We start from the raw sequence: 65,931 nt of genomic DNA, 5'->3' as shown, positions 1-65,931 counted from the left end.
AGGAACAACAGTTAGGCAGTCATGTGATCTCACAGCTCTTCTCCAGCGGGCCTTCATGTGTCGACGAGCAGCAGCCGAGTGATTCGTGATGGAGGAAGAGGAGGAAGAGGAGGGGCTGCTGTCCCCTCATCACAGGCCTCTGGGGGGGGGGGGGGGGGGGGGTTGAAGGTAAATGAGGGGGAGGAGCTCCATCGGGTCAGCTGACGGAGAGAAGTCTGGTTCTTCACGCAGCGAGCATCTCTCTCTCCGGCTTCTTCCTGGACCGATCCCGCTCTGAGAATAAACAAAGTCATGCAATGCATTGTGGGGATTAAAGAGTGTAACGTTAGAAGACACTGAAACTGAACATCCGTCCCTATATATATATATATATATATATATATATATACACACACACACACACACACACACACTTCTTATTAACCGGCAGCACACTGAGCTCACATCACAAGACACAAAGAGGACGATCGGTGCGTTCGAGAGGACAAACCTGGTTTCTTCTCCGTGGCCTCTGGAACCTCTGGAACATCTGGCAGCTCGTCTTCAGGAACCTCTGGAAGCTCAACGTCTCCCTGAGAACAGAGACAACAGGTGATGGAACACGTGGACGCTGCTCCTCGGTTTCAACTCCTACTTTACATCCTCAGGTGAGCGACGGAGAGAAAGATGATCACCAGAGCGTAAACAATCACACCGACCTGAGTTATGGCCTCCAGCTCAGCGAGAACAGCGTCTTCATCCTCTTGAGTCAAGGAACCGGCCAGCATGTCGTCGATTTGCTGTGAAGACAACGAGCTCTCAGTAAACAACAAACATTCATGTTGTAGATCAGACTGAAGGATGGAGGAGACGAGAGGAGACGTACTCTTTGATACTCGATGGCGTCTTGGGTTTCATCCATAATCCGTTCCACTTCTTCAACAGACATCACCTGAACAAAAAGTCACCCAGAGCTCATCAGTCAGCAGCGACGAGCAGCGATCAGAGCATCAGGAGGTTCATTTGAAGTCACCTACCTCGTGCATTTTCTTCAGACATTCGTTTCCAACCTTCAGGCCTTGAATGACTTTCGTTTCGATCTGAGCGAACTCCAGATCCTGAACCTGTGAATGCAGAACGAGAGTTCGGTGTTAAGTTTCACCGTCGTGCCGTGAGCTTCACCGGCGGCTCGGTGAGTGCTCACCATGCGCTCCAGGTTTGAGATCTGGTTCTCCGTCTTGCCGAGGAGCTGATCCTGGTATCGCTTCTTCTTCAGCAGGAGCAGCGCTTTACTGCTCAACACAAAAGAAAGTCGAATCAAAATCAGTCTGAAGAAAAGAACAACGAGCCAATCGTTGTGTTACACACGATAAAATAAATTAAGAATGAAATGTTCCTGAGAAGAAAGACAATCTCTCAGACACACATGTAGAAAATCTAATATATATTTACAAATAACTGACTCAACATTTTGATTTTATTCATTTCCATCTCATTATGTTTCTGCTACAGTCATTCTCAATCTGTTTCAAATGTACAGATTGTTTCTTGTGTATGATTTGAGGATCCTGAATATTTATAAAACGTTTCATTTATGAACAAAAACAAAATTATGTGGATAACATCTGTCAGAAAGCACACATCTGGAGGGATCTGTCAGCTCTCACGGTTGCGTCCTCTCTTTCTCTTCACGTTCATGTTTTTAAACACTCACTCTTTTTTCCCATTCCTCAGCAGCTGCTTCGCTAACAGTCGCTCCTTCTCCAGCTGCAGGTTGATCCTCTTCTGGTACTGCCTCAGCTTGTCTCTCTGCTGCTTCAGTTGCTGCAGTGAAACAGAGAGAAACCTTTTCACTGACACACAGACTCACTCACACCAAACAGCAGCTTCAGGGTCCAAACAGCAGCTTCAGGGTCCAAACAGCAGCTTCAGGGTCCAAACAGCAGCTTCAGGGTCCAAACAGCAGATTCAGGGTCTAAACAGCAGCTTCAGGGTCCAAACAGCAGCTTCAGGGTCCCAACAGCAGCTTCAGGGTCCCAACAGCAGCTTCAGGGTCCAAACAGCAGCTCCAGGGTCTAAACAGCAGCTTCAGGGTCCAAACAGCAGCTTCAGGGTCCAAACAGCAGCTTCAGGGTCCAAACAGCAGCTTCAGGGTCCAAACAGCAGCTTCAGGGTCCAAACAGCAGCTTCAGGGTCCAAACAGCAGCTTCAGGGTCCAAACAGCAGCTTCAGGGTCCAAACAGCAGCTTCAGGGTCCAAACAGCAGCTTCAGGGTCTAAACAGCAGCTTCAGGGTCCAAACAGCAGCTTCAGGGTCTAAACAGCAGCTTCAGGGTCCAAACAGCAGCTTCAGGGTCCAAACAAGCTGCTGTTTGATCGGTTTCGTTACACTGTAACTGTCTGACTGCAGCAGCTGCAATGTGAATATTCAAACATTCACATCCGGTGAAACACCGACACGATATCACACCGAGTACTACAGTAACGCCAGACTCACGGTGGGGCTCTTCGGATCAAATCGGCACCACTTTGTTAAAGTAGTTTAAGTCTCAACTTCTATAAACGAGTTATGCTGTTTGCTTCGGCTCTCAGTCGAGCAATTTGAAGGAAAAATCTGAGATTAATGCATAAATCGAAGAGGATATATTGAGTTGTATTCATGCCGAATTGAAGAGCAACGTGGAGAATGTTAAATGATGAAGTTGTTTTGTATAAACTGGCTGTGTACGATTACTGATGACGCGATGTAGTTAAATGACCACATTTCTTACACGCAGTCTGGCGTGACTGGTTCAGTGTGGAGGCTAACGTTAGCTGCGACTCTTACCAACACCGCTTTGTCTTGTTCCGTCACTCGGCTGTGTTTCTTTTTCCCGAATAGATTTCCCATTCTGACACAGCATCACAGCTACAACCAGGAAATACACGGTGAACCTGACCCGATTTATAACTATTGTTTTTACAACTTGTAGGAAGCAAACTACTGTAGCTGCTCCTCCATTGTTTGTGTCGTCATCTGTTCGTGTGTCCACACCCACAGTAGGAAGGACGGTGGCTGGGCAGGGACAAAAACGGGAGGAATGAAAACACCTTGTTTAGAATCACGAGTGTTTGGCGCCCTCCAGTGGCCAAATAGGGGCGCTTCAGAAGAATATTAGACAGATAGAAACTTTATTCATCCCCAGGGGGAAATTCGTTTGTAGCAGCAGCAATTTACAGAGTAAAATATAACGTATGGAATGCACAATATATACAGTACAATAAAATAACAGAGCAGATATTGAATTGAAGGAATAGATTAATAAAAAATAAGCTAAAATAGAATAGAATATAAAATAGAAATGCACAGTATATAGCATGAATATAGTGGTATTAATTAAATTAACAACTAGTAAACTAAACTAAACAACCTGGACAGCAGAGCCAGGATCACCAACAACAAGCAACAGCCTGTAGCGTTGTAGTCATGTGAAGGACGACGATCTGGCCCGAGGTGTTTTATTATAAAGTCTAATGGCAGAGGACAGGAATGTTCTCCTGTATCTGTCCTTGTGACAGCGGAGCTGCATCAGTCTGTTGGAGAAAGTGCTCCTCTGTCCCTGCAGGAGGTGATGGAGAGGGTGGTCCTTCTTCACCAGTTTGTTCAGTCTGTTGGTGTCTCCGGCTCCAATGCTGCTCCCCCAGCAGACTACAGGAGTCCAGTGCACTGACCACAACAGACTGTAGAACATCTCCAGCATCCTGCTGCACACGTTGAAGGTTTGAAGTTTCCTCAAGAAGAAGAGTCGACTCCTCCCCTTCTTGTGCACAGCGTTGATGTTGTTCTTCCAGTTCAGTCTGCTGTGGATGGAGACACCAGGTACTTGTAGTCCTCCACCATGTCCACGTCCTCTCCGACTCCCAGAACTCTCAGCGGCAGTGGAGTCGTTTATTCGTCATACTAGCATCAATGCAACATAACAGCATACTTCCGGAGTTCACCTTGAAAATAATGATTTGATTGAAGCAATTGTGGACGAACTAAAATAAATTAACATCAAACGATCAAGGTAATTGTCGTTGGATGTCATTTGGGAATCAAGCAGATATTTGTACTAAAGGTATTTGATATCTTTATCAAAGTATTTGTTTCTGTTTTTACTCTCGTCTTACAACCAAACAATGGGAAAATATATTTTTCAGAAGTTTTGTCTCTGTATTTCTTTCATAATATAATTATTATAATACCCTTGAATTGATAACAGTACCCCTTTTCGTTTCCTATCAATGTACCTGTTTATGTAGGAGACATTTTCTGTTTTAGTTGTTGTATACTTCATTTTTATTAATTATTAACACGATAATTTCCGTTACTTTGGTCACTGTATTTCGAAAGTAGTTACCGGAAGTAGTATTGTGCTGTCCCGTCTGCATTGACGCTGTCTTTATGAATTTATTGTGTTGCAGTTTCTCACCCTGACCACTAGAGGGCAGTATGAACACTCTTGACCATGAAATATCATTTCTATGCTCTTAACCACAGACTGAATTCAGCTCTTGACTTTATAATCTAACGTTAGCGCGAGCTAATTTCACGAGCATCAAGGTAAACACAACCACATAATACCCAGTGGAAATTATTCAAAAGAAAACCTTTATAATAGACAATTAGTTAGACCTCGTGACGACCGGAAGCTAGTGTAAATAAAACCGTATTACAAAAGCTCTTATTGAGGTGCAGGTACATACTATGGCCGCTAGAGGGCGCTGAACACACAACTATCAACTCCGTGAGCGTCAAGGCAGATTTAATAGCATACTAAGACTTCCGGTAAATACTTTCAAAATAAAGCTTTCAAAACAGATTAGCTTTAAAAGTGTTAAATTAAAAAACATTAAACGGCTCGTGTTCTAGGTAGGTTAGCATCTACAAGCTATGTGTCTTGCTATCCGCTAGGGTTACTTCGTTAACTACAATCACATCTGGTAGTTTTCTTCTGTGCGTTTCTTGTTTTCACCGGTAATGAAGTACATGTACTTAAGTTATGGTAGTAAACTACAATTTTAGGTACCTGTAATTTACGTGAGTATTTCCATTTCAGGCTTCTACTCAAATATTGTATTTTTTCTAACTCAAAACATTTATTTGATGGCTTAGTTAATTTGCACATTATCGTTACAAAATATGAATCAATGTATAAAGTACGATGGATCATTATAAGTTAACCAGCAGTGAATAAAGTAAATAAAATACCTTTACAGTCTATGCAACACATGCATCGATAATTATAATCCAGTATTGTAACATAAATTATTCTCAAATGGGTTATTCTGCATAATGAGTACTTTTAACGCATGTTTTGAAGCTAATATCTTTGTACTCTTAAGTGAGATTTTGAATGCAGGACTTTTACTTTTTAACAGACTATTTATAACAGATCTTAATTCTTCCACCACTGGTTTTCACTTCAACTTGTGTTGCATTCTTGTATTTTATTCATGATAATCTTCTGTAGCTGTTACATGTGGTTCAAACATCTCAATGCTTCATGGAGTTCCAGGTGTTGTGTTGTCCGTTACGTTACGTTATCCGTTACATGCTACATCACTCTCACCAGGAGCAGCCAGGCTGGTCAGATCAGTATCTGGCTTTCTGATCAGGCCATTCAAATAAAAAGGGCAAAAACAACATTTGGGATTAACATTTATTCATTAAAAGGTCGTGTAGAGACCAGAGTTCATTAGTGTCCATCCAGACATAGATACAGCACACAGCTCAACCAGTCTTTAAAAAACAAAATCAGTGCACGGATAATCTTACAAAGATTGCATAATATAAACAAAGGATATAAAAGTTCCCAGAAATAGTGCAAATGTTACCACCACCAGGAAAACGAATTGAAACCTGCTCTACTTTCAGATGCTGCTCGTCCACAGAGCAGCTTTCTGCACCAGAAATAAACTCGCCGAAGAGAAGTGCAAAGAAAGCAGTTTGGTGTTTGGGTGGCTCCATGTTACTGAAACACACAAATGTTTCAAGAACGTTTGCTTTTGTGAACAAAGTACCAAACATTGCACGTTAGGAAAGCAAACATAAAATAAATACATATATATATATATATATTTATATATAGAGAGAGTAAATATGACGTCCACGTTTAACTTAATGCAGAGCTAGTGTTTTATTTTGTCCCATTAGAACGGGAACAAGGCTACAAGTGTGCAAAAAAAGAAAAGACGACAGCATTTAAATAAAGTTTCCACATTTGAAAGGTCATTATTTACCTGCCGGTGCATAAACCTCAGCAATAAACTTCTGCAGTTAAATGTATTTGATTCTTTAGTGGATGTAATGTGCTCTCATGTTTGGAAAGTCAATCGGCTTCAGACTCAAAATGCATCAAAAGAAAAACGGATAATTCATAAATCATCTTCAGTTATTGATGACAAAGCAGGTTTAAAAACAGCAAATAAAATCTGGGAGAGAAACACATGAAAGTAGCTCCTCCCACACACCTCGTCGGATCATTTATTCAAATCAGCATAAATATCAAACAAGCTCTTTAAAATGAACCTTCTGCTTCTGTGACAAGGAGACCAACTCACAAAACAAACAGCAGCTGATATTCTGTCTGACAGGTGGACAAAACCAACACACCCGGCAACAAACGCTTCTCTGGTTTAGCTTTGCATCAGATCAAGTGTTGCTGTTATTTTGTCCACCAGCCGTACGGATTGTGCTGCTTCGTTAGAGACAAAACTCACCGCTCAGGTCCATTCATGATCACTAAATAAAACCGACAAATCACAGACTTCTCCCGTCTGTCCAACAAAGCATCTTAAATTCCCTTTAAATCGATCGTCCTCTCACCTGAACGTCATGAAAACAAAATGACAATTTATCGGTTTGCTGACAGGTAAACAGGTAACAACGCACCTGCTTGCACAAATTGGAGATTATGTAAATATAGCCGCAGCTACTCAGAGTATATACACACACACACACACACACACACTAAACAGGCTAGGTAGAGTTAACAAACACAGCTGCGTGATTAAAAGTGGCACCAAAGTGAAGCTGCTGAGCAACAGACCCTCCTCTCCCCGGAGGCCCAGACCGACATTCAAAACCTCTTTGAAACGTCTCCATCAAAGCGGGCTGAGAGACGACAAATCACAAGCTGGAGCTCCACCTCCCCGCGTTGGAGGGGATCGGCCCCGGCTAACGCCCGGCGAGGGCGGCGTGCTACATGGACCGGTACACTACGGCCCCAAAGACACGGCTTCTGGCCCAAAGATAGATCTGCAGAGATCAGCCACACAACCCGCACCCCAACATCCGTCTGCCACGTTTCTACAACAGTCGACGTGGCCGTGAGCGTGCGTGCAGAAACACTCGGCCTGATGTCAACGTGGGTCTGGACGTTGAGAAGTGCATGCTGGTGTTAAAGGAAGTCTGTGGAGAGCATCTCGTCTCTCGTGTTTCACGCTCCACATATAGAATAACACGACGATGCAAACTATCTGTGCACATGCTACCGACACCAAAGAAACTCAAGAGAAGGGCTCAGGTTGTGTGTGAGCAGGTGAGCAGGTGAGCAGGTGAGGAGGTGAGGAGGTGAGCAGGTGAGCAGGTGAGGAGGTAAGCAGGTGAGCAGGTGAGGAGGTGAGGAGGTGAGCAGGTGAGGATGTGAGGAGGTGAGGAGGTGAGCAGGTGAGCAGGTGAGGATGTGAGGAGGTGAGCAGGTGAGCAGGTGAGCAGGTGAGCAGGTGAGGATGTGAGGAGGTGAGCAGGTGAGCGGTTCAGAGATGTGCTGCTTTGGTACGATCGTGGATGGATCTCAGTTCTGGTAAAAAACAGTTTCACAAACACAACAGACGAGCAAACGCACTTCCTGTAACGCCTCCCACGGAGGGGGAAGATTACAGAGCATAAATATCATATATTATTTATATTCTGTCCTTTCACCCTGTGAAGATAAAAAACACGGTTAGAAAGAGGAGGCCCCTCGGTCAGTGCGGTTCAGAAAACACGGAGCACCAGCGGACGAGGGGTTAAAACACGAGCCCCGAGCCCAAACGCACAGTCAGACCCAGTGGATGCGAGGCCCCTCCCCCACTCAGGTCCCATTCCTTTAAAGGGAGGTGGGCGTCGGTTTAGCGTGGAAGGGGGGGCGAGTGCTGGCGTGAGTCCTCGGGGTGCTCGAGTCCTGGCAGGTCTGGATCTGGTCGGTCCTGGTCTGCTGCCAGCCGGCTCCCTTCAGAGCTGGTGCACGACGCTCTCTGTGTGGTGGGCGGGGGCGTCCTGCCGCAGACGCTGCCACTGGAAGGTGGTGCTGAGGGAGCCCACCTCCTCCTCCCCCTGCTCCTGCTCCTTGGCGAACTCCATGAACACCTACAGGAGGAGGAGGAGGAGGAGGAGGAGGAGGAGGAGGGAGTGTGGGCAGCATAAGGACAACATAAGAATGAACATGAAGTTGAGATGTTGATGTGAAACTGTGGCGTATCTCTGAAGCACACACCTGCTCTAAGGTCGACTGGGAGAAGTTGTACTCTTCAAAGTTGAAGGTTTGCTTGGCTGAAAATAAACAGAGATTCAGACGATGAATTAAAATGAGTGTGTGTGTGTGTGTGTGTGTGTGTGTGTGTGTGTGTGTGTGTGTGTGTGTGTGTGTGTGAGACTCACCTCTCTCTAACTGAGAGAAAGACTTGGACAGGGACTTCACGTCCTCCATGGGGATCTTGTAAACCATCAGAGTAGCAAAGCTGGAAACAAAGCATCAGCAGATACACGTACGCATGAACAGGAAGTTCTGGTTCTGTGTTTCTGTTCATTCACTGGTTTTATTTTATTACAGTTTGTTTTAACTGTTTTTACTATGTACTGGCTCTGTGGCACTCTGAGATTTTTTAAAAATGAAAAGTGCGTTACAAATAAAATGCATCATCATCATCATCAGCCTGTGTGTGTTGCTCTGGACTCAGCTGCCTTTCCTCCTCACGGACTCGTTCAGCGGGCTCAGGTCTCACCTCTCCTGCCGGGCGGCGTGCGGAAAGATTCGGAGGATCTCTTTGTGCAGCAGCGCCACCTGCTGGAGCCCCGTCAGCTCCTCCCTGAGCTTCACCTCCAGACTGTAACCTCGCCCGTATTTCCCTTTCAGATGTTGGATGGAGCCGATGCATCTGACGGAGGAAAGACAACAGACGGAGGTTGAAGCGGCGCAGAGGTCTGTTCTCTCAGAGTCAGAGCGCCACGCGGCCGCGAGCGCTCACCTCAGCTCGCCCGACACCAGGATGGCGACGCGGTCGCAGACGGCCTCGGCCTCCTCCATGTAGTGCGTGGTGAGGACGGCTCCCCGCTGGCGGCTCTTGAAAGCGGCGCGTATGGCTCTCCTACACAGAGAAGACACGCAGGTCAGACGCCTCCACGGCTGCGTGACCGAGCTCATCGCAGATCAACGAATACATCAAACAATGAATGAATATCAAGTCTAACGAGCGAGTCGCTGCACAAGATCATCGACGCAAAACACATGAAAGCTCTTCACTGAGCGGACGAGCTGCACTTCAGCACACGTTCTCTCTGCAGCTCAGCAATGAAAGAAGAGAAGCTGGAGCAGAAAAGGACAGAATGAACCGTACGGTCTTCTTCTCATTGTGATGTATTTTGTCTAATTTGGAGACTTCAGAAGTTTCTGTCAAAATAACAAACGGATTTTCTGATTCGTACAAAGAACTTCTGAATGAATTGAAATGTATTTATTTGTCTTTTTTGTCATTTTATTGTGTTTTGACTGCGGCTTTCTCTGATGAAATAAAGTTTTCCAAGTTTCAGTACAAAACAGAAATGACAGATTGAAATGCATCTGGTCTCACCACATGCGCTGTTTGGACTTGGGGTCCATCCCTGCAGACGGCTCGTCCAGTAAGACGATCTGAGGATTCCCGATCATGCTCAAGGCGAAGCACAACTGAAACAAACAGACATGCAGTGTTCAGTCCAGCGCTCGGTGCACGCGCCTCCTTCTGGAGCGGCTCGGTGCCGTCACAACGATGAACATCTTCTCACCTTCCTCTTGATTCCAGCTGACAGGGTCTTGGCTTGTTTGTTCAAGTGGTCCTTCAGCTCCAGAGCGTTCACCACACTGAGGAGAGTCACACGCTGCGTCAGTATTCCTGCATCCTCAGCAGCAAGCTGTCCTCTCTACAGACGCTGTGATCAACCAGCTTATCTGATCGTTCCTGCTGCCTCGAGTCGGTGAAGCAATGAAATGCTACAACTGCTGAATTTAAAAAACACCTTTCGAGGTTAAAAAGCTCGTCGGCTGAAGGAGGCTCACCGCTTGATGATGCCCGGGACGTCCTCTCCCTTCAGGCCCTTGATGGCGGCGTAGATCTCCAGGTGTTCGTGCAGAGTGATCCGGGGCCACAGAGGGTTCACCTGAGGACAGTAGCCCACGTGCTGCAGAGGATTGTCCACCGGACGCAACTCTGTGCTGTAGTCGCCCATCAGGATCTGAAGGAAGCAGAACAGACGTCAGTGGGCTGGTGGCGTCACAGCCGTGCGTGTCAGAAGTCTTAAATGGGGACGAGGACCTAAAAGCCCACAGTGGAGACGAGGAGGCTTCGGCGTTGTGTGCCGTGTACCTGGCCGGCAGTGGGGTCGGTGTCACCTGACAACATGTGCATGATGGTGCTCTTTCCTGCTCCGTTGGGGCCCAACAGTCCAAGAACTTCACCTGAAGTTAGAAACAGCAGTTTGAATGGAAGACTACGGCTGAAGTCCAAACCGTGTGGAGACAAAGGAATGAAAGCGTGAGCGCTCTGCACACGAAGGAGTCGACACACCTTTCCGAACGCAGAAGGAGACGTTCTTTGCGGCCACTTTCCTCGTCTTGTTGAGAGAGAAACCTTCTCGTCTGCCTTTGTACTGCTTCCTCAGGTTACTCACAACCACCGCTGGTTTCTGAATATCACAGTGAAGAGACAACATCAACACCTTTGAATGGCTCCTGATCAGAAATGTACCACGGATAAAAATTAATCGTGCAAATTCAGGTCTTTAAGCTCAGGCAAAAACTCTGAACACTCAACATCTTGTGCACAATTCATATTTAGTGACCTAGGTGTGAAAGCAGACCCTCCCAATACCCTGCTGCACTCCAGGTCTGGATGACAGCTGAAGAAGTAGGAGATCAGATGTTTCCTCACCTCTTCACAGGACTGGCAGGTGAGCGCCTCCTTCACTCGGGCCTTCTCCATCCTCACATCCTCATCCTCCTTCAGCCCTTCTTCTGGGTTCTTCTCCACTTTGGGCTTCGACGACATCCTGGAAATGTAAAAGAATCTTCCGTCATCATGACACGAGTCTCAGTTCAGACCAAGAAGCTTGCACTGTTCATCACTTGTCTCAAATAAAAGAGAACTGTACTGAGGCAGTGTGTGCTGCTGAGTTATGAGCCGCCATGTGACGGCTACCTGCTGACTGTCCTCCCTCCGTAACGGAGCTCGAGCCACCGAAGCAGGAAAAGCAGCAGGATGCACTGGAGATACGGCTAAACACACAAACACACGCGCAGTGTTACGGCTGAACATTCACTGAACGTAGAGATGATTCACGTTGAACACTTACTGCTATAATAGCGATGAGAAGGTTCTTCCACAGGAAGTTCTCCTCGTACAGAGAGGGGAGGAAGGTGGCCTGTAAGCGGAGAACACATCAGTGAGGCGGCTCCAGAGGCAGAACAAGCAGCTGATGCTTTTATATGGGAGAGCTGATGAGAGCCGGAGGGGGAGGGGCTTCATCATTCAGTATGTGCAGCCAGAACACAGACAAAGAGCTAAAAGGCTCAAATGTTTCTGTTCATTCAACGTGGTTTCATTACTTCTTCATCGTGTCGTCTAAAATGGACCTTCGTGCAGATTGAACACAAAAAGGTCGACCACTGAACGCACCGCCTGGTCGAGCGGGTCGAGCTCCTACCTTGGTGATACAGTTGAGGCAGCCCATGAGAGGATACAGAGGGTTGAGGAAACACAAGACGTTGTGCAGGTTCCGGGTCAGTCCAGGGTTGTCGTTCACAAATGACAACTGAACCAGCGAGGCCGACACCACGCACACCTGAGGAGGCAAAACAATAAGCCCATTTACATTCACATCAGTTACTGTGATCACACACTTCATGATGTCAGGAACACATTTTATCCTGCCGTTTGACATTTTGGAAAGTAGTTCCACCCGTATTTAAAATGCGCAGCCTCACCATCATGGAGATGACCGAGAAGAAATCCCTGTTGCTCTGGACTCGAGCGAAGCCAAAAGAAAACACGTAAGTGAAGAGAATCACGGCCGGACCAAAGCCGACGGTACACAGGACCTACGAGAGGGCAGAGGACGAGTCGATGTCAGGGCTCGTGTTCTGCGTGAACATTACGAGCGTGTCTCCCAGTGAACGGCAGCACGGACCACAGAGGTGAGGTTGCTGGAGGTGAGCAGGTTTCCGGTGTGGAAGGAGAAGAGGACGACGGTCATGGAGGAGAGGATGAGGTAGTAGAAGGGGATGTCCACAGCTGCCTGGCCGCACCAGTAGGCCGACGGCACCAGACCCGAGACACGTAGTGTTGAGCGACACTTGATCTGAAGGAGCAAAAAAACAAAAGGGTAATATACACGTGGATGGAAATATATGCCGATCTGTCCGACTTCTACAGTATTATCGAATTAAGTGCAAACTATCGTTACAAATCCAAAGTTTACCACCAAAACACTCGAGAGGGATGAACTGCATGTATGTTTTGCTTTTGGGTGAACTGTCCCTTTAAGGAATAAGGTATGAAAGACAGGAAGTGATCACCTCTCTGTCTCGAGTGTGGTCCATTGCGAAATACGCAGGCATTCCAGCTGCCAGCATTCCCAGGACGATGGCCTCGATGTACACCAGAGCGTAGGACGTCGCATCTGGCATTTGCTGAGGGAAACATTTCATACCTTCAAATGACTGAAGCAGGACAGATGAGATCTGTGTCATCCTCAAATACCCACGTAATCAAACGGTTTGGTCCAGGTTCGGATCTGTCCGGTACCGTTCAGTCCTCTTAGAAGAGCGTTGCTCAGTATATTGACCGCCATCGGCAAGGAGTGAACCGTGGTGCTGTTGAACGCAACACTGTATTTGAAACCCTGTTGACGAACAGAAGAGAAAGAGTCAGAGAGAGTCCGCTCCGTCTGAAGATCAGCAGCTCTCAGACCGCCCTTCATCTGGAACACGACCGCCACATTCACTGCAGGTGCTGCAGGAGAGGCGAGCCACATCTGGTGCCTCATCAAACATCTGGAATCAAAACAACATTCAATCTGTCCAACAGCGGCGACCTTGCTGGATCCTGTGACGTTGATGGCGGCGCTGTGGGGCGCGGCGGCCATGTAGTCGCTCTGCTTCATCATCTCCACCTCGATGTCCTGAGACTGCAGGTTGTGAATGAAGTCTGAAATATCAGATCCTGTCGGCACAAGAAAGAAGACACAACTAACCCACGTGCAAGAACACGGCACAGTGCAGGAAGAGAGGCACCCACGGGACAGTTCTTATGGACTGTGGTTCCAGGTGTGATTGAACAGCTGTACAGCGGTCAGCATCCCATCACAACATTCACAGCAGGCAGCTTCCCAACAGACAGAAGCTCTGAGGCCTCATTGAGGACATCTTAGAACAAAACCTCAACCCGTGAGCTCGTTTCCTCTGAGATCAAACGCCTCCAGCAGACTCACCTGAGGAGTTCTGAACCAGGAGGCTGGTGGCGTATCGCTGCTGCACCTGGTTCCTTTTCAGGAGGTAAATGGGCAGAAACTGACGGTCTGGGGAGTGAATCCGGATGTTTCCTGTGGCCAGAGACAGGACGAGCACAGCGGCAACAAATACCAGGAACAGGGCCAGCCTGCAGGAGGAGGGAGGAGGGAGGAGGGAGGAGGGAGGAGGGAGGAGGGAGGAGACGGATCAGAGAGACGGACAAACAACAGGATGTTTTGCACATGCTGCCGATTACAGTTCTTAGAAAGCAAATCACCAGGTCAGCCAAGAAAACTTTAAATCTCGTTACGTGATTCAGAAGTTCATGTTGTCAAATGAAATATCAGCAAACATTGGTTAGAGTCTTGCTCTTTAATTAACAATGATAAAAATATTTAGCTTTTTGATTCATCAAAGTGTATCTGCATGAGCTACAGATGTGTGAACATTGAGAGCTGCTCTGTGGCTGAAGGGGTCGATATTCATGTTCAGGATCTCCGTCCCGAATGAGCGAGCTGAAGCTCGTTTTCAGATGACGGTTGTCTCTGAACACTCACGTGTAAATGAAGGCCTTCCTCTCCCTGCGCATGTTGAGCATGTGCAGCCAGGCCACGGCGCTGAACTGCTGCCGCCACAGAGCGTGACCCGACACCACGTCCGACTTGCTGTCTGAGAACGCCAGCAGCCGCTGGTCTGTGTCGTCCACGGAGGCGTTGTCGCATTCTTCCTCCGCCTGCTCCCGATTGAACACACTGTAGTCTGAGACAAACGGGCGGACAGGCTCATGTGGACGGCCCTTTCATTGAGTCAGGAAGTAGTTTGGGAACGCCGCTTTGGTGACACACTCACCAGCTTGGTCCACTTCAGCCTCCGCCTCCAAGCGGAGAAAGACGTCCTCCAGCGTGGTCATTGAAACGCCGTAGTTGATGATTCCCAGATCGGGTTGACGGTCGAGCTCTGAGAACAAGCCTGTGAGAAACAGACGAATCAGCACCGTGTGCAGCGCCGCTCCACTGCGACGCTCAGCGCAGAGTCACACGTGAGCTCAGTCATTGTTTTCAGCATTTGACTGGAGAGGATTTCATAGACGTAAGAAGACAGCAGAGGGAACTAGGTCAGCTTAAGAAGTAACTTGAAGGGATGTTTGGATGTGGGCTTGTATGAGGTGCTGCTCTTAGTCAGCGTATGACGACAGTGGAAGGCGGTCGGCACGCCCCCACTTTAAAGACAGACGGGAGAACCAGTACGGGAGCAAAGCAATGCACTGAACGCTCATCAGCAGTTGAAGTGGACGCTTTAGTGAGAATGCTTTCGCCGCTCCAGCGTGCAGACTGACGGGACCTGAAGCCGTTGCCTATGCACAGTTACTTTACCTCACCAACCTGCATTGCTTAGCTTCTGTGCTGGTACTCCAGCTGTTTCCATCCACTGTGTAACACACCAACTGTTGATAAGTACCTCATACAACCTCACTTACAAACATGAACTATCCCTTTAACTGGATCGTGTGGTCTGACCTGAAAATGTGTCCATGCTCTCAAAAGGCAGAGTGAACGTCAACTCTGCCTCGTGTTGTCCAGATAGCTTTGATTTGGGAACATGCTGGGTGACCAGCGACGAGATCTCTTCAGCTTCACAGCCCTCATTGACGGACATTCTGGGAGGGAAACAGAAAGCGAGTTAAATAGAGTCCTATTCTAGTTTAGACCACTTGTTAGGATGTACAAACCCTCAATCAGCAAAACACAGCATCAAGGATTGGTACATTGTGTCATACATGCATCAGGCTGCTTATAACACGGGCCACCGATGGGCCACTCGGGTTCAGATGTCCAAAGATGAGTCGCTGTTCTGTGACTTGCAGCAGTTTCCAACAGAGAGAGCTGAAGGAATGAACGACATGGTGGAGGTAAACTCTACTCGCCTGAGATGATATCCAACACCACACTTGACCTTCAGATACATAGAAGAGCCGACGCATTTCAGCTGTCCTTGAGAGATCACAGCTTTACGATCTGGAGAGAAACACAAAAACAGTTTAACAATCGCAACAAATCGATTCTTTTTGCAATAGAATCAGTTCTATCGCATCAGAAGAACGTAACGAGTCAGAACGGCTCTTTCCTTACACTACTGTGTGTAACACAGCTACAGCACGGTTGCAAAGAACAAACTTCTTCAATTAAAATGAATTTGGACTTTTAACTGGTAACAATGGCAAGAGTGAGAGTGCTCATTCATCACGGTTGTGTTGCCTGTGAATCAGTGCAGCTTAAGTCACAGAGACAGTTCACACCAGCAAGCAGGTCGGCCTCGTCCATGTAGTGCGTGCTGAGGACAGTGACTCTGCCGGCTCTGCGGCTCTTCAGCAGCGACCAGACCTGGTGCCTGGAGCAGGGGTCCATCCCGGCCGTGGGCTCGTCCAGGAGCAGGATCTGGCAGGAACAAACACGGCACAGACGGCTGAGAATGATGCGATCGTGCTGGGACCGGTGGCAGAGTGACCGATAACTCCAGGCATGTCAAAGCCTGTCCCGTCTGGGACCAGCAGACACACGGAAACAAAGCAAAGGGACTTCCCGCAGGTACCTTTGGATCCCCGAGAATGGCGATGCCCACAGAGAGTTTCCTCTTTTGGCCTGCGCTCAGATTTTTGGCCTGAGCGGTCATGATCTTCTCCAAGTCCAGATCCTTCAGCACTTTGGAAACCTATTCGAAAGAATCAAAATCACCTGTCAGTTTCTAGAATCAACAGTGCATCTCGTCACCCGCATGCTAAATTTTGGAATCAGCCATCTACGATTAAAAATGGTCAAATTGATACTCGGATGACGTGCGCTCATGCTCGTTCAGACAAAACATTTGACGAAATAGGCCTTGAAACAAAACTACGACGGATCAGATGCCGTTCGAGCGTCACCTCGGCGTCGATGTCCGAGGGCGGGATCCCTTTGATGGCGGCAAATATCCTGAGGTGCTCCTCCACGGTGAGCACGTCAAAGATGATGTTGAACTGGGGGCAGATTCCCACCAGCTGCTTCATGTCCGACCCGTCTGCGATCTCTGCTACGGGGGAGCCGTAGATGGTGGCCGAGCCGCCGGTGGGCGGGCAGATGCCACACAGGATGTTCATGAGGGTGGACTTTCCAGCGCCGCTGTGTCCCAGCAGAGCCGTGATCTGGCCCTCATAGATGTCAAAGGTCAGGCCTGAAGGAAGAAAGAGAAGGACGGCGTCATCAGAGCGGACACGCAGAAGAGCTGAACAACATGTAGCTCAAGCATCGAGTCATTGGACGCCATTAACAGGCCACCAAAGGAAACGGGCCGTTACCTTTAAGTTAAATTACAGATTACACAACTAAACACAGGTCGTCTACTGTTCACTGCTGAAAGGTTACAGAGTAGACCTTCAACTGGACACACTGAAGTGGACCTGACTCTGTGAGAACTGGTGCACATCACAACATCAGCTGCTCAGTGAGAAGCCTCTGAAGGTGGAGATGTTCAGCACCCACCTCTCAGAGCCTCCACCACGTTGTCCTTCTCTTTGTACACTTTCTGGATGTTGGTGATGCTGCCGGAGAAGGAGCAAACACAGAATCAGTGTCAGCTCTCAGGTTACAGGCCGGTCCCACCGGCTCTGCTCAGTGGAGCCGTGGAGAACAGCCCGGCTGCATGTTTAACTGAGACACCGATTCCACCAGAAACTCTCAAAGCCTCCATTTCTCTCCTCCTGCTTCAGTGTCTTCCTCTCAATGGACATTTTAGATATTTTGTGTTAAAACCTTTTGTGTTAAAAGTGAAATGACGGAAACCACAAAAGCATCCTCAATAAAAAAAGCATTTCATCAGAAGCTGTGGTAACCCATCAGCTGTTTAACAGGCTGCATTCCCAAGAAGTCCTTATTGCAACAGAAATATGCATCCGACTGAAGTTCACTGTGACAGCTCAGCGTTTTACCGGATGGCCTCTTTCCCTCTGAACTCGGGGGAAACCGGCTCGACAGACTCGTTGCCACCAGGAGCTCCTTTCACCTCTGCGTCGTACACCGAGCTCACTTCCACGTAGCGCTTTCTGCGCTTGGACCAATAGGATGGCTTCAGGAAGTACACCAAGGACCTCCTCATTCCAAACTCACCTGCATTTCAGACAAAATGTCATCGTTAACACGACAACAGCGATAGCTTCAGACGAACCTGAAGTGATCCACAGGGAAACTTGGCTCATGCAGAACTGATACGACTATTCGCATTAAAGCGGATTTAATTAGTTGTGACTTATATTGAGCTATACTGTGTGTGTGTGTGTGTGTGTACTTACCAGGCAGTACCTGGTCCAGGTAGATCGCCAACAGAAGGTAGAGGATGCAGTCCACAACCAGCATGAGCAGGGGCACGTAAAGAGGATGAGGCCCGTTGGCCAGCGAGGAAAACACGGCACCATCTCCCTGGGCCTCCAGGTACACCACCTAACGTAAGAACACACCTCATTCACACGTGTGTTCTCTTTGGCTACCTGCATGGCTCCCTGTGGATTATTACTTCTGTTTATATGCAACACCAACATTAGAAGCACCTGTGGTCAAAAGACAGGATGCTAATGCTAACATCGCGTGACTGATTCTTATAGGACGGTGGCTGGATACGAACCCTGCTGAAGGCAAAGCATCATGGGAGGGGAAAAATACCAACAGCAGTATGCTGGACGTGGAGCATTTGAAGGAGATTTTTCACCTGTGCGATCCCGATTGAGAAGGCGCTGGGGGAGAGCAGGCAGAGGAGCCAGACCAGCGGCTGTGGGAAGTCCTTGATCAGCACGGTGAACAGCGACAGGCAGCCGAACACCACCGTCAGCATGGAGCCCACTGTGCTGGCAAACTTGGGCTTCTTAAATAACGGAGTCAGCATGAAGGAGAAAAAGATCTGTGGAGCGAGAGACGAGCGAGAGTGGGCAGAGGGAGGAGGAGGGAAGAGAAGCAGAATGATCAGGACTCCAAGCAGCAATGCTGTTGTACCGAGAGCACAAAATGCCTGGTTTAGAGGCTGCACTGGGGGAAATATTATTATTATTATAATATACACATTTACAACACGTTGGGAAGAGATCCCCTTCCAACAGTCGTGCCTGTAAAGCTGCTCTATTATTATTGCTCTTTCCATGGTAATCACTTGAAACCCTCGCATGTCACTGGATATTAAGCAGTTCTTTTTAAGGACATTGGGACGATAAACATGCGTCGACGTGACACTTTACACAAAGCAACACGGGATTACTCTGCTCGATCACGGCTCTACTCACCGATGATATTCCATAGAGGAAGATGAGGAAGAAGACAACTAAGAAGTCACTGTTGGGGAACAGGGCCGTGTATGTAGCGATGATGGACATCAGGAAGGACATGGTCGTCACCAGAGCAGCATACAGGAGTCCCCATGACAACCTGTTGGACAACACAACACCTGAAGCACACACACGATCACACCGCTAAACTGTGAAACTACAGGGACTGAGCCCTCGTCTTCCTCACCAGAAAGAGGTGTCGTACAGCCCCATCATGGTCATGGTGTCTTTGAGGCGATGCTCCTTCTCAGCCGCCACATTGACGATGAGGAAGGTGACGAAGGGCGTGAAGGCCAGGACCAGGTAGATGGAGATGAGGGCGTGGGGGAACTTCTGCACCTCCACGGAGCCTGGCTGACCCATCATCACCACCTTCAGGTCCATCTCACTCCACACCGACCGCTTTGTCTGCATCTGTGCACAGCAGACGGACCATTAGCGCTGCGTTGACATTTTATGTGTCGTCGAAGGCGTTACCCCGAGCAACGCACGCGCTGCATCTTCATTTCCTCTTCCGGTGGGAGGGGGCTCACGCTGAAGAACATCGTGCTGATCTCCGGCTGGTCTCACCTGGATGATGGCTGCGTCGATCAGAGACTGGAGGCGGATGAAGCCAGAGTACCAGTAATTAGCTGCTCTGCAGTTCACCGAGCTGGTGAAACAGTTGGCTGGAGGAGAACAAGCACAATGGCAACAACATCAGGGCCGTGCATGCCAGATATATATTTTTATATACAATGCATTTCAACTTTAGCAGGCAATAACCTGGCTGGCTTTTCATCTTAATTTTGTAAAATGTTCTAAATAATAGGTTTGGCTTTTCCCTCATGGGGAATACGGTCTATGGAAGCCCTCAGACGGTTTTCCAGGATAATCTTTTTTTTCCAATCGTGAAAGCTGGTGAAAGAGTGTGGGCAGGTGATTCTTTGTCGGGATAATTTGATGTTTGTTGTTGTAGTGCTTTATTTGGCCACAAGAGGCTGAAGTGCACCAGGATTGCATGTTGTAAATAGGACTGAACTCAGTCATGTTGTCTTCCAGGCCTTTTCATTTACACATTATATGTACCTTGTGTTGAGAGAGCACGGGGAAATAAATTACTTTAAAAATCACCAGTCACAACTTTTGATTCCACAGATAAAAAAGAAGTTATTCAGAAAAATCGAACTGGCAACCTTTTCTTCACCTGGCAAACTTTTTGTTTTGTTTCAGAGATTTAAAAAAAAAAAGGAATTTAGAAACACAATACTGGCTAAATCTTCTTTCACCTGTCAGAACAGAACAAATGGCTCAACATCTGAAAAGAATGAAGGCGGTCTGAAAATGTTCTAAAAAAGGAAATTTTATACGTTTAAATAAAAGAAATCAAAATTGAAGAAAGTCCGAATTCGACGATACCAATAGACTCTGTGTAATCGCTGGGTAAGGGCAGCTGGTTGAACGGGAAGCGTAGCCGGTAAGACGTGGCAGAGCTGTCCATGAACACAACACCGACGTAGCTGGAGGGCTCGTACAGGCTGGCGTTCTCCAGGTCCTCCTCACTGGCAAACATCTCCAGACGATCCTGCATGTCTGAAAACACAAGGAGGGGAGGAAGGTGTCATGAACCAAGAGCAGTCTGTGCCAGTAACCTTCTGCTTCTCCTCCCTCAGTCACAGATCAACACGAGGAGGAGACGGATCTCAGGCACGTACGCATCCACTGGGCCACCTCCTCCATGATGTGGTTGGTGATGTTACTGATTGGCGTGTAGCCCAGGCCCTTCAAGAAGTGGTCGTCACGCTCCAGCTCCAAAGTGCCGATGCCTCCATAGTGGACGTGAGGATTCAGGGTGCTGATGAGTATCAGGAGACCCAGCAGTAGCAGAGGTAGGATCAGTTCCTGCAAAGACAGACACGGAGAGACGCTGATGAGAAAACCACCAATAGTTTTCCACAGTTCAGCCTTTGTCCAACCAAACACATAACGGATAGAAGAAATCTTCAAACGACGTCTCCAGCTAAACACAGTCGTCTCCAAGTCTGACATCATCCAGCTCTTCCCAGGCGAACAACACATTCACCATCATCCGTGTCCGTCCCATCATCTCCTTCCAGGCGGATTTGGTAACAAAGCGTGTGACCAAATGTGAGTGTTCTAACATGAATCTACCAGTAAATAGAGCACTTTGCTTCAAGGCTTTACAAATTATTATTTTATTTCACAGTCATGAGCTTCTAATACTGACTGTGTTCAGGGACTCTCATATCTAGTATCAAGACAAACGACAAGAGACATTCCTTCTCTTCCAATAAACAACATGCTGCAGCGTCGCCTTGAGAATCAGTCAGTTAAAACAAGACACAGGGAGCCGCTGGCATGTCAAGAGCGCATTAAAGAGCTTTCAACAAAGAACTACTTCAGAGCTTTGGTTGAGACAGTTCCACTGAGAAAACTTGATCAGAGAATCTTGTTCACCTGAGATTATCTGTGCACAATAGACTCAAAACCTCATTCAGGAAACACTGTCCTCACGCGCAGTTCCCACAGAACACCATAAAAAGATTCCTTTGATTAATTATAAATGAGCTGAAACAGCCAGCGACAAACAGTTGTCATCTCCGGTATGAAGTAAACTAGCCGTACTCATCGCACTGCAGCGTCGGACTTTCAGGAGGTCCCTCAGTGCTGCCTCGCCAAAGAGAGGTCGATGCACACAGCGACATTAAAAATGCATCAGCGCAAATACAAAATGCATGGTGTAACAAACAGGAGAATGTGAGGTAGAGGAAGAGGCACAAGCTCTCTTTCATCCAATTCCAAACTCTATACTGTCACAGTTTAGTGTTCCTGTATCAATGAAGGAGTACTCTACCCAGGGCAAGAGGTTTGATTCACTCGAGCAGCTACATTTGTGACAACATGAGCAGATTATGAGTCTCATTACGTGTAGCTGAGGTTTCCCTGGAATAACCACAGAGAGAGCGGACTCACAGATCCAGACATAATACTGCTAGCCTTGAGAGAAGGTATGTGGAGTCCAAGATAACACCACGGGCACAACAAACATCTCTTCCCTGCTGTCACGGGCACAACCGTCAACAGAAGTAAAAGTAACCGAGAACTGTGTTCCAATAAAAAGGTTTATGTATAAAGGCAAACCAGCAACGTAATAAAAGACAAATGAGTCAGGTTTTATGTTGTGAAAATATGAAATTCAGTATCGATCATTTACAAATGACCTGCACAAGCTGTTATACACACACACTACAAGCCCAGTTCTTCTCCATTTACTCTGCACGGCGTACGTCACTGCTCCACAGCGGCTCCAGGCTAAATATTAATAATAGTCTAAATATTGACTGAGCTACATGACATGTTGTGGGATATGAACTGTCAACCACTGCAAAGCAGAACAGGTTCATATCAGTCTGCTCCAATAAGACGCAGCACCTGAAGACTCTGTTGCTTGGTCCTCCATTTGATGAGCAGGTTCTTGTAGAGAAGACTTCTCGTTTGGTGCCAGACTCCAGCATCTCTTCTGTACATGGGTTGCATACTTCCAGCATTCCTCATCGGGATGACGTACGGACGAGAAGCCGTCTCCCTAATGCTGGCCTCAGCTGCACGTTTAAAGACATGAAAGGGAAATGAAAACCTTTCCATTTACTTGAGGCCTTTTTGTTTTATAATACAAGCTTCACAGAACAAATTAACACACACACACACACACCACCAAGGGTTTGATCAGCAAATGTCACCATTTCTGACTGTATCAAATGAACCATTTTCAACACAACTGCTTCAGAGCTATTCGGTGCTTCGGAAAGCTTTGCTTCCTCCATTAATAAAATCTAGAAAGCAATTAAAATATATCAATCTGGACTACAAGCAAGCAACTCATCTAGGAACTCCACAGTGGATTAAACGGTGCAGGCCTAACATACAGTATGTTGCTGTGGAATTATAGTTCATAGAGGAAGCTACACATTCAAATACCTTCACTGTCGCATGGATTATTTCTTCAGCAGTAATATAATCTTAGCACACGAGATAAACACATTGCATTTGCTGACAGCACTGGTGGGCATGTGTTGACTGTTGCAGTGTGCACTGCATTTAGTTCCTTCATTCTGCATGTCTGCCGAACAAAAGCAATGAACTCGATGAAACACTATATTTAAAACTGCTGTTACAGCACAGCACAGCTTTCCCCACCACCTCAGTGAGTCCTCCGCTCAGAGCAGCTCACTGGGGCTCCGGCTGGAACCACACACCCGGTAGGAACACGCGTGTGTGTGTGTGTGTGTGTGTGTTGGCAAGGCTTACGTTTCAGTGAGCTATTGAATTGTTCGTTTGAATTAGAGAAGCACCGTCTTTGTGCACGAGGCTGTGCGCAACATGAACGGACAGAAATCTATCGTTTGTTTGCATCACCTGAGCTAACGAAGGACTCAGGCTAGCAAGCTGCAGCAACACCGCCGATATCGACCGGAAAATATGCATATGCAACTGATAAAAAGGGAAGAATTGAACATACTCACGTATGAAATACATTAAGGCATATCTCTCCTCAATTTGTAGTTGAACGGCCTTACATTACAGAGGTTTTATGTCACGTAAACAACCCTGAAAACGAGCTCCCTTGTTTCCTACGTCGCTCTGGATTCTATTTCCTCCTGCCACAAAAAACAGCTGTGACGTTAACCAATCAGATCTGGTCTCTGGGTTCATGACAACGGTTTGCACCAATCACAATTGGACCAAATGCCTTTATTGTCGTATCACAAACAGAGCATCAATATGTCAACTGAACAAACACGGAAAATAAATAAATTAGATCAAATTTAAACATAAATGCACTGGCCCAAAGAAACAGCTGACTGCAAACAGCATGGGCATATTATTATCTGCACATGAGTGAAATAATAGTTGAAAAGTAACATGAAGTATCTTCTTAAACCTCTCTGGCCCACCTGTGTCGTCAACCTTTGTTAAAACACATCTAGAACTTCTATATTTGAAATTCTTGTAATCCTAAAGTCTCAAAGATCCAATATATTCAAATGTTTGCGGAAATGTGTGTACAATGATGAACAGAACATCAAAAAATATTTTAATGTGATTGAATAGTGCTGTAAAAACATAGGTATACACATACACACACACTGAAACAACATTGAGCTGCCATGAGGAGCTGCAACAAGCTGACACAGTAAACATATCAAATGGTCAAACAGTGTGAAATAAGATGATTAAATGTGAATAGGTGTCACAGCACATGTCTGTGTTGGTGTGTGCTGCTGTATCCCTGTGTTCAATTTGAAAGTGGTTATGATGGCGGTGAGTGCGTGTCGGTAGCTTCTGGAATGTCTCTGAATTGGAGGAAGACATGAAGTGGGGCGGGAACAGGGAGCTGCTGCACTACATTGGTCCTCATCAGTAGATCTGGTCCCAGCACTGACCTAACCTGCAGCCGGCAGATGTGGGAAAGACAAGGAATGGAGTCTAGCGGGAGGAGGGCAGAAAAGAAAGGGACAATTGTCATCACTCAAAGTTTACTACAGTTCTGTAAAGCAAATCTGCAGTGCACCGGTATGTTTTGTCACTGTACCGAGATGTGGACGTGGTTCCCAGGTCTTCTCTGCCCGTCTTCCATCCAGAATATGTTTCAATGGGAGAGATAGATTCGACCAGTTTACAAACTCCAGCAGGTAATTCAACACCTCGCTGTCTGCCTGCTCCAACCTAGAACGCAAAGAGGACAGAAAGATATAGATCGAGTACAGCCATCTGATACTTGACAAAGAGTGGACAAGTGAGAGGACAGCCTTACATGCGGGGCTGAAGCAGCAAAGACGGTTCCAGTCCTGCCTTTAGAAGCAGCGGAAGCCAGCAGACGGCAAAGTGTACTTGGTTTAGTGCCACACAGAGCAGCTCCCTCAGTTCCTGCAGCTTTAACACACTTTTCCCATGATGAGTCGGCACAGGACAGTCCCTGGTCAAAGTCTCCTGTCGAGGGATCCATCTGTGCTCAAGTATCAGTTGCAGCAGGTCTGTTTTGACATTGGCCAAGGCGTGAATCCAGTCCTCCTCACTCAAAGTTGCTCCTGCAGCTACCAGCAACCTCACTGATTCACTGAAAGAGATTTTAATCAAAGTCAAGTACGAGTCCATGGGTTTTGTGTTCTGTGGACTCTGTGAGGGGGTCAAATCTGATTCCTAACGAACCTGCACGGGTCGATGGATGTGCGACTCAAGGCCAAGGAGAGCGGCGATCGGCCGCCCAGGATGCGTGAGCGGACCTGAGCGTCTGGGCTATAACCTTCCTTCAGGAGCATCTCGACACTCTTGCTCTGATGGCTGTAGACGGCCAGGTACAGTGGACTCACCATGCCATCACCACGGTCACACACACGGTCCGTCACAGCGATCAGCCTCCTGAGGACACTGCATTGATGAAATGACAGAGTCAGGGGAAAACAATATGCTACCTTAGCATGCAGCACCTCCTAAGAAGGGAACAATGCGTCGATATTAATGATCAGTACTGAGACGAGAGGAAGATTAATCAGTTAGTTAATCAACCGAAAAGTCTTATAATTGGTTCATTGTCAGTTATGAATCAAATATTGTTACTTTGGGCCCTGGGAAACTGCACTATTTTCCAACATTTAATCAAATAACAATAAAAAATGACTTATTTAGATCTCACATTTTTTTCAATTTAAACATTCTGAGACAGTTCACAACAAATTGACAAATGTAACATATGATGAGGGATCATAACTAGACATCACTTCACATTACAAAAGGTCAGGAATCACTGCACAACAATACATGATTGAGAGACGGGTTATGAGTCAGTACCCGATGTGGCCAAACTCAGCGGCAGCATGAATGGGAAGCTGTGGCCACTCACGACTGCAGGCTAGATTGGGATCTGCCCCGTGGTCCAACAGGAAGTCCACACAGGCCTGGTGGCCCTCCTGAGAGGCGATCAGCAGCGGTGTGGCCAGATCAGCTGCCTGAGCGCTCACACTGGCCCCTAAATCCAAAGAAACACTGGATTACTGGTGTAAGTGAGGAGTGAAAAGAAGAGGTGGAGAGAGAAGCTGGGACACAAGAAGATAACTCTGGTGCATGTTGATCAAGTCCCTGACCAATATTAAATTGCAAAAAACAAAGTTATACTAACAGGCATCAATTAAAAATATCTATCTACCGGCATTAACAAGGATTTCCAGGCATTGCTGTTGTCCATACTGTGCAGCCACAAAGACAGGGGAGATCTTATGGTCGTCGAGAGCCTCCAGGTTGCACACGTCGACCAGAATGCGTACAATCTCACTGTGACCCTGAGAAAATAAAAATGAAGAACAAGTGAGGATACACCGCACAGTGTTGTGTGTATTTCAGTTCCATAATTACCTTATAAACAGATTGATGAAGGCAGGTCCAGCAGCACGCGGTGTGTGTTCGGTCGACCTCCGCACCTTGACTGACCAGCAGTTCTACAACCTGCTTGTGCCCGCCGTCAACAGCTGTTGGACAACAGATAGCAGCTGGTAAATATTGCAGACAACATTAATCCAATCGCATCCAATTTAACTTTTCAAAGGAAATGTATTTGGTCAGGTTTGTAGACAGTACAGAAAACACATGAACACAAGTTTGATAACGCGTTATACCTGCGTACAGAGGACAGGACAAGTCATGCGTTAGCTGGTTGATGTTGGCATGTGCTTTCAGGAGCAGTCGGAGAACAGCCAGGTGTCCCCGCTGCGCTGCCAGGTAACATGCAGATTCCCCCCCATGAGTCACAGAGTTCACATCCGCAGCACAGCCACGGGGGGAGCCTGTTGCTCAGTCAGACACAGGAAGAGGAAAACAAAAGTTGTGTCGACCTGAAAAACTTGATGAACTAACCGCCTGTTTTTGTACATTGTTGTTTGCACATCATGCCTATTCTGAATGTTGCATCATTCATTCTTTTTGTTTTGCACCAGTGAATAACAATTGTGTTCAGTACTGTTCACTGAATACAGATGTCTGACTAAATAAGTCCGTCGTATCTCTGATGTTAAATGTGAGGATGTCGTGCTTTTCTTTGTCTATACAATTGTAAATATGAATATCTTTGGGTTTTGAACTGTGGGTCCACTTTAGTGCCAAAATGATAAATCAATTCATCGATTAGTTCATTGGCAGAAAATCTTTTTTGAAGTTATTTATCCAGAAACATATCTAAGCATTCTTTCTTCCAGTTTCTAAAATATGAGAACTACAACCCTGAGTTGAACAATGACTTCTTACCGCGCGCAGCCGACAAGATCTCCTGCACACACTCCTCGCTGCCAGCGGCTGCCGCCTCGTGCAGGGCGTTCCAACCGCGGTTGTCTCGACAGTCCGCGCTGAAACCTCTCTTCATCAGCCTCCTCACCCGCTTCCTGCAGCCGGAGCGAGCTGCAACAGCAACACTGGAGACTGTGTCTCCGTAGCACTCTGTGAAGTCCATCCGCTGCTTCAAAAGGAGTTAGAACCATTAATTACCTGTGTGGCCTGTGTGGCTGCTTTCCTTGCAGTGTGGCAGAGGGTCGTCAGGCAGAGTGAAACACCTGAGGCAATTAACTCCACTGGCCCTGTGTGCCAGTGCACCCTTTATAAAAGCCTCTGGATCTTCAGTTGGCTCGGGCTCCTTCCTGAGACCCACTTTGGTTCCGGTTCGTTTTACACGATACAACACTGCATATACACTTCACACGCACCCACACTGCTGAAATGACTGACTTCACATGCCACTGTTTATGTTGTCTTTTTCATTTCTTTAAACTTCATAAATAATTAATCAACTGCCTCATTGAATGCGTCTCCCTTTTTTGTCATGGCCGTTCGGCCCGGTTTGTGACAACATTGTGACTACATTGAAGAGGTCAATATTGTACTTTTTACCACATCTAAACATGCACAGCAGTAAAATGCAACATACACATTGATGCAGCAGTAATAATAATAATCCAGAAACATATGGTAGATAAACACAGGGAACATTTTACTGCACAATACTTGTCCTCTAAGTAAAGTACATTTGGCTGATAATACTTTTACTAAAGTGAAGTTTCCAATGCAGGAATTATACTTATGGTATTGACACTTTTATTTAAGTCGAGGATTCGTATATAATCAATAGAGGACAAATCCTGACGGAATGACAACATTTAATAGCAACTTCAGGCTCCAAGCTAACGCTGTTGACATAACGTTAGAGATTTAAGTCAGCTAGGTTGCTGACGTTCACGAATCACAATATATAGTTGAAAAATGTCACAAGCTTCAACGTAACACTATATACAAATACATGACACACAGTACGTATAATTATTTGTTGTACTTGGGGGAAACAAAGGTGCTTATTTACCAAAAATAGAACATCAACGCCTGGGTTGACGTGAGTCGCTGCTTGATGACGTCACATCACAACACTCCCGTCGCGTGCCGCCTGATACAAGGCAGCTGTAGTTCGTCGCAGTGGATTTAGCGTTTTAGCTACTGGTCAGAAATTCACCGTTTTATCATCGGTTGTACCTTTGAATCCGGTTCATCTGCAGTTTTTTAAAAACGTCTGAAGAAATGCGAAGACGAAAATAAAAAATCGGATGGAATCAAGCTAATCAACAGTTTCAACCGGGGCTGTTTTAAGGTAAATTAAAGGTGAAAGTTTCTTGAGATTAGCAAACTATATTGTTTATTTATGGTGCTGTAGCAAAGACTTAACGGTCTCAATATAATCTATATTTATATTGATTTACAAATATACGAGTCAAAACACCCCAACATCACAGCTGTCAAATGCTTTAACCTGCAGTTAAAGCAGAACCTATAAGTACATAGCATTAAATATACTTAAACTAGATGTATTTATTGGGCAGAATAGCCTATTTCAGATTCATATGTATTATATCACTGGGTTCGTATTTATTGATGTATTAATATTAACGTGTAGTTACATGTGTAGCTACTATATACTGCTGGGTAGTTTATCTGATATAATAATTGATTAGTTGATTTAATCTGCATTAATAATCGACCTCAGCAAAGATGTTGTCGCTCAAGCTGTAAAATATATGACGTGGAGTAAAAAGTACAATATGTGTGCCATAGAAGTATAAAGTAGCATGAAATGGAACAAGCGCCTCAACATTGTACTCAAGTAGAGAACTTGAGTACAATGTAAACTATATTACACCTCCTGCACATACATACACACAACATATGTGAAGTTCATCTTCTTTGACATGTCAGATGTATCCATATAGTTAAGTTCTTAAAGTCTGTAGACGCTCCTGATTTGTTTCCTAAACATCTCATAACATGCTACTTTTTCCCTGAATTGCCTCAATACTCATCTCCTACCCTGTCTCCTAAGTTGTTCCCTACTTTGTGTCCTAGCTAGTCTCCTAGTAGGTTACAGCCCCTGTGGCCTCAGCAGCATCATGGTGGACATTGCTGTGAAGAGCGGAGCTGCTTGGACCTGTCACGCTCAGTTGGCTCAGGTGCTGCTTCCTGTTCACGTCAGTGACATAGAGGATCATGAAGAGGAGCTCAGTCCGCCAGAGGGAGACGAGACAAACTGGTGAGAAGCTTCTATTCAAGTAATTATCTGTAGGAAACGTTCGTGAACACTTGTGTTAAATGCTGCTGTAAAGAATAGGATTCTCCCTGTTTGTTTTCATCGTTTTGGTAAAGACTGACAGAAGTTAACTGTGTGTGTGTAACGTGGGGAAACAAACCTCACCACGTTATGTAAGTAAAAGGGGCAAAGCTGAGTGAACGCCACCTTTGACACGTGTCCTCCCCTCACAGGGGCGGCCCAGTGCTGCTGGAGCAGACAGAGGAAGGCTCCCCTTGCGTTCTGACGCTCCGCTGCACCCCCTGCTCCCCGACCGCCATCAGCCGCCTGCTGCTCGTCAGCGAGGCTCGAACCATGGAGGTGTACGAGCAGACGGGAGAATACTGCGGTACGGTACGAGGGCAGAGGGACGACAGCGTCCAGCCAGACAGGTATACAGTATATTGGACTTAAGTCCGAGCCAATGAACAAAATCAAGAATATAATGACCAAAAATGCTTCATTCGTGAATGAAGCCAGTCTGGAGTTTGATCTCCATTGTACGATGTTGAATGCAGGCCACTACGTCACAGACGCTTTAAATAAACTTTCATTTCGTCGCCATTGATCCATTTGTTGTACATTTTTGATGGATCGGTTTCTGGTTAAGTTCAGATCACGTCTGAGTTTGATGAATGTCGACGGTAAGTTGAAGCGCTGTCTCCTCGCTCTTTTTTTGCCCACAGTTCAGACAGAGGGCCTTTCTACAAGAAACAGCTGATCCTGGAGCATCCGGCCTCCGCCTGTGAAGTGAAGGTGAGCCGCGTTCAGAGAGACGTTTGACGTCTGCTGGAGACCGTCGATCTTCTAAACTTTCATCCTCAAACTGTTGAGACATTTTTTAAGTGCTTGGGACAATTTCTATACATGATATACATTCTACATTTGTGTTGACTTGAGTTTGATCATCTGGCTTCGGTGTCCCAGCTGCTCTCCCTGGGCGGTCGCAGCAGTGTGTTGGTGTGTCGCGTCCTCGTGGGCCTCCAGACGCTCCAGCCCTGCGCGGCCCGCGGCCCCGGCATCGACATGCAGCGGGTGCAGTGTCTGGTTGAGGAGATGGGGACGAGCCTCTCACCGGGGGCCCAGAACCTCATGGAGATGGTGCACTTCCAGCAGAAGGTGGGAGTAAAGGAGCAGTGAGTTACTTATTACCTCAATGACCTCTTCTGGCAAAGAGAGGGAATTACAACAACAGCAGCAGCAGCCATGACTTCAGTCAGAGGACGATGCTGAGGGACTTCATGTTGTAGCTCATAACCTTCCACTTGCTTGAACTTCACTTCACTTGTGTGCCATTAGGTTTGAGATCAGTTATCCACCTTCAGGAAACCTTTGGTTTCAGTTCATTCCAGCTCACTATGAAAATCAACTTGCTACGTGACAGGAACTGTGTTTCTCTCCAGAACCAGACCAGCTCTCTGGGTGGCTTCCTGCCTCTCCTGATGGCTGGTGGAGGTTTCTCTGCCCTGGCTCAAGGAGCCAACATCTCCCCAGCAGCCGTCAGCAACCAGCCCCCAGGCTCCAGGGTATCAGTTATTATCATCATTTATTTTTGAATGTCCTGCAATGATAAATCCTTTCTTTAGCATGTCCACTAGCAGCGTCATGCCAGTGAAATGTGTGTTGAGAAAATGTTTGCATGTCAGATGAATGGTGTTGTTTCTGTGTCGCTAGCGTCCAGTCGGCTCCATCAGGCCTGCAGATGAAGCTCCACCGGCTCAGAACGGAGCGATGTCAGACGGCTCCTCCTCCTCCTCCCCAGACCTGCTGGTGTCTGGTGTCAACACGAGTAAGCACCGTCATTTATCTCGGTCAAAAAGGAGCACACAAGGCGTGACTCAGAAAAAACGACTTTACCTTTTTGCTGAAACGTTGTTGAAAATCACAATTCGGAATGTCTTAAAGTTTTTATGGATATTTTGTAGAAAATGTCCTTTCGTCATGTGATTCTTCAGGCCTTTACACACACACATATACAGTATATATATATATATATATATATATATATACTGTATATGTGTGTGTGTATATATATATATATATATTGTGAAAGGTAAGTCATGCCGTCATGGTTCGTACTACGGAGCCTCCGTGTTGTTGTACATTATTTGTCGCAGTAAAAAAACGTCACTTGTCCGCGAGGTTATATTTGTGTTCGTCTTGCTTTGATCAAAAAATAAAAAACATCCTCAAGAACATTGAAAGTGTGAAACGCAGCATAAGCCTGAAAATCGTTTGCAGAGGCCTGAAACAGAACGTCTGGGTGATTCTTTTCTGACTTTTGGAATTCCTAACTCTTGAGCTGAGCGGTTTGTGATGTGTTCTTCCATCTCCAGCGAGCAGCGGGACCGGAGGTCCAGCGAGCCACGCCCAGCTGGCGGAGATGATGTCTCACCTGCTGAAGGCTCAGGGGCCCGGCCGGGCCGTGGGCTCCGGCCCTGAGCTTCTGCCCATACTCCAGAGCCTCTGTGGTCAGGTGACCCAGCTGAGGCTGGAGGACGCGACGGCGCTGGCAGAGAAGGAGAAGATGATGAGAAACGGCTCATGGTGGGTGAAGTTCAGCGAGTCCGTCCTGTTAAGAGTGTTTCAATTCAGTACAACTCGCTGCTGCGCAGAGAAACAACACAGGAAGAGAAACAACCTTGTGGCAGGAAGACGTTACTGCAGCTAACGAAGGCTCCCAAACATGGAAGATCAAATGTTTTAAATAATAGCACATGGTTATTGTTATTACTACTATACTATACGATATGATAACAGCACTTCTTGAGATAGTCTTATCCTGTAGTAATCATTCGTTTGGTGGTATTAAACAGTTTGGCAAATTTGAAGTTGATCACCGTGTTTAAATCTCTGCAGCCACGTCGTTGTGTTGGTCACGTTGTTGGGGAGCCGAGGTCGGTGTGGAGGAAACGGGCTCTTCAATGGGACAGTGCTTCTGCTTGTGTTAGGTCGCATTGTTAGCTGACGCCCAAACATTTCCCACTGCGTCATGGTAGAACATTCACTGATCTCCAATCTGCCTGGCAACACAAACAAAATCTCATAATGCATCAGACCGCCTGGTAATAAAGTCACTGAAGCTTTTATCTTCTTCTTTTTCTGGTCACGGTTGTGTTCAGCTGACAGACCCGGCCACATAGTCCGGGTTAGCGGTGCAGGGAGGAGGCTGATACGGAGACAATGGAGTTCATTTATCAGCATCGTGAATGTTTGAGTCCTTCAACTGTTGACAAACTGCACCAACCCTCATTGAATAAATCAAATCTTTCAGTCACCGCTGACACACAGGCTCAGTATCAGTTAACTCAATGTAACATTACTTTCACTCTACAATAAACACGTGTTTACGAGCTGCTGCTGCTGCTGCAGTTTGATAATGAGGCTCTTTGACGGAGCAGAGCAGCACATGTGGGTTCAGAGAGAATGTGTCTGACTCCACATCGAGGACAGGACGGCAGCTCAGCGGTACGTTTCACCCACACATCAGTGGAGTTACCACAGTTTGATACTTTGAATTAGATTCCAGAAAACGTGAGGAAGAGGAATATCTGTAAACTGAGGGACGAACAAAAGTGTCAATTGAGTGTTTGCTTGTTTTAAAGATGCTGATCAGTTATCTCGAGTGAAAAGTGAAAGAATTGTTCCTGGAACTTTGTTCTTTCTTGTGTACTGGCTGTCCTCCAACCTCGTATTTGATGTTCTTGGAAAGCTTGTGATTTCCCAGAATGCTTTTCGTCTAATGCAGGACGTTGTTGCTTGTAGGGTTAGGGAGCGATAATGACAGCGATAGAAAGTGTTTTTTATTTTCAGAAGAGAAACTTTGATATTAATGTTGCTTACGACCTAAACCCGTCTTGCTGTTGCATTGCATTCTGGTCTGTCGTGATTCTGTAGGTGCAGAAATTGATTTCTTACTTTTACAACAAATTTCTCACCAAATCTTGACCAGTGATTTGTAATGACGCTTGCACATAAAAATACATCAACGAACAAAATAGAACTAGACATTCAAAGTACATCACCAGCTGATTTCCCCTCAATTACTCGACTCTTTGAGATCCTTGAGGGTTAAAAAGTAATTCTGAGAAAAAGAAACAAATGCAAAGACATTGAGGACGACAGCAGTGCTGCAGCAGGACTCTGGTGCTCAGCGCTGCCTGTGTGGCTGCTTTACTTTTACTGTCTGTTTATATCTGAGCTTTTGTCTCTGATGTGACTTCATGTTTGTTCATGAATCACTCTCATTCCTCTCCACTACAATTAAATATGACTAATTGAAGTGCTTAATAGAAAGTCACATAGTTATCATGTTTAACATGAGTCAGAACCTGGACTAACGAGACCTGGTCTAAAAATGACATGTTGGGAGTTATCAAACTGCTGTTTGATTACTGTTCATCTTTAAAAGTTGCGCTGAGTTTAACTTCATCAGATCACCTTTTTGTTATTGGCAGTAACGTTGCCTCGTGTTGCCTCCGCTCTGCAGGGAGTTGGACTCGGCCATGGAGCGTCGTCTGGAGGAGATGGAGAGGAGGCTGAAGGAGCATGTGGACCGTCGCCTGGACGCTCTGGAGCAGAAGCTGGAGAAGGCCCTGCTCAGCGTCCACGGGACCGTCGGAGCAGACCGCCCCGACGGCGGCCACGCACCGAGTCCAGAACCGCCGAAGGCCGAACAACATGCAACCCTTCCTGCCCCCGAAGCTTCTCAGCTACACCTCAGTGTCAGAGGGAGAGCAGAGCAGGACGCAGACGACTAAGAGACACAGTCGAAAGAAAAAAGGGCTGAAATGGGATTATTGATAAAATAACACAAGTATCGCAATAACCTGCTATGAAGAAAAACAATGCTGTTTGACTCCGTGTCCTGCTGCCAAAGAAACATCTGTCACGGTGTGTTTGCTCCACTGTTGGACGGAGTGAATGTCCTGGATGTAAGTTCAGCCGACAGAAAGCAAGAATCTGTAACTGCAGATATCCATGTTACTAACATCACGCCCTGTGGCTGCAATGCATTCTTTGAAAGTTAAACCACATGAAAAAGAAAGTACCTGGAGATACGTCACCAACAACAGGCCGTCTGACAGCAAGCAGCTTATTTTAAACCATCGCAATGTAGTCATGCATGTGATCTTGTTGGCAGGTTTTAACATTACAATTATATACATGCAACACCAGCAGAACACTTATTTATTCATGTAACATGTGCACGTAAACTATTGTCCTCCAGGTCTCAGGATCCACATGAACTCGTCAGTGTCCTGAGCGACAGTTCTTCTCATTCACACCATGACTGGAAGTCTTTGCTTAATCAGGCCTTCACGTTTGTTTCAGTCGTTTGGTTCGAATCTCAGAATATATATATGTTTATATATATATATAGTATACTGTATATATAACACGTAACTGATTCAAATGTGTTTTAATACGACACTGTAATGTTTTAAATAATGGACATGTCTGTAACATAAAGCTGCCAATGTAAACTATTACAAGGACAGTTTTGACCTGATGTTGATATTAAAAACAATAAAAATATATTCATACAGATGACTGTATTCTGTTGGGGGGGTTAACTTCTCTTCAAAAAACAAAGGGGAGTAAATTACAATCAAACCTGCATAGAGAGGAATGAACAATGAGATGATTCTGTTGAGCAAGGCACTGACTTGGCAAGAGCTCGGTGCCTTTCAGAAAGCTGGAGGACAGCAAGACACGAGAATACTTTACAGAAAATACTTGTAAGAGCCGACAGTGCTGATTTATGTGCGGACGACGGAGGCAGTTACAGGAAAGCGTTGCTCAAGAGTTCAAATCAACTGAGCCGATGGTTCCGTCCAGGAACGCTGGTCGGAATAGAACCATGAGGTTCTTTGTATGTGGAGAACCGCTGCCGTTACTCGAGGAGATGGTCGATGCCAAAGGCACCGTGCATGAACCAGCTGGCAGCAGAGCCGACTGACGTGAAATGTGTCACACATGACATAAGGAGGATAACATATTGTAAGACCATGTGCAGATGTCTGGTCAGACAGCGACAGCCCATAGAGACAATCTCCAACATTAACCAAGACATTTAAATGTAGAATAGATGTTACTTTCTGTAGATTAAGGTTCGGACACAATGACACCGTATGCATCATGAAAAAGACAGAGTGGGATAAATGTGAGATATGCAACTGTGAAGAAAGTGTTGAACATGAGCTGAGTGGAGGAAGTTCAGCGTGGAAAGAGACTGAAGGGCAGAGTGGTAGATACAGGAAGTAGTGCAGCATCAAAGGACATTTTATTTTTTGAATGGAACGGGTTTAATATCCAGAATATAACTTCGACATGAAGTTCATTTTTTTATGATTCTTTTTAATTTTGGTTTGTTTGTTTATTTTATTTATTAAGAATAACATTATCATTGTGTTCAAATGACAGTAGTCACAAAGTCATGATGTTACACACTCCGGTACAGTAGGTGGCGGTATGCACCTTAAACGTTGGTTTGTAGTCCGCCATTAAACTGGAAGAAGAAGAAGAAACACGCATGTTTATGTTTGCTGGTGGCCCATGCTGCTGTAGCTACACGCTAGCAGCCTAACACGCTACTAATGGTGCTTTACTTGGGTTTGAGGTGTTGTGATCCAGTAGCTGTAGGACTTACAGAGGATGACGTCAGCGTGAAGCCTCACGTTTATTCCGTCAGCTCGATCACTTCGCTCCGAAAGTCCCCTCCAGCGTGTTCCTCTTTCAAAGTCCCTGCGCATGCGTGTTCTAGCAGGATGCACACAACAGTATTTTACATGAATGTACAGAATATACACTGGACCATAATGTACTAAATGAACATCATGCTGTACTGAAGAAGACTTGAAACGAGAGATTGAGACATAAACTCATGTTTACAATGTTTACTGAGGTAATAAATCAAGAGAGAAGTAGAGTCATTTTCTATAGACTTCTATACAACCAGAGGAGTCGCCCCCTGGTGGACACTAGAGAGAATGCAGCTTTAAGACACTTCAGCGTTCATGCTTATTGTTTGATCCTATTGGCTGATTGAGGAACATGTTTGAGATAAAATATCGACTGACAGATATTTATTGACACTGTCAATAAAAACAAGTTTTAAAAACTATTTTATTCCCATTTTTTGAAAAAATTGTCATTAAACAATCAAGGACAAAAATACTATTCAAAAAATATTCCATCAAGAACATACACAACAAAACTACGGTAACCTGCAGTTAAATCGTTGTAGCGACAGATGGAGTAAGTAGAATATAAAAGGTCTGTGACGATGGAAAGATTAGAGGAAAAACTGATATGAGAAGTACGAGTACAGGGTTGAAGCCTCAGTTGCCAGGGTGATGAAGTTGGACCTTTTGAAGGTGCGTGTGAGCGTAACATGGAAGAGCATGGAAGAGCTAATAATTACAAGTTCATAAACGCAGCAGGTGTGGCCCCAGACGCACACTCCCTTATTGGTTGCCATGTTTTTCAAAGTGTTCATGATTGGTTGAAAACCACTTGAGAGCCAGCTCGGGATTGGTCGACTGGTTGGGTTGTTGGTTGTTTGCTCATTCAGCTGAGGGGGTCACGGTTCGGTTTCCTCGGGGACGATGATGAGGAGGACGTCCTCGTTGCCTCGCCTCACCACAGTTCGCAGCGCGTCGTTCCGCTTTATGGCCGTGCTGACGTCACTGGCCGAAGTGATTTGCTCGCCATTGATGCTGATGATGACGTCTTTCTCCTGCAGGCCAGCTCTGTTACCAAGAAAGAAGGGCTTTTATCTCTTTTCTAACTTTTCCTCATCAAAGCATATGCATACTCCACTTGTGTTGTTTTAAAGGCCCTGAAACCCTTTTTTTCTATCATACGAACTATGTTTGTTATCTCTGCATGGAGATTATGCATTCAGTCGTGTGTGTGCATCCCTACGTCTGTCCACGGCTAATCGCACATACTACTGGACCAATCAGTCTCACTGTATGCTCGTGACCTCTTTTCTTTCAGGTTGCAGGGATTCACACTTATTGAAAACCCTTTCAATTGACTGTTTGATACCATGATTTGTACCTCTCTTGATTTGCAGCCCGAGGTAAAACAATGAGAGCTACTTAGCTGTGAGCAGCCGACGAGAGACCTACAGTGTGTTTGGCTATCGGAGCTAGCAGCTAACAGGGCTAATACAGCTAACAGAAGTCAACGCAGCAGGACTGTGGACAGACAAAGAGGCAGAGGAAGCGTTAAAACAGTCAACATCAAGTGTTAAATCGGGAACTGCAGTTTAGCTGCACACAGCTGGTGCAGACCTTTGCACAGATTAACATGAGAACACACCGGTGTCAACTCTACTGAGCGTAGCTTTCTATTTGCTTATGTGGTCATTATGAATAATGTTGTACAGAAATGTTTAAGATTTAAAGCCACGTTTTCAGCAGCTTTGTTTTTATAATTAAAGCAAGACCTTATTAAATGTGGATGGCTCCAACGAAAATATGAATCAGAATTCTCCCGACTATGACTGAAGCAGTTTGAACGCCCTGCCAGAGGGGTGGGAAACACTCATGCCTTCACTGCCAGCTTTCAGCTCGTTCCAAATGCAAAACAGCAGCTTTGAGTCTGAACTCCAAGAAGACTTGTGCTGGCGTGAAACTCACCTCAGACGACTAATGCAGAATTACTCATACTCGGATCTTTTAACCTGCGTTTAACATATTGGGCAGTGAACACCAGATAATGTGGGAATCAGAAGCGATGCGAGAGACACTCACGCCTCAGCTGGAGTCCGGCTGATGACCTCGATGACATACGCCCCGGAGGTGAGATCCGGGAAGTCAGACTGCCGCTCCTTCAGCTCCTTCGCCAGCCTGACGGGAGAAAAACAGCCAGAACGTGAGTTCTTCATTCAACTTGAAGGGTTGAAGCATTGGTTCAACATGTAAAGCATCGCTCTGATTAATTGTTGTAAAACTGCAAATTTCAAACTTTGAAAAGCTGCAACCTCAACAATGGTCTGATTTTGAGAAAGCATCTTGCTGCCGATCATTCGGTCAGCATGTACTAATCCAATCAGGTTGCTGAGGCTCCACAGATTCTTCTGAAAACTAGTTGAAGATAAAATGATGTCATTTTTCCAAACCACAGACCAAATCACTTCCATCAACGACCCCGATGTTCATGATTTAAAATGTATGTTGTATATTATTATATCAGTTTGCAGTTTTTTAATACATTTTCAGTCATTCAGTTTATTTCACCTTACAATGAAAATAAACATGAGATCATTATCACAGTGAACATTTAGTCACCAACAACAGAATGACAGAATCATGACGCATCGTGAATGATTGAACTGAACCCCACCAGTCTCTCTAAAGGTCATAAAGTGATGCTTGTTTTGGTGTTGAGAGGCGTTTCCTGCTGTGACAGCTTGGGCGTCACTCTGCAGGATGTGGGCGGGGCCTGGGTTGACTGCATTCTTAATTAAACTCCTCATTTGACAGCAGGTACCTTAAGCATGAGGTCACATCTTCGATACCATCACCACCCTTGTTATGTAGGAATGTCCGGACTGAGAAACATACTTTCGGGGATCAGGGAGATGAATCAATGAATTAGTCTCACTGCAGTTCTCAGACTTAAGTGGCGTTTCTTTTACACAACAGAACAGTCTGATCTGATAGAAATACAAAAGATAACACCTTTTTGTTGCAGATGGTCGAGGAGTTTCATTATCATATGAGGAAAATACTCAATGGTAGCATTTTTACACAAAGCGCTATATCAGAAGCTACCGTCAGAAGCTGCTACCGAAGCTACCGTCAGAAGCTGCTACCGAAGCTACCATCAGAAGCTACCGTCAGAAGCTACCATCAGAAGCTGCTACCGAAGCTCCCGTCAGAAGCTACCATCAGAAGCTGCTACCGAAGCTCCCGTCAGAAGCTACCATCAGAAGCTGCTACCGAAGCTACCGTCAGAAGCTACCGTCAGAAGCTACCATCAGAAGCTGCTACCGAAGCTACCGTCAGAAGCTACCATCAGAAGCTACCGTCAGAAGCTACAGTCAGAAGCTACAGTCAGAAGCTACCGTCAGAAGCTACCGTCAGAAGCTACCATCAGAAGCTACCGTCAGAAGCTACCATCAGAAGCTACCATCAGAAGCTACCGTCAGAAGCTGCTACAGAAGCTACAGTCAGAAGCTACCGTCAGAAGCTACCGTCAGAAGCTACCATCAGAAGCTACCGTCAGAAGCTACCATCAGAAGCTACCATCAGAAGCTACCGTCAGAAGCTGCTACAGAAGCTACCATCAGAAGCTACTGTCAGAAGCTACCATCAGAAGCTACCATCAGAAGCTACCGTCAGAAGCTACCATCAGAAGCTACCATCAGAAGCTACCGTCAGAAGCTGCTACGGAAGCTACCATCAGAAGCTACCGTCAGAAGCTACCATCAGAAGCTACCGTCAGAAGCTGCTACCGAAGCTACCATCAGAAGCTACCATCAGAAGCTACCATCAGAAGCTACCGTCAGAAGCTGCTACCGTCAGAAGCTACCGTCAGAAGCTACCGTTAGAAGCTACCGTCAGAAGCTTACGTTGATGTGAGACTCATCATCCTGACGCCGATGTATTTCTTCTTCTGGAAAGTTTTACCTGGAAAAACATGAAGAAACGTGTTTGTATCGTTGATTTAGAAAATGTAAAGCTCATCATCTTCTTTCAACTCAGTAAAGTACAGAAACACATCTTCTGCAAAGACCTTTGACAAACAGCGTTGCATTCTGGATGTTCGGCTTACGTGATGTCCATGTTTTACAATCAACAACAATCATTTCTGGAACATGGCAGGCAGTAAGTTTCAGTGAATTAATACTGTGAACTCATTCTGCAGCCTGTGAAATACTGAGACTGTAATATATATAATATCTATAATTTGGCTGACTAATCTCTTTTTACACTCCTCACTTTTAACTATAAGGTAAGTTGTAGTTTTCACTTCTGTGTCATGCTCATCCCACATGAAAGTACACAACGTCGCTATATGAAATATGTAACATTTTGATAATGCATGCGTAAGGAGCCTAAAGTTCATACTGAGGGACACTAGAGGGCTTTTCCTCCTCGTCCTGGCTTTCATTTCTACTAAACCAAATATTTATACAATAGAAAACATAAATGTGTTGGTTAGGACATGAAGTTCACTTCCTGTTTGTTATGAAGATGAAGATAAAGATCTTCATCGCATGTCCTTCTCTCTTGCTGCTGTATGACTGACGAGTCGCCAACTGAACTTCGTTGTATGTTTTTACAATGACCATCCTTCTCTGTCTCTCTGTCCCTGTCCCGCTGTCTCTGGTGGTCTCTCTGTAAACTAAAGAGTGGAGCTGGAGCCGACCTTTGGCCCGTCTCTCGTGCGACTCTGCCAGGAACTGTCTGATCTTGTCTGAGGGGATGGCGAAGGAGATTCCTGCCGTCACCTTCAGGGTGTTGATGCCAATCACCTCTCCGTCCTGCAGGAAACACATCAGTTCATCCTCCAAGTAAAGTCCAACACATGCAGCTCGCTGAACACCACGCTGTCCTTCGTTTAGGCACACGGCCCAAAACAGACTGATCATCAGAGTCCGCTGCGGACTGCCAAACATGACTCACCTCTTTACTCTTAACTTTGCTCAACAAGGACTTTAGGGGTCTTGGTGTTTGTTGATATGAGATTACGTGGAGCTCTGTTTCGCAAGTAAGAAGAAACTATTTGTTCTGTATCGGTGATGTAACAGTTCAATTCATTTGAATCTCAGGGGGAGATAAACATAACAGCTTTTTTACATTCAATTTTAGCGATGAAAACACATTCAAATGATGAATGATTGATTATCAACAACCTGTTATCATATTTAACATCATTCGAGTCCTTAACAACATGCTTCATGTTCTAATTCATCCGGTTTGTATTTATGGAACAAGCTTGTATTCACTTTCTCGCAGGTTTTCCTTCACTCACCAGGTTGACGAGTGGCCCTCCTGAGTTGCCGTACTGCAAGAACAAAAACAAGCAAACAAAGAATGTAAAAGCAAGAAGAAATCACAGCAGGTTAGAGCAAAACACATTCTGAAGTGATATGATGAACTATTTCTGCATGTTGGTGAAGATGGAAGGAAGCTTCAGCGCCTGCACTATGATCTTTAAAGTTAGCCAATCAATGCAGAGGATTATGACGAATCAGGAGTTGGAAACAGTTGGATCAACATTGAATATGCATCAAACATCTATGTATACTAAGTCGCACACACATGGTTATCATAAATGCAAACAATTTGGGTTGTGTCATGCTGACACAACTCAGGTTTTGCAGAATTTGGCGACTTGAGGGCATAATTGCTGAATATCACGACAGCCTCCCCACAGACCTGTCTGTCCGTCCGGCTCGCTCTCTTCACTCACGTTGATGATGGCGTCGGTCTGGATGTAGTCCATGTCGGAGTCGGGGAGGCCCAGCTCCTTGCCCCTCCTCTGGGTGGTGCTGACGATGCCGGTGGTGACGGTGTTCTGCAGGGAGAACGGGCTGCCGATGGCGACCACGAACTCGCCGGGACGCAGGTCCGCCGACCGGCCGAGCATCAGCACCGGCAGCTTCGTCTGCTCCACCGGACGCACGCGGGGAAGGGAAACAGAGAGAAGTCTGGTTGAAGAAATTATGCCGTTTGAGACACAAAACAACAAAGAGCTTAAAAACAGATGTGGTCGGTTGGCATTTTTCTACAGTTACGCAAATGTGCAAAAAGAAGTATTGCCAAACAAATGAATCACAGCCATGTGTCATCACAGCACGAGGAGGGAAGAGATCCAGAACAAGTCCAGTTCCATCACTTTGTGAGGATCGCCAGCATTCGTCCTGGTGTTCGTATGGCTGCATCTCTGATGAACGGCTGGAAATAATTAGCTTTCAGTTTCAGTACATAACCATAACACATAAAAGCTGAGCGTGCCCGACTGCTATTGCACACATACACACATACACACACACACACACACGCACACACACACATACACACACACACGTACACACACACACACACACAGACACACACACACACACACACACACATACGCATACACACACATACACACACACACACACACATACACGTTTTTGCTACATGGTGGGGACGCCTGTGTAGAGGTTACGCGTGGGGACCTCATTTTCTGAATGGAATAACGGCATACTTTTCATCACATAAATTTTGTTTTGGTCCTGGGAACCAAAATATCAACTCAAGTATCAAAACTTCTCAAATTTAAAAAACTGAATTTTTGTCTGGTGTTTCTATCCCAGCGGGGACGCTCCTATCATGTCATAATACAAACCACCACCAGGGGACACTGTTAAAAATGTGTCTTTCAAGCCTATATACGGAATTCAAGCCTATATAAGGTATTCAAGCCTATATAAGGTATTCAATGGAGGGTAAGTTTATAGAAACTAGAGCTTTATTTAAAAAAAAGAGTTGTTTCTGTATTATATTTTGTTAATTCATTTAATATTGCATTTGTGGATTCACCATTAAATGTTGTAATTGTATAATGACTCATCTGTGTATATTGAACTCCACTCAATGTAAATGTCAGATCAGAATCAGAAATGTTCAAACTTCACAGCTTTATTTCAAAGTTCTGTGCATTTTTCAGATATAGTACACTGAATATTACAGTTGAAAGCATTACAGTTTTGATACTGTGATATTCAGTGCTTTGTATTTCAGTTGAAAAAAAAACCTACAAATGATGGAGCTGAATATCACAGTATCACAACTGCAATGCTCTCAGCATAATATTTCAAAGTAGTATTTCACTTGCAAAACAAATACTGAACTTGACTACTACAATACTTAAATTGTAATTCTGTAAACATTATTTCAACACTTACTGTTTCAAAACCTTTCAATGCCTCACAACTGTTGTGTACAACTTCTATTACAACTGCACTGCAATGTACACTTTTTAAGTGTAGTGAAATGGTTTTAAATAACAAAAAATACAACGAAAATATGTTTGTGTATCACAAAATAGATTCGTACAACTTTAATGCCGTAACGCAAATAGAAATATTCAAATATTTAACAAAGAAAACGAGGAATGTCAAAGAGAACAGGCACGATTATGAATTCTTCAAAAAAAACAAAAAACCTGTTAAACCTTCCATTTGACAATATTGAACAACGTCCAGCAACAGAAGTGCATAAATGTCCAGCAAAGATTGTACCTGTAGTCTTCCATCTGAACACAATAGTGCACAAATGTAAAAGCTTACCTTTCTTGCAAAGACTTTCGCTTTAGTGCATCAATTCGGTTTTTTGTGTAAAATTTCACTGCCTCCCACCTCCTTCCTTTGAGAGCTAGTGGTGACGTCTGAATGCATTCCAGGAACCTTCCAAGATCTGATGTGGTCCATGAGTGTTTTTTCCACAGCCTGGATTTCGTCGTTGGTCCACTTCTGTTTTTTTGTTTGTGATGACCCTGAATAAAATGAGACAGTAATTTAATGTTATTCAAAAACCAGCAAGTACTGAGGCTATAATGTTGTATCGATCTTGACTGTAGCAGTACACAAAATACGAGTAGAACAACCTGTAGTTGCAGTAACATAAGTATTTGGAGCAACAGTGTCTAATACAAAAATAGAACTCGCAGCAGAAATATAGACGGTAGTTGCAGAAGTATGAACAAAGACACGGTTTACTAACACTAGCTTCAGTATTACATGACACAAGTGGAGTACTTCATTTAAAACAACTGGTCATTGTCCATTTAGTCCAGAGGACATTATGTGATTTAGGACTAGATGAGATCTACTGACCTGAACAAATGAGTCCTTTACATAGATGATTCTGAATTCAATATACTGGATGATGTGAAATTATATTTCCTTACGTAATGATGCCAGTTACTTTAATATGGTGTTTCATTAGCCTCAAAACCTGGGCACACAAAAACCAGGTGCGTGATAGAAACGCACAGAGTAATATTGAAAGTTAAAGTATACTCACTATGCAGAATGGACAAAATAATATATTTATAGTAGGCTGAAATCATTGGATAATAATTATCGATGCATTAATGAATGTATCACTTTAATGTTGCAGCTGGTAAAGGTGGAGCTCATTTGAACTACTTAATACACGTATTAACTAAGTTACATACTACATAACGATACATGATAGTTTATTAGTTTATTTCTATTTTGGATAGGGAATCTATAAAATGTATTCTCATGTCAGTGGACTCACTAAATAACTTGATCCTAGGTGAGAAACTGAAAAACTTTGAAAAGATTACCTTTTTTTGTGTGTGATTGACCAGAGGCCTCTCCAACCAGCATCTTTTCATCCAAACTACCTATTAAAACACAAGCAAAACTGAGAATAACAGACTTTCAATTAATTTCATACATCCAATCAAATAGTGTCTACAATCTGTTGGTGCCCACAGAATAAACACTCATGTGGTATTTTAAGGAAACTGTATTAGGGAAAGTGATTGGAAATAAATCAATAAATAATACAGGCAAGGTAAAAGGCATGCAAATGATTAAGGCTAGCAATGTACCTGGACAGTGTGTGCTTTCTTTCCAAGAGAAATATTTTATCAGAAATTTTCACAATCCTCACATTTACTCGAAATATTACCTTTGGCTGGATGTGGATCATCCTCATCACTGTACTCAGAACTTGATAGAGGTTCTCTTTTGTCTCTGAGCATTTGTCTGTTGAGCTTAAAAAAAAGAAAGGATTAGACTTGGATATTCTTCATTGTAAAATCACAAGCATTTAACAATAATAAATGTCAAGACAAAACAATAGACTAAAACTAGGCAACATGTTTAGAAAAGAAATTGAGTGCTGGGCTCTTAGGTTTATTTTCCTGTGCCTTTATTTGAGATGCGAGACGTTAGCTCAAAAGACTTGTGCTTTGTCTCGTAGTGGCACTTCACATTACCGCTTTCAATAATCATCACAGCCTCTGAAAATATTACCCTGATTCCTGTAAACTGACAGATGTCATGGCCCTTTTCATGTTAGAATGTGAAGTTTTGCAAATAAACTTACAACTCCACTGTCGGTTCTCATGAGCTCTGGAACACTTGTGTCCTCATCGACATCAGCTGGAGTGGGGTCAAGAATATCGGTATTGTCACTGGACCGCTGGTGTTCTTCCTGAAAAACAAATCATTTTTTTGTAATGTTTAGACAGGCTCCCAACCTACCAGTCTGCCTACCTATCAGTCGACCTACCAGTCTACCTACCTACCTACCTACCAGTCTACACTGTTTTACATAAATAAAATAATACACAACCAAACAACAAATACTACAACTTATATTTCATCAGACATTATGAATAAGTGGCTGCAGTGCAAACTATTTAATTTATCCTTGTGGGAAACACTGTCGTAATAATGGAAGTCTAATATGTGTGATTAACTAGCTGTAGTCTGTAAGAAATGAATTACTCTAGCATTGTTTTGATTTCTGTTCGACATTCACAGTCGAGCAGGTTAACTGTCAATTAAGAACCCAAAGAAGATGACATATCCTACCTCGTTGGTCTGTTCAGGGCTAAAGCCATCTGTCACATCAGCGCCTGCAAATATATTAGAGGATAGAAATGTTAATATGGTTTACGATGAACTAATAACTTCAACATCATCTTTGATGGGTCAAAATGTGTTTCATTTGCGTCTAGACTATTTTTAAATAGTTATACGATTTAAACCCTGAGAGTATGATCAGTTTGGGATTGAAACCAATAGACTCCCTGAAGTATTCAGTATAATATTCTCCACTATTACAAAATACTTTCTCAGTATTTCAAGCTGCAGTGGTAGAATTTTGTGTAATTAAAATTGTTGCCTGAGCTGCTATTATTACATTTTGACTGAAATTAAAAGTAATTTGTTCTGGTCTTATAGGCTGCATTATAGTAAGGTGATCTACTTATTTCTGAAAGTATGAGGCTAAATATTCTACTTCAATACCCATGGTTATTTGAATTACAATATCTGCTTACATGTGAAGAAATACTTTTTTTTAAAGTTAACCTTGACTCAATATGTCAAATATGTCTCTTTGTTGAGCATAATATTCACGTTCTGTGGGAAAAGATAATGATGATAAAATATAAATTCTAAACAATATCTAAATATCATTTTGTGACTAAAAAAGCCCCACGATGTGTAAATTATCCATTTGTAGTTAACTGTAATTAGTTGTCCAGCCTTCCGTTAACGGTAGGCTGGTCTCAGATCGCATACCTGCAAACTCATGAGTGAAAAAGGTGACAAGCCCGAAACAGTGAACAGTGTGATGAGAGGACATGTGAGCCCTTGTTGCTGTAGTTCATCTCCTTGGAGCAGAGGCTACATTTAGCCTGAATATCAATGTGTTAAAACACTGTGACAGCAGGAAGCTGCACTCACGTCTGTTCAGACTAGGGCTGGGCGATAAATCGATTTAATCGATTAATTCGAATGTGTGCTTTAAGGCGATGTGTTTTATTGAAAATCGAGAAAATCGCCCCCACTCCTCCCCCCCGTTGGGTTCCCGTAGTTGAGTGCGCGCGCATTGTTTACAAACGAAAACAATGGCGGCCAGCAGTGAAGCTCTCGTTCTTAAGAGAGGGAAGAATGTGTCTTCGGTGGTCTGGAAATGGTTCGGGTTCATGTCATCTGACACCGAACAAACAGCACCACGATGTAAGGTCTGTCTAAAAGCTATTGCTACAAAATCAAGCAGCACAACAAATTTAATGCAGCACCTCAAACAGAGGCATGCCGCCGAGTGGGAGAAGCGTTGCGCCCTGAGCAGGGAGCAGGACCGCGGGAGCACAAGCGATGCCGTCTTCCTGGCAAAAAATATTTAGAAAAAACATGCACTACTGTTTAATACTGTTGGTTATGTTGTGAATGCACTTGATTTTGTTTACATGCACTTATTTACTGTGCAAAATATGTTATGTTGATGTTAGATCAGATGTTGCACTTTTGAAAATGTGAATGTTAAAGGGTCACATACATTTTATTTCATGCTGTGTTTGTATCAGTGTATTCAGTTAGAAAAGCTTAGTGTAAAAAGTTACATTTGCACAGTTGTTTACAATGGAAGGCTACTATTTAATGCCATTTAATGTTATGTTTAATTTAATTTTATATTTAAATGATTCAGGGAAACAAAAGAGTGACCAAATACTTTTTGTATACTACAGGCACCTTTCTACAATGTTCAGGTTTTGTTTGCACTTTATTTTTATCAACCTACGAGGGAAAATCATCACAAAATAAAATAAAAAAATGTTTTCAACAGCTTCTGTCATCTGCAAAAATTTGTGGGGGAAAAAATCGATTTAAATCGTGAATCGGATTTTTTGTAAAAAAATCGGAGATTTTTTTTTTAGGCCATATCGCCCAGCCCTAGTTCAGACCTCCACCTTTATCCAGACCCACCTCCACCTTTATCCAGACCCAGCTCCACTCACAGCTCTGTTAGCTGCACATGCTAGCTGCACATGTTAGCTTAGTGTTAGCTAATATTAGCTGTCCATCTCGGTTAACTTCCAGCACATTGCAACAGCTCTTTTTATATGGCAGTACATGTACCAACATTAGGAGCAAGGACAATAATTAAAAACTTACCATTTCCATCCAGGTTCCACAGCTAGCCCGTCAAGTTACATGTGTGTGGAGCCGCTCGACAGTCTGAGGCAGTGAGTCACCTCTCCACGGGCGCATGCACTGATGGGGGAGGGGCCACGCCATGGTCCCCATGATGATGGTAAACGTCAGGTTTTGTGTAATGTCAGCAATGAAACTTAAGGTACTTTACACAGAACATGACATTGACTGTCCCCACCGTAACCTCACCCATCCCCCACTCCTTCGGTCACGATCAGCATGAGGGAGCTCTGAGGCTCGGCCTGGTCTGCAGCCGTTGTTAATAACTTAGACAGGTAATAGTAATTACTAAAACGGAAGGATTACATAAAATACCTGCTTAAGTTGAGACTTTATTGCTCAACTAGAATTTAGTATAAAGTATGTAAAAAAAAAATTCAATTAAAAAAGGACATTGAAATGAAACAAGCATTTCTAATGAAGTTAAGTAATAGAAGCATTTTTGAACTGTTAAAAAATTATACAACCATTGATATTCATAAAATAGAAACTACAACTATTTACAAGCCATTGTATTCAACAGAAGTATTTATATGTGTATTTAACTAACATATTATGAAAAGACTGTTAATGATGTGTACATGTTGCTGTTTCTGTTGGGTGCAATAAAAACACTTGTAAATGGCTTTTTATGCTAAAGTTCACATATGATGGACACAAGAGGACCCTCTTCAAGGTACAATTAGATTCAAGTCATTAGCATGCTGCTAACAGGAGATAGCATTCCAGAGGGTCTGCAGATTTTTCCGCAATATTTTCCTATTCAAGTCATCAAGGGGAATGTTGCCAAGCAATTTCCCATCAAATTCAACCATGTTGTGAGAAGTTATGATTATTTGAAGGATGGGCCAGTTGGTCATCACTTTCCATAAATTTTATCCTGGCAAAATCCCCCATTCAAATGTAGGCCAATTCCCTCCTCCCGCGCAGGCATGCTAAGTGCTAGGGAGTACCATCCAACTTGAATGTGCCTCATTGGGGCCTGTCTACAACATATTAAAAAAACAGGGCTCTGACATCTTCCGAAGTAAAAGATGGTCTGATCTCATCAAGAGTACGACAGGGTGTACAGCTTAGGGACATGTACCCCATGCTGAAGTCTGAGTTTGATACAGGCAAAAATCTGTTCTGGATAATCTAGAGGGATTTTTTCCAGGTGGTCCTATTGTAGGCCTTGTCCACAATGTGTGTGCACAATCTGGGGGTTCTAGGACCCATATTTGAGAAATTATGGCCATTCTTGCATATGCCAAAATATAAGTGAATAAGGCCCCAATTGAGCCCAATTAAGCCCTTTGTGGCTGTTTTTGGGGACCTTAACTTGCAGCTATGAGGCCCAGATTATAGGTGTGTAATGGTGACGAGCCCCTCTTTGAGGCAGAAAGGGATTTAAAACCCTACCCCTTTTTAAAGTATAAAAAGTTTGAGAAAAGACTGGTAAAATCTGGATTGTGACCACTTTTTAATATTGATCAATTTTAAAACACTTGTCAATGGCCTTCTTTGATGAAATTCACATATGATGGACAAAACAGGACCCTCTTCAAGGTTCAATTGGATTCAAGTCGTTAGCATGCTGCTACCGGAAGTTAGCTTTCCCAAGGTTCTACAGATATCTCGCTTTAGATCCTGCATCACCTTATCACAGGCGACTGATTTATGCAAAAATCAGGCAGTTCCAACCTTTCACTACGATTTAATGGCCCGTTTCTCACTTGCCAAAACAGGCCGAAAGATGAGGTCATATGCCTCAATTTTGACTTTTGGGGCTGTTTTTGGGGACTTTAACTTGCAGCTACGAGGCCCAGATTATAGGTGTGTAATGGTGACGAGCCCCTCTTTGAAGGAGAAAATGAATCAAATCTCTACTTTAAATTAAAGTGGACATTTTGAGAGAAAAGACTGTTGAAGGCCATGTCGGAACATAAGTGTCATCTGGGTAGAGACATCCATAGTTCACTATGGGAAAAGTGTTTGGAATGTCCCATTGAGTTTTATACCATTTAACGATGGGGCAAAGATGGAATGACTGTGAAAATTTCACGGTCCTAGCCCATTGTTTTATGGGGTAATTAGGCCAAATAACTTTAAAATGAAGAAAAATGCCATATATTACTACGGGAAAAGTGTACCGAATTTCCTATTGATTTTCATACCACGTGGTTTGGTGCCAAGGGCCGACTGACTGTGAAATTTTCAGCGTGCTAGCCCATTGCTTTCTAGGGGTATTAACTGAACGTCTATTTAAGCCAAATAAATGCTAAATGCCATGAATCACTATGGGAAAACTGTACAGAATTTCCCGTTGATATTCAGACCATTTCATCTTGGGGCAGAGGTTGACTTAATGTGAAAATTTCAGCCTCCTAGCCCATTGTTTTCTAGGTGTCTTTAGGCAGAATTGAGTCAAAAGGCCGTAATTTCTACGTGTACGGAGTTTACCATAGCAGAAAGTGTACCATCGCAGAAAGTGTATGGAATTTCCCCTTGATTTTCATACCACATGGTCTTTGGCCAAAGGTCGACTGACTGTTAAACTTTCAGGGTCCTAGCCCATTGCTTTCTATGGGAATTTGGGCAGAGTTCGGTGAGAAATCCATAATTCACTATGGGAAAAGTGTTTGGAATTTCCCCTTGATTTTCATACCACATGGTCATTGGCCAAAGGTCAACTGACCGTTCAATTTTCAGGGTCCTAGCCCATTGCTTTCTATGGGAATTTGGGCCGAGTTCGGTGAGAAATCCATAATTCACTATGGGAAAAGTGTTTGGAATTTCCCCTTGATTTTCATACCACATGGTCATCGGCCAAAGGTCGACTGACCGTTCAATTTTCAGGGTCCTAGCCCATTGCTTTCTATGGGAATTTGGGCCGAGTTCGGTGACAAATCCATAGTTCACCCATCTCATCCAGTTCACCCAGTTCACCCAGTTCACCCATCTCACCCAGTTCACCCATCTCACCCAGTTTACCCAGTTCATAATATCCCATCAAATTCAACCATGTTGTGAGAAGTTATGACTAGTTGAAGGATGGGCCGTTTGGGTAATCACTTTCCATTCATTTTATCGTTCAAAATGCCCCATTCAAATGTAGGCCAACTGCCCCTCTTCCCGCGCAGGCATGCTAAGTGCTAGGGAGTCCCATCCAACTTGAATGTGCCTCATTGGGGCTTGTCTACAACATATTAAAAAAGCAGGGCTCTGACATCTTCAGAAGTAAAAGTTGGTCTAATCTCACCAAGAGTGCGACAGGGTGTACAGTTTAGGGACGTGTACCCCATGCTGAAGTCGGAGTTTGATACAGGCAAAAATCTTTTCTAGATAATCTAGAGGGATTTTATTCAGGTGATCCTATTGTAGGCCTAGTCCACAATGTGTGTCCACAATATGTGGGTTCTGGGATCCATATTTGAGAAGTTATGGCCATTCTTGCATATGTCAAAAAATCCACTAATATAAGGGATTAAGGCCCCAATTAAGCCCTTTGTGGCTGTTTTTGGGGACCTTAACTTGCAGTTACGACGTCCAGATTATAGGTATGTAATGGTGACGAGCCCCTCTTTGAAGGAGAAAAGGATTCAAAACTCTACCCCGTTTTAAAGTATAAAAAGTTAGAGAAAAGACTGGTGTAAACTGGCTTTCGGCCACTTGGGAAGATAAGTGTCATTTGGTTCGAATCCTTTCTGTTGGGTGAAATAAACACAGTCCATTTCCAATTGATATTCGCACTATTTAATCTGTGGGCAAAGGTCGACTGGCTGTGAAAATGTCAGGGTCCTAGCCCGTTGTGCTCTATGCGAATTTAGGCCGACTTATGTCAAAAATCCTTAGTTCACTGTGGAGAAAGTGTTTGGAATTTCCACTTGATTTTCATACCACGTGGTCTTTGGCCAAAGGTCGACTGGCTGTGAAAATTTCAGGGTCCTAGCCCGTTGTTCTCTATGCAAATTTAGGCCGACTTAGGTCAAAAATCCATAGTTCACTATGGAGAAAGTGTATGGAATTTCCACTTCATTTTCATACCATGTGGTCTTTGGCCAAAGGTCGACTGGCTGTGAAAATTTCAGGGTCCTAGCCCGTTGTTCTCTATGCAAATTTAGGCCGACTTAGGTCAAAAATCCATAGTTCACTATGGAGAAAGTGTATGGAATTTCAACTTGATTTTCATACCACGTGGTCTTTGGCCAAAGGTCGACTGGCTGTGAAAATTTCAGGGTCCTAGCCCGTTGTTCTCTATGCAAATTTAGGCCGACTTAAGTCAAAAATCCATAGTTCACTATGGAGAAAGTGTATGGAATTTCCACTTGATTTTCATACCACGTGGTCTTTGGCCAAAGGTCGACTGGCTGTGAAAATTTCAGGGTCCTAGCCCGTTGTTCTCTATGCAAATTTAGGCCGACTTAGGTCAAAAATCCATAGTTCACTATGGAGAAAGTGTATGGAATTTCCACTTGATTTTCATACCACGTGGTCTTTGGCCAAAGGTCGACTGGCTGTGAAAATTTCAGGGTCCTAGCCCGTTGTTCTCTATGCAAATTTAGGCCGACTTAAGTCAAAAATCCATAGTTCACTATGGAGAAAGTGTATGGAATTTCCACTTGATTTTCATACCACGTGGTCTTTGGCCAAAGGTCGACTGGCTGTGAAAATTTCAGGGTCCTAGCCCGTTGTTCTCTATGCAAATTTAGGCCGACTTAGGTCAAAAATCCATAGTTCACTATGGAGAAAGTGTATGGAATTTCCACTTGATTTTCATACCACGTGGTCTTTGGCCAAAGGTCGACTGGCTGTGAAAATTTCAGGGTCCTAGCCCGTTGTTCTCTATGCAAATTTAGGCCGACTTAAGTCAAAAATCCATAGTTCACTATGGAGAAAGTGTATGGAATTTCCACTTGATTTTCATACCACGTGGTCTTTGGCCAAAGGTCGACTGGCTGTGGAAATTTCAGGGTCCTAGCCCGTTGTTCTCTATGCAAATTTAGGCCGACTTAGGTCAAAAATCCATAGTTCACTATGGAGAAAGTGTATGGAATTTCCACTTGATTTTCATACCATTTAATGAATGGGCAAAGCTTGAATTTCTGTGAAAATGTCAGCCTCCTAGCCCACTCTTTTCTGGGGAAATTAGGCCAAATAAAGTCAAGATAAAGTCAAAATGCCATAAATTACTACAGGAAAGGTGTACGGAATTTCCCATTGATTTTCATACCACTCAATCTATGTGGAAAGATTTAATTACTGTGAAATTGTCAGCATGCTAGCCCATTGCTTTCTAGGTATTAACTGAACGTCTATTTAAGCCAAATGATTGCAAAATGCCATAAATCACTACGGGAAACTGTACAGAACTTTGGAAAATCGTAACTCGGCAGTCCGGAAGGGCGGGACAAAAAGTCAGGGTTTTTATCCTTACCCCAATGCAATGTTGCTCCAAGTTCTTCCTATAGTATATATATAGTGTTGTGCGCAAGAGAGTTTTATCCTCAGATTCCATGCATTAGATCAGAAGGTCACCACGGGAATATTCAAAGTAAGAGTTAAAAAATGAGGCCTGTAGCCACCATATAGCTAGTTGTTACAAAACAACTTACAATGAGCTTTGCTAGCTACAAGGGGTGCCACCATAGAAATACATTTTACGGTTTTCCGTGGTCTATTGAAGAGTTAGTTGTTATAATGACAACGCACGTCTGTGTGGCTAAGTGTTGTTGCAGCTTGGAAGAGAGCAGACTTAGCTCCAGAGATAGATGGCTAGCTACTGAGCTAGGTAGCTTATCTTTCTCCTGAGCAGGCAGGGAGTTATTCCATTATTTACATGTATCACAGGCTTTGTCTGACCTTTTGTTTCTTCTGGAAATGTTTGCCCTGTAAAATCATACTAAGCATACTTAAGCACGGTGCAAAAACACTGGCACTGCACTGTTATGAATTGCCATCATGATTCATCCAGAGAAACTGATATGAAGAGGTCAGAAAAGCATTATGAGCTCGCAGCTGCTTGTGAGAACTGCTGGTGCGAAAAATAAATCATGGTACACCAAAGAGTGAAATGTAGAAGGGCCCACTTTCAGCACCAGCCAGATGAGTAGCAACTTGGGTGGCTAATTTTCTGTAAATAGAGAAGCATTCAAGCATTGTTAAATTAGCAAGCTGGCTAGCAAACTAGACAACTGGCTAGTTAGCTAGCTTGCTAATTCCACTATGCTTAAATGCTTCACTAGTTACAGAAGATGGTCACAACAGCGGGCTGGTGGCCAGCAGCATCGCTGGGTCTAACAGTCCCTCGCCCTAACTCCCTATACAGAAAGTTTATTTTTTAGCTTTTGCAGCGTTATCTATGGTCGTAATAGTGGTCCAAAATGATGTCAAATTGCATACTTTAAGTCAAAAATATTCAAATATCCTTGGAGGACAACCAAACCCAAACTATCCTAGTATATTTTATTCAATGTAGAAATTCACGACTCTTTATCCTGCTGCGTAATATATCCTGTCTGATATGCTGCTCCTAAAACCTGAATAAATAGCTCACACCCTGTTGATTTCAGGCTGAAGGCATCGTACAGTAAAATATGTTTTAGAGTGATACTATAGGCTACAAATAACAGGAAAGCACTTTAAGTATTAACACTATGGGTAAATATACAAGCACACCACCGTAACCCTATACTGTTTCAGTTGGCGTATTATAGACCTACTATAGAAGATGCATAGCATTTGAATAGTATAATAATAGAACAATCAAATCAAAAACTGACACAGAATGCTATAACATGCTTAAAGATATAATAAATAAATAATTAAATTAATTTTGTAGAGTCCAAAATCATAAAACATAAATACATAAGGAGCAAGACATTGCTGACACCAGCCCACACACACGCCAACAAGTGAATGAATAATGGGAGTAATGGGACTTATTTTTCTCCGACTTCAAGAACGGCATCTGGCTATATCAATGTGCTTTCCCACGCTGTACAAGAGTGTGTGGATGAAGCATTAAGTTGCGACTCTCTATGCTTTGTGATGTTACTACTCCCCTTGTCTTTTCAGTCATTACTGCAAAACCTCTCCTCAGTGAGTCCGCAACTTGCCATATGTAGTTTACACGGAGATTAGCCTAATATAACGATTGCAATAGTAAGTGTACACATGAAAATGGCCGCCCCTCAAACCATCCTGCTGTATTGATTTAAAGGAAAATGTCTTTTCTACTCCTATTTTATGTTTATGGATACAACTCTAAACCTGCATTTGTCTGTTATCATCAATATCATTGTCATTGAACAGTGAGCACTGTTTAAAAGTTAGCTTTAAAAAAGCAGTGCAACAAAACAAGACCTTATTGATCTTACACCTCTGACATGGCAAAATAAATCAAATATAGACTATTATTATAATTGTTGTTGTTATTGTCAATAATATCAATGATGAGATAATGAATTGTGGTAAAATATCATTACAATTGTATGGAAGAAACTTAAAACAGGCATTTTACATGAGAAATATATAGACAATATACATTATGGTTATCGTTGTTTTTATGCAAATTTTTAAAAAACTATAGCAATATAAATAATATCAATATTAATATTAAGTATTTGTGTATTTATACATATATTTCTTTTTTATCAAATGTAGCATTTCATTCATGCTTATCTTTGGTCAAAAAGACACATTTAAAGTGTATTCCCAAACTGTAATACTACCTTTGACCAATAGGGGGCAACAGAGAGTGGACAAACAGCGATACACACTTCAAGAACAGCCTACCTCATGGGGACTGCAGTACTAGTGTGTATACACTAGGGGAGCATTCATACACACACACACACATTTTTTTCTTGAAAATGGTTTCCAGGGGACTTCTGAGAAAACTACATGGGGCATGTCTAGACACTGTTCTGAAGCTTGTAGGAGGGGTTTGCCGGTGGGGACCTCAGTTTTTGTCCCCACGGTGACACGAGTCCCCATGGGTCTGTGTGCAGTCAGGTCAAAGTCCCCACCGGGATACAAAGACAAACACACGTACACACACACACACACACGTACACACACACACATACACACACACACACGTACACACACACACACACACGTACACACACATACACACACACACACACTCACATACACACACACACACACACGTACACACATACACACTCACATACACACACAGACACATATACACACACACACACACACGTACACACACACATACACACTCACATACACACACACACACATACACACACACTCAGTTTATGTTGGCACTGGACGTAAAGAGCCTAGTAAAGACTTTTCATGAGTAATAATCTGTTAAAGTAAACATAAGTAGAATTGCATTTCTCTCTCTGTCTCTCTGTCTCTCTCTCTCTGTCTGTCTGTCTCTCTGTCTCTCTGTCTGTCTCTCTGTGTGTTTGTTACACATGTTTTGCCCATTTCTTCTGTTAAGTAACAAGCCCGAACACTCTGACCCACTTTTGGTTTAGTAAGAGAGACGGGAGGGAAATATAGTCAGGGAGAAAGAGAAGGAAGGAGCAACAAGGTAAGAGGGGAGAGAGAGAATGAAATGAAAGATGAGACAGATGTGAATGTGCTTCACATCTGGGCAGCTGTGGAGCGATGAAGACATTTCCAGACAACCAATGAAGACGACATGCAAACTGAATCTCTCTGTTTCTCAGTTTGATGGACTTGCAGGAAAAGAATGTCCAAAAACATTCAGGTATGCTCAACACATCTGTACATGACCAGCACCTCGTGTGTGTGTGTGTGTGGGTCATATAGACTCCACAACATTTTAATATTAAAGTGAGTTCAATCATGTCCAAAACTAATCCTTAATTATTGAATTCAAATTACAAAACCAAAACACCATTTGTAACTTGTTTGTTATTTGGCAAATTGACGTTTTTGCTCAAACAGTCTTTGGACAGATGACATTATTTTATGCTTGTGGGGATGTTTGCGTTCTTTTGTGTGTTTGTCTGTGGAAGCATCTTCACCACACACACACACACACACACACACACACACACACACACACACACCCCTGCTTTCCACTGATGGCAGATCAAGATGGCAGACAGGAAGTTTGTGTTTGGATGCATCAGCAGGTCTGAACCGGCCCTCCACAGACCGGAGGAGGCAAAGAACAGTTCAGTGTATTCTTGAGTTTTCTGTGTCATATGATACGTGCTGTTTGTGCTGCGTCAAAAGACAAACAACTGAGATGAACCCACATGAAAGTTCCCCTCTGTCTCCTGACCCGCTGATATCGGCTTTCATGAGTCATGAGATTATTTTGCTGAGGCGCCTCAAATAGCACTGAGCGAAAATAAAAAGATGGCTTTCCATTTAGGGGATGCTCAGGAAAACATAAAAGACATTTTCTTTCCAAAAAAGCAATAAATACTTGATTCTGTTTTGGAAAATCAAAAGGAGAGAAGCAGACAGATGAGAGGAGCTTTTAACAGGAGAGGAGGGCGGCGGTTTCTAGAGAGCTGCATCATGAAACAGCACCAAGAAAGAGAAGATAAGATGGAAGGATGAAACCGAGTGGTTTCTTGCATATCATTAAAAACACACGTCTCTATTTTATGCTGCATTTCAACTCTCCTCTTACGTTTTGTCATAAATCAGAGATTATGACGATTTTTGGACAGCAAATGGATGAGCAAATAAATTAAATGAATCATTCCAGATGAAAATAAAAATCGGACACATAAATAAACACTGCAGCAGCCAAATATCTCTGGGATGAAGCAAGGAACCTCATTAGTACCAACTACAAAAACGTCTGCAGACTTCAGAAGAAAGAGAAACGTCATTGAGGAAATGATCATCAGTGACGTCTAAGACATCCAGCGTGATGGACGGAGAGGCTGACGCTGAATACAGATAGAAGGTCAAAGGTGAAGTCTCTATAAGTAAATTAAAAACAGCAATAAGAACCATCCATCCATCGTCTCTGCTCACCGGTGCATCGATCTCGATCAGAGCGATGTCGGCCTTCTCGTCCACGTCTTTGATCTTGGCGTCGAATGTCGCTCCGCTCTTCAGCTCCACCTGGAGGAAGCAGTAAAGAACGTGATCTCACTCAGCACCAGCCTTTCCTCTGATAAACTGCCACTTCATTTGATATTCTTTGGTTGTTTTATGAATTAAATGCAGAGGCATACTGAAGCTCATCATCACTGACAATGTTTGTTTCAACCACGAAACAAACGTCATGAAGTGGACACGTTTGGAAAACAATAAATATGAGAAATTACCTACAAGATTAAAATACCATTTATCAGAAAAACATAATCTGCATATTGTCTCGACGGCTGTGAAACTGCTCTGCGTACCTTGATCCGGTTCTTGTTGGCCACCACGTGGGCGTTGGTGACAATGAGTCCGTTTTCAGACACAACAAACCCAGAACCGCTGGCGACCGCCACCTCCCGCTTTGAGAAGATCATCCTGAGCAGAAAGAGTTATGAGAGGCCAGCAATCACAGGAACTCATGTTCACTCAAAACTAAACATACACTGAACTACAGGTTGAGAGGAACCAAGTGAAGACATAAAGAAGATTCAATTCAGGCGATCACCAAAGTTATTACAATGCAGCCTGAGGAAGATATTCATTCTTATTGGTAACAAATTGAATGACGATCCATCTAATATTTGAATTAAAAAACACAAATGTCACCAGATCATTGTTAGAATCGTCAGGTGGTCGTTTTACTTGCGGTACAGTTCAATATGAACGACAGCAGGTGCAATCTTCTCCACCACGTCAGCGATGAAGTTGTACTTTAAACGAAGACTGTCGGGGTTCTGCTGACCTGAAGGAGGGAAAACATACCGTCAATGAACTGCATCTCTCACGCACACACACACACACGCACACACGCACACACGCACGCACACACACACGCACACACACGCGCACACACACACACACACACACACACACAGAAAGCATTCCCATGGCAGACCTCATGATAACTTGGGTTTTGCTCAGCAGCAGCACCGGTACTGGGAGTCAATCATGTGTTGTACTCTCTCAAACCGTATTGACCCCATAGAGACCGGCTCGTGTTGCCAGGTAAGATAAAATGTCTGTATGTGGCAAACGTGCCGTCAATCGTCGTGCATAACGTCGCGTTAAACCAGCTCCAGATGTGGAGTGCAGTATACGAACTGTCTGAGAGCAGCTGCAGACTGTCTGTTCTCAGCGATGCTTATAAAACAAAGGAAATGACTCAGAGCCTCGAAAGATACAGCGGGATAACAGGGGGGGGGGGGGTTACCAGTCCATGCATCACCTTACATAACCCCAACTTGGTTTCACAACATCTTTATTTTATTTTCTCATTTCACTGGTCCCTCCCACTCCGACCTGCAGGGACCAGTCAGGAGACTCTCTCACTCTCTCATCCGTGTGTGTTGGTGTCAACAACATGTGTCATCAGAGCAGAATGATGTAGAGACATTCGGGTAATACTGAACAGGATCATGGTGCATCATGATACAACTTTCACGTGTTTCCCGTCACTTCTTCCTCTGTCTCTCTGGCAGCCAGCATTGTTCCACCAGGTGTGTTGCACTTCAGCATTCACCTGTTGGCTTTCTAAACATGGGGAACTGCACCCCATCTCCTGATACCCACAATGCCTTGTGTTCTCTGTCACTTGCATTCCGCCAACATTTCTTGGTGCAGAAACACAGTATTTTTTGGACTCGTTATGAACTCAAGTTAGAAACACTGCAGCGTTCAGACCAACCAATCAGCAGATGATGGCTGCTGGCAGCCAGCGGCTCGTCAACGCCGCTAAACACGGAGTGAATCAGGGTTCCAGTGCTTTTGTACTCTGCACCACAGAACAAAGACAACACCAAGGTAACAGGAACATGTCAACAACGAGGAGTTCATTTTTAGGCATATCTATCGTTTTTGATTTTGATCAATGGGCTGATCTCATATCTACTTATTGTCTCTGTGAGAGCTGCTGTAGCTAAAAACCCTTCTGTAGAAATGACTTTAACAATTAATCAATATTCAAAATAGTTGCAGATTATGCAAGAGTCGATGGACTCATCGTTGCAGCTCTTAGTGCATATAAATGATGTGTATTCTGTTATTGTTACAAACAAAAAAAAAGTGTGTGTGTGTGTGTGTGTGTGTGTGTGTGTGTGTGTGTTTGGCTGGAGGATTAGTGGTGCGCCATGCTGCTGCAGCTTTGAAGTGAACTGAATGGAGCCAGTCAGACGAGCGGAGAAACACACTGCAGGTGTCGGTAACAGACTGAAAAAGGTCCATTCTGCAGTGACTCAGTGAATAAAGCTGCAGCAGGTACGTTTGCTAATCTGCGCTCAGATGTCAGTGTCCTTGAATGCACCATCAAGTTCAAAACAATGGACCGATCCACCGGTAGAGGAGACGGACTAACACAGTTTGCTTGGTCTTTTCATGCAATGTGTAAATAACAGGAAAGATAAAGTAGAACAGCATTATTATTCTTTAATATAGAAGAAAAAGAAGCTGATTCATTGGTCATTCATTATATATCTGCAGCCTGGTTTGTCTCTGCAACAATCAACTCTAAGAACGGACGGGTTGTCTTTTGATGATAGTTCCACACTTACAAGTTGGCTGAGAAGCTTTTTGTTGCGAACACAAAAACTTTGTCTCCTGAAAGCAGCTCAAACATTCCATCCACCAGAAACCAAACGACACCACGCTTTGAACTTCATGTGGAATCTCATTACGAGCTGGACGAGCCTGAACTGGGAAACATTCCTCCACTTCCTGACACAGTTGAGTCACCGTGCAACCGTGTTTTGTTGATTCTGTATCCAAGCCTGTCAATCTGACAAAGAGCTCACAAGACTGGACAGCAAGCAGAAATAATAAAAAATCCATAAAAGGATCCCTTCAAATCTGGTGAAATAACTTCGATTGACTCAGATCTGTGTCTGTTGCAGAAGTTACACAATCAGCCAATCGGCTCCAGAGATGAATCATCACTGAAGACTTGATAACGTGCTGAAGAAGTCCTCAGAAGAGGCGATGGGACAATCCGGTCACTCTCTCTTGGTTGGACATATTAGAGATAGGACGAGAGTAAATTAGCAACAAGGAGAGAAGGGAAGGAAAGGAGAGAAAGTGAGGGAGTATAAGACGTGCAAGGAAAGGAGATGAGATGAATGGACAGAAAGAGGAGAGGAGAGGAAGAAGGAGACAGAGGAGAAGCAAACTCCTCTGTCTCCTCTTCCTTCATCTGTCCTTTTCCTGGAGAGATTATAGATGGAAGGGGAGGAAAGAGGATGAGAGAGGTGTGTGTGTGTGTGTGTGTGTGTGTGTGTGTGTGTGTGTGTGTGTGTGTGTGTGTGAGAGAGAGAGAGAGAGAGAGGGAGGAAAAACAACCCCAGCTTCAGAGTTTGGTGCAGTGTGAGGCGCCGATGCAAATCTGACTGATCAGTAAATGGACAGATGCCAGAGAGACAGAGCGAGGAAGAGGAGGAGATCTTCATCGACAGACGGCAGGAAACAGCTTTAAGTTCTGATGAAACGCATTCAATCTGCATGAAGCCTGCTGTGAAACCACTGACATGCTGCTGATTGTGCATCGAATGTATAGAAGCAGAGGTTACCCTGAGGTTTGTGAATTAAAGCTGAACCCACATTTACTGAACGGCCACAACTGACAGTCACAGGATAACTTACTCAGTTATCTCAGCTCAGAAACACAGATCTAAACTTTACATTGCTCCATGAATGTGTCAATTAAGACAAAAGCTCATTAGAAAATGGATTATTTGGAAGATCTGAGGATGTTTGACAACTCTGATGAACAGATGGAGGAGAAGAAAGCTGCTGCTGAGGTCACCCAAGTTCAAAACACACACACACACACAAACACACACACACAAACACACGCACACACACACACACACACACACACACACACACACACACACACACACACACACACACACACACAGCTCTCACCTTCCTCGCAGGTTCCTCTCTGGATGAAGATCACCGGTGGCTGCTGCAGCTTCATCGCGCGGTTACTGACGCGCTTCAGCTCGCAGACGTCCCGGTACGAGACACCATCGCTGCCGCACACCGGGTCGGAGCTGGTGCAGGAGCACACGCCGGCTTTCCCCCTGTGCCTCACGGTGGCGGACACCTCCACGCCGTCGGTCACCGCGCACTCCATCCCCTCGGCGCACTCGCGGTGTCCGGTGCCGCCGCACTGCTCGCCCTCGCCGGACGCGCACACCGGGCAGCAGTCGCAGCGGTCCAGCACGTCACCGGCCAAGCAGTCTGCGGGGATCGGCGCGCACTTGGACTTGTCGCACTTCTCAGAGCAGCCGATTGCGAAACGTTTGGCTATCCTCGACCCGGCGATGCGATGCGGGCAGAGGAGCAGGGCCATTACGCAGAGGACGAACCGGAGACTCATGGCGGGAGAGCCAGAAAGACTCTGGAAGAAAAGACCGGGAGCTGGAGTTCAAATTGAAATGCAATGCTCGGTGATAGTCTGTGAGAGTCAAAGTGGGATGCAGAGCGGAGGTCAGAGAACTGACTGATGTGGTTTGGAACTTCAGTGTCGGGCTGTCCCGGTTTATAAGAGCTGCCGGATAAACACAGGAGGCGATTGGAGGGCGCGTGTGACGTCTGTCGGGGGGGGGGGGGGGGGGGGTGTATGTGGTGTAAGCCGTGCATGGTGGACAGTAACTGCACGTTCTGAAATGTTTTTCTCTTCATGTGCTACTTTAAAGTCACTTGAGAGTACATGTTCTGTACATTCATCAGTCAGCTGCGTGCAAATCTATTGATATGCAGTGTATTAAATCTATTGATATGCAGTTTATTAAATCCACCAGATAACGAAAACAAGCTCAAGCTACGACAATAAGAAATGAATTAAAACCTCGAGGTTGACTCAGACACACTGCAGGACGCTCCATCACTAAAACCTCACAACAGTTCACTCTACAGCTCACTGATGTGATTTACTGATTTACTGTTTCTGTTTATCAACAGAGCTGTCTCTGGATGTCTTAATTCATTATCTGAATGACAATGATAGATCTCACCATGTCTGTCCCTCGGTCCCTGTCTCCATCCACTTCATCACTTCCCCTCACACCCCTGCGATCCTCCATCCATCCACCAGAGGCCCTCAGACTCTCCCACCTGTCACGTGACTCTCACTGCACCTCACTCACCTGTCAGGAGGAACAGGTCGAGATCTTCTAAGTACCGACTATCACCTGTCCTTCACACAACATGCAGACAAAGAGGCTCAACAGTGCATGTTCCTCCTGCAGGCTAAGGTTTTGAATGTCCGGCATTTTAACAGAATAACAGGAACATTGCAGCAGGTTTAAGTCAAGTCAAGAATCATCAAGCATGCAACCGAAACCCCCGCACCCCTCCAACCCACCTCCCAGACCTTTACAGTCATGCAGTGAAAGGAACGGCAGGCTTCATGGCTGAGGACACTCCACACCTCCTCCATCACTCCTTTCAGCTGCTCACATCTGGCAGCCGCTTCCCTGCACCTCTGGCCAAAAAGAGACTCTTTCATTCGCACTGCAATACCCAATGAAGAGACGTCACCACGTTTCAATGCAGCTTTTCTCACCTGCTCTTATTTATTCATGGATTGTTTGTTTCAATATAATTGTATGTGAATTGGGTGTATGCTTGTTAGCCACCAAGACAATGTTATATCACTATATGTGATAAAATAGTCCTCTGTCCGCCTTCTACATCCTTCTTTCCAAACTCATCATCCACTCTGTGCTGCTTTTGTTCTCTTCATGTGTGTAAAGCTCACTCTCCGGCCTCGTGCTGTTCGCTCCCTCTGCTGCGTGGACGTGAACTTGGAATGAACGAGCCCGAGACGTTTGAAAATAACGTTTTTAAATTTGAGTTTCAAAGTTTATTCTTGACCTCTTGGAAACAGTTCATTTAAAGCCGTTCTGGAGCAAGTTCATGATTCACTCTGGAAATATAAATTCAAAAATGTTTGAGTCATGCGTGTACAATTAGTACGAAATTCACATTGAACGGATATATATGGCAATAAATGAACAAAAACGCTCCAGTCTCAGGGGACACATGTCCGGGGTCAGTTGGACAGCTCATCATTCGTGTGTGTGTGTGTGTGTGTGTGTGTGTGTGTGTGTGTGTGTGTGTGTGTGTGATCTAATTCCACTCGAGTTGAGTCAGTCAGCAATAACGTTTTGATTTATGCATGTGCGTGTCAGAGTTGGATAGAGAGCATGAAAAAGACAACAACAAAGTTGGAGTTGGCGTGCGTTAACATGCAGCTGTCTGCTGCCTGTGCACAGCGTGTGTGTGTGTGTGTGTGTGTGTGTGTGTGTGTGTGTCTCGGATGACTCAGGCCTCCTCCCATCCGTCCAAACAGTCCAGTGAAGTCCTCGTGTCGGGGCGGCTCCGCAGCGTTCAGTCTCATCGTGTTTGTGCTTTCAGGTATGAACTGTAATCGCCTCCCTTACAAACATCAGGCCTCCGATGCTGACTTTGGTCTAAATCGAGACAAACAATGACGTTCAGATCAAATCAGGACGAACAAGCTGAAACAGATCGACAGAAGAAGTAGAAACAACAGTGGTTTCAATGCTCCTGGTTCCGTTCCGCCGCGTTGTTAGCTGGACTCAACCCAACCGGACCTGAACCGTATGGTCGATGGTTTCTGGTCCATCTTGCCTCTTCAGGTCTGACTTAACCTGACTTCTCTCTGGGCAGCATCTCCCTCTTCAGACAGAGCAAACTGCCAAAGAAGTCACTCACACCGACATCTTTTGAGGAAAAGGAAAACCTGTACAAACGTCCAGCTGAGGGCATTTACATTGTACAAACAATTTATGTTCGACTCATGCAGCTGCACTTAAAAGCAAATAAAGCAGCTTTTCCTTTGATGTCGAGGCTTTTGGGCTGAGTTTACAGCGGCGGGGCTCCAGTGACTCATGTTGTCCTCACTGGCAGCATCACGGCTCATTCTTAAATCCTCAACTGGCAGCACTGGTTGGGTTCAGTCTTCCTCTGTGAAGAAACACATGGTCCTCTCTGGTGTCTATTAGCAGGGGCCCATTTTAAAACGTCAACTCGGAGCCCGAGAGTGGCGGTGGCTTCATTCGACGGAGGAGATCCCAGCGCTGATCAAGTGTACCGCTGAATGTAAATCACAGGGTGGAGATGACAGGTTGTGTAAGAGCTTCCTGTTTCACCAGCAGCCTGAGATCAGGACGACCTGACCGGAACCTGAGGTGGAAGTACCATGTGTGAGGTCAGCTGTTTGGTTCAGTGTGATAAGTAGACAAAGTCATAGCGAATAAAAACATAATTTAAACAGATAATGAATCAACATCGGACCTTTTTGACATTTTAAATGTTCATTTTAGTTTTTTCCCCCACATCTACCGAAACTAAAGCTC

The 65,931-nt window shown here is 44.5% G+C and overlaps 5 protein-coding genes and 1 long non-coding RNA gene across 10 annotated transcripts in view; 1 reads left to right on the top strand and 5 right to left on the bottom strand.

The window, feature by feature from the left end:
• The window catches only part of chmp6b (charged multivesicular body protein 6b), a 3,590-nt gene extending 588 nt beyond the window's left edge, over window positions 1-3,002 (bottom strand). Inside the window, exons 1-8 of the mRNA XM_079292649.1 lie at window positions 2,806-3,002; window positions 1,694-1,803; window positions 1,184-1,271; window positions 1,017-1,103; window positions 866-931; window positions 699-779; window positions 491-572; window positions 1-273 (exon numbers count right to left, since the gene is read on the bottom strand). The exon at window positions 1-273 is cut by the window's left edge and continues 588 nt beyond it. Coding sequence (XP_079148775.1) covers window positions 224-273; window positions 491-572; window positions 699-779; window positions 866-931; window positions 1,017-1,103; window positions 1,184-1,271; window positions 1,694-1,803; window positions 2,806-2,868 — 627 coding nt within the window. The 5' untranslated portion in view covers window positions 2,869-3,002 and the 3' untranslated portion in view covers window positions 1-223. The remainder of the gene's footprint in view (window positions 274-490; window positions 573-698; window positions 780-865; window positions 932-1,016; window positions 1,104-1,183; window positions 1,272-1,693; window positions 1,804-2,805) is intronic.
• A 2,654-nt stretch (window positions 3,003-5,656) lies between these two features.
• abca5 (ATP-binding cassette, sub-family A (ABC1), member 5) lies at window positions 5,657-23,720 on the bottom strand. 3 transcript variants are annotated; one of them, XM_079293874.1, is made up of 38 exons: window positions 23,605-23,720; window positions 22,518-22,687; window positions 20,780-20,966; window positions 20,484-20,657; window positions 19,656-19,753; window positions 19,273-19,499; window positions 19,044-19,185; window positions 18,479-18,667; window positions 18,066-18,213; window positions 17,706-17,883; window positions 17,260-17,318; window positions 16,665-16,951; window positions 16,334-16,453; window positions 16,041-16,179; window positions 15,669-15,759; window positions 15,262-15,401; window positions 14,594-14,713; window positions 14,302-14,503; window positions 13,726-13,892; window positions 13,330-13,457; window positions 13,000-13,137; window positions 12,812-12,925; window positions 12,424-12,594; window positions 12,221-12,334; window positions 11,941-12,078; window positions 11,590-11,658; window positions 11,436-11,512; window positions 11,169-11,286; window positions 10,806-10,923; window positions 10,605-10,696; window positions 10,298-10,473; window positions 10,027-10,102; window positions 9,834-9,928; window positions 9,231-9,350; window positions 8,988-9,140; window positions 8,644-8,723; window positions 8,480-8,535; window positions 5,657-8,352 (listed from the first exon to the last, which is right to left on the bottom strand). In XM_079293874.1, the coding sequence occupies exons 2-38, from the start codon at window positions 22,638-22,640 to the stop codon at window positions 8,218-8,220; spliced, it is 4,959 nt and encodes a 1,652-aa protein (XP_079150000.1). In that variant the 5' UTR covers window positions 22,641-22,687; window positions 23,605-23,720; the 3' UTR covers window positions 5,657-8,217. The 3 variants fall into 3 exon arrangements, with proteins under 3 accessions (XP_079150000.1, XP_079149999.1, XP_079149998.1); XM_079293873.1 differs by having other exon boundaries at window positions 23,609-23,717; XM_079293872.1 differs by lacking the exon at window positions 9,834-9,928 and having other exon boundaries at window positions 8,213-8,352; window positions 23,609-23,717.
• Window positions 23,721-24,167: 447 nt separating this feature from the next.
• Window positions 24,168-28,524, bottom strand: asb3 (ankyrin repeat and SOCS box containing 3). The gene is made up of 10 exons (XM_079293435.1): window positions 28,483-28,524; window positions 27,381-27,588; window positions 26,756-26,923; window positions 26,496-26,608; window positions 26,290-26,422; window positions 25,935-26,112; window positions 25,296-25,514; window positions 24,901-25,203; window positions 24,679-24,812; window positions 24,168-24,572 (listed from the first exon to the last, which is right to left on the bottom strand). The coding sequence occupies exons 2-10, from the start codon at window positions 27,580-27,582 to the stop codon at window positions 24,397-24,399; spliced, it is 1,626 nt and encodes a 541-aa protein (XP_079149561.1). The 5' UTR covers window positions 27,583-27,588; window positions 28,483-28,524; the 3' UTR covers window positions 24,168-24,396.
• Window positions 28,352-35,266, top strand: cUnh10orf88 (chromosome Un C10orf88 homolog). Of its 2 annotated transcripts, none has more exons than XM_079293439.1 (9): window positions 28,352-28,764; window positions 29,518-29,697; window positions 29,928-30,125; window positions 30,420-30,489; window positions 30,661-30,852; window positions 31,137-31,259; window positions 31,408-31,522; window positions 32,070-32,280; window positions 34,223-35,266. In XM_079293439.1, exons 2-9 carry the CDS (start codon window positions 29,558-29,560, stop codon window positions 34,491-34,493), a joined length of 1,320 nt encoding a protein of 439 aa, XP_079149565.1. In that variant the 5' UTR covers window positions 28,352-28,764; window positions 29,518-29,557; the 3' UTR covers window positions 34,494-35,266. The 2 variants fall into 2 exon arrangements, with proteins under 2 accessions (XP_079149565.1, XP_079149564.1); XM_079293438.1 differs by having other exon boundaries at window positions 29,514-29,697.
• Window positions 35,267-36,844: 1,578 nt separating this feature from the next.
• LOC306795091 (serine protease HTRA1B-like) lies at window positions 36,845-63,069 on the bottom strand. 2 transcript variants are annotated; one of them, XM_079293436.1, is made up of 10 exons: window positions 62,465-63,069; window positions 59,195-59,294; window positions 58,813-58,927; window positions 58,439-58,528; window positions 42,169-42,363; window positions 41,728-41,760; window positions 41,122-41,236; window positions 40,322-40,379; window positions 38,499-38,594; window positions 36,845-37,487 (listed from the first exon to the last, which is right to left on the bottom strand). In XM_079293436.1, exons 1-10 carry the CDS (start codon window positions 62,922-62,924, stop codon window positions 37,319-37,321), a joined length of 1,431 nt encoding a protein of 476 aa, XP_079149562.1. In that variant the 5' UTR covers window positions 62,925-63,069; the 3' UTR covers window positions 36,845-37,318. The 2 variants fall into 2 exon arrangements, with proteins under 2 accessions (XP_079149562.1, XP_079149563.1); XM_079293437.1 differs by having other exon boundaries at window positions 59,204-59,294.
• LOC306795093 lies at window positions 42,390-45,940 on the bottom strand. Its single transcript, XR_013772965.1, has 4 exons — window positions 45,831-45,940; window positions 45,411-45,495; window positions 45,061-45,120; window positions 42,390-44,241 (listed from the first exon to the last, which is right to left on the bottom strand). It is a non-coding gene; the product is annotated as an uncharacterized lncRNA (long non-coding RNA).
• Window positions 63,070-65,931: the final 2,862 nt, after the last annotated feature.

Source organism: Melanostigma gelatinosum (assembly GCF_949748355.1).
Source record: "Melanostigma gelatinosum genome assembly, chromosome: 21".
Taxonomy (NCBI): Eukaryota; Metazoa; Chordata; class Actinopteri; order Perciformes; family Zoarcidae; genus Melanostigma; species Melanostigma gelatinosum.
The sequence above is the reverse complement of the archived record's forward strand: the minus strand, read 5'-3'. Positions and strand labels throughout refer to the sequence as shown.

Bases quoted from the DNA above. Each gene is read 5' to 3' on its own strand.
- abca5 (XM_079293873.1), bottom strand. The intron at 20,658-20,779 runs GTACGTGCCTGA...TTGTGTTTTCAG, and splicing joins GGAGGTGGCCCAGTGGATGC to ACATGCAGGATCGTCTGGAG. The intron at 12,595-12,811 runs GTGATCACTTCC...TTGCTCCTTCAG, and splicing joins ACCACACTCGAGACAGAGAG to ATCAAGTGTCGCTCAACACT.
- asb3 (XM_079293435.1), bottom strand. From the start codon at position 27,582: ATGGACTTCACAGAGTGCTACGGAGACACAGTCTCCAGTGTTGCTGTT. The intron at 25,204-25,295 runs GTTCGTTAGGAA...AATCTCTTTCAG, and splicing joins ACATCCATCGACCCGTGCAG to TGAATCAGTGAGGTTGCTGG. The intron at 24,573-24,678 runs GTACAGTGACAA...TCCTCCCGCTAG, and splicing joins GGAACCACGTCCACATCTCG to ACTCCATTCCTTGTCTTTCC.
- cUnh10orf88 (XM_079293439.1), top strand. From the start codon at position 29,558: ATGGTGGACATTGCTGTGAAGAGCGGAGCTGCTTGGACCTGTCACGCT. The intron at 30,126-30,419 runs GTATACAGTATA...TTTTGCCCACAG, and splicing joins GACAGCGTCCAGCCAGACAG to TTCAGACAGAGGGCCTTTCT. The intron at 31,260-31,407 runs GTATCAGTTATT...CTGTGTCGCTAG, and splicing joins ACCAGCCCCCAGGCTCCAGG to CGTCCAGTCGGCTCCATCAG.
- LOC306795091 (XM_079293436.1), bottom strand. From the start codon at position 62,924: ATGAGTCTCCGGTTCGTCCTCTGCGTAATGGCCCTGCTCCTCTGCCCG. The intron at 41,237-41,727 runs GTGAGTGAAGGA...TGTTTCCTGCAG, and splicing joins GAGGGCCACTCGTCAACCTG to GACGGAGAGGTGATTGGCAT. The intron at 38,595-40,321 runs GTAAGCTTCTGA...TTCTCCCGTCAG, and splicing joins ATGATGAGTCTCACATCAAC to GCTGGCGAAGGAGCTGAAGG.